Below are 72,089 nucleotides of genomic sequence, written 5' to 3'. Positions count from 1 at the left end.
GGTGTCTCATTTAAATACATTGCCATATAAATTACACATTCATTCTGATTACCATAGTATGGCACAACAAAATCAATGTGAGTTATAATATGCCCAGCGATAATGAATACAACTGCAATAGTAAATACGGAAATCATTGCAATTATGGTGCACCAAAATGTTTAATGCCCTTTTGTAAATGAGGCCTATACTGTGTTAAGATCCTGGCAGAACAAAGTAAATATAAACAGGACTACTGATGACTAGTGGGGACGAATCTCTGTCCTATTTAATTGGAGATGGCCTACAATAGCCGACCAGAAAGATCTCATTGTAATTTGTTTACAGGATCTATGTTGTCACTCAGAAGCGTAACAAACAGGCACTTCATCACTTCAGAAAAATAATCCACCACTGTTTGGCCAGATATTGGGGGTTACTTGTGAAATTGATTGTAAGGGCAAAGATGTAAGATTACACTGTATAGAAAGGCTTTTGTCAAAACACTGTATGCATGCACTGATCAATAGACTTTTTTTATTATTTTTTTCACCTTGTGTTCTATATATTTAATAACACAGGTCTATATAAAAAATAAAATTGAGACTTCAATGGATCCCCAGTGAATATGATGCTTGATTTAGTACAATCCCTTGTGAAAGAAAGGATATAAAAATGATCAACACTTTATCTTTTGTGTTTCAAATCACCTTCTCAAAGTCAACTTTTTTTGATGTTCACCATATATAGCCCATTGATGTAAGGGTGCATGAATGAATTTTCAACTTAAATATTTGAAAGCTCTGATGGGTTTAAAGGTCTCAATCTTTCAATTTCAATTTTTTTTTTAAAGAGAATAACTTACATTTATATCTGGCAGTCAATTGATTTTGTTACAAAAAGACCTTGGCAGGGACTCTAACGGTAGGACTGTGGATTTTGTGGCTTAACCAGCAGCCGTTGAAAACTGCGAGTAATTTTCTTTTCATTTGATGATGGGTTACATGGTTTAGCACCAACTAAAGTGTTGACACTTAAATGTCTTTGTCAAGCGATATGCTGTGTTGGAAAGTGGGGTGCTACCACAAGGGTTTTACTGCGGACACAACTTTGAAATGAATGCACATCAAGCAATTGTTTCTTTGCCTCAATGCATGAAACCATACCATTTGCTCCTCTACATTTCACCAAAAAGTTCCAATTATAGGCATCAAGAAAAACATGGATAATATTCATAAATATAGCACTCAGGTTATTATCATTGGAACTATTTCCTGATAAAGAAGGGGTACCAAATGGCAGTCAAATCTGAGTACTAAATATGGGCCATCTGAAGTCATATCTTCATTATATTAAAAATATAAACTATGGGTCCAGTGGTGGCATCAGTGTATATACAGTGCTGGCATAAAGTTACTTGGCTTGGGGTATATCCACAGATGTGGTGATTTACAGTATCTAGCATACAAAGTTCTGGCAAAACAATGCTTAATGTGGGGACTATTGAGGCCCATATGTACATATGACATGGTTAATTGATTCCCATGTTTTCCCATGACTTGTTCTGTGCCAGTACCATAAATCAGTTATGTTTTATGTTCTTTGCGTGTTCTGCTCAGATGGCAGATTGTCTGCCAATGTAACATAGAATAGCCAAACAACAAAGATACCAAACTTTAAATCAGGATTAAGATTCAGAAACCAATAATAACTTGTGGTAAGGAATGTCCAAAATAAGTCTCATCACCATCGCATAAGGCAGTCTTTAAAGCTAGTGTTAAAGAAATTAAGTACAGTACAAGCACTGTATTTCAGGTTTTAAACTACTATAATATTATATTTAAAAAACAAAACAAAACATAATGTATCTAACCAGTAATGTCAACACTGTCACATTATGTAAATTCACTCTCACAAATATTCAGGATTGTCAGTGTCCGTCCTCCATAACATTGTATGCAACACAGTACAGCCCTACAAAGTGTGTACAGATTTCCTGCTGTTTGAATCTGTACATATGTTAGAAGTATGCTGTTGCTTTATGTTACATCACAGTGACATTACTCTGAGTCAGGATAAGAAAAACAAAGAAACTCCTGCTGTTGGTGCAGCTGTTGTTCTTTCCTCATCATTTCACTTTGGGGAGAAACAGTATTTCATGTCCGCCTACTAAATGACAACATGCCTGTAACTTGCACAATATCAAGAGAGCTTTTGAATTCCTAACAAATGATTATTTCACTTGTTCACACACGGTACATGTTACTAACTGCCTACACAGTTCTAATTTGCATGGCAACATAAAAACATCTCTGAGAATATCACAAATCTCTTTAAACGCTGTTTGTGTAATGTACTGAAATACAATTTTATATGAGTTTTTTATTTAAACAAATATCTGTTTGATTGTGTAAGCTATCAGTGTCTTGTATGAATGATTTGTTCTGGCACTTTACAGATGTGCACGTAAGTCTAATCTGTTCAATTCTAAATTCAATAAATTGCTGTGAATTGAGTCATTCTGGGGCCAGTTGCACAAAAGGTCTTAATCTTTTAAGACCACTTCTTGGACTTAGACTTATAATTGAAGCCCAAAATAAATAATACCTGACACAAAAAAGTCTTAATTTGTACCTGGTCTTAAATTTAAGTCATTTTTTAAGCCTCCCCCTCACCAGTCTTAAATAGGGAAAAAAGTATCTGTTGCTATAGAAGCTGACCTGGCAGCACAGCTGATAGCTTTTGCTGAATTTTTAGATTAAAGGGCATTTTGTAGGGGAAGAATATTTAAGGACAGACACAATCCCTTAGAGAATTTAAATAACATTGCAGTTTTTGAAAGGCTGCGTTTCCATTGCGAGGATGTATTAACTTCAGTGGAAATGTTAAAAGATGACTTGGAGCTTGCAGCTAAAAGAAGTCACAGCATCTCTGCAGTCATTCAAGTCTGTGTGGCAATTCGTTTCTATGCCACGGGAAGGTTTTAAAATGTTGTTGGAGACTTCACAGGGATTGACAAATTGTCAGCCAGCAGGATTGTCCACCGTGTATCTCAGTCGCTGAAAAGAAAACTGAGCCACTTCAATACATTTCCAACAGACCCGTCTAAACAGCGGACACAAAGGAAGCTTTTATGAGATCTGTGGATTTCCAAATGTTGTGGGTGCGGTTGATGGCACACATATTAAAATCCAGGCTCCATAGCAGAATGAGAACACATATGTCAACAGTAAGGGTTACCATTCAATTAATGTACAAATAATTTCAGATCCTAACCTCCTTATCAATAACATTGTAGCGCAGTGGCCAGGTAGCACTCACGACTCAAGAATTCTGCTCAACAGTTCAATCCACACTGCTTTTGACACCTGAATTGTGCAGGGCTTCCTTCTGGGGATAGTGGTTATCCCTTAAAACTGTGGTTTATGACAACCTATCTCAACCCTCAAAGTCCTGCACAGGCCAATTACAAATCGGGCTCATTCCAAAACAAGGAACACAGTGGAAAGGTGCATTGGGGTGTGGAGGCGGCGTTTTCACATTCTACACAGAGAGATCCGAATGGCTGCAGATAGGATGTGTGCAATTATATGCGCAAGAGCAGCACTACACAACTTTGCAAGGTATGGATGATTTTTTTTTCCCCCAGTTATATTATGTTTATCTAACGCAAAGCTATTTTTTTAACTTTCAATTTACAATACATGTATAGATGTTTTAATGTGTTTTTGTAGGATATTACTTTACAATTATAAAAATGTATGTGTGGCTATGACAAAACTGTTCCTACTTTATTACAGACTACGAAATCTTGGAGAGCCTGTCATCTTCCGAATCTATAAATAAATAAATCAATAAACTACTTATTTTAAAAAATTCAATTTTTTTGTATGTAGAAGTCTTGTGATTGGTTTATATTGTAAAACAGAAAGCCTATATTGTGGATATGTTTAACTGCTGTTTATAAACAAGGGGACACATAGGCAAAGTGTTTTTCAAAAACCAATCAAGAAAATATACAAAGTTTTTTGTTTTTTTTTTAATTTTAAATCCACTTGGGCTATAGTATTCATAAAGCTAAATGGGTTTTTTTGTCATTGCAACATTGTCATTGCAACTAATATACTGTGTTATTTGTTTTTAGTTGTAATGTTCATTTTGTCAATTCAGTCAAAAAGAACAATTCATTTCTTGGGATACGTGTGTTTGTATTGTGCAAAAACTTACATAGCACAGTGTCGATCTCGAAGAAGTCCTGCTGCAGTTCCACTGAGTTGTGAGGATGCCACAATGATGTATAAAAAAACATTGCAGTTTACTTATGTATTTATTGTATGTATTTACCTAAACAAGATTAATACTGTCTTGAAATTGAGTGATTACCAGATTTTTTTTTCACAAGACTTCCACTAGAACAGAGTGGGATTTTGAATATAGGAATACTACCGATTGAATACATTTTTAATTAAACAGTATTTGAAAATAGACACTTACTTATTTTTAATGTACCTGCTGCTACTATCACCGTGGCATCATCTATTCCTGTCTCTGCACCCCCTTCAATTCCACTGAAAATGGGACGTTTCCCCATAAATATCAATTATTAAAAGAAGTTAACTGTGAACGTTTTTCAAAAGGGCTGAATGCAGTTTTTGGTTTATTTTTTTTTATATATTCTTGTGCTGGACCTTCAGGATCGTTGAGTCGGTGAAATTCACCGGAATGAAGACTATACATAGCTCTTTTCTAGTTGCTGTCTTCTGATTATTTATCATAGCGAGTATACATACAGGCATAAGTATAACTAGCAACTTACAGCATACAGTACAGTAGTAAAATCAGATGAACACCTAGTAGCACACTTTCTTTTTACTTTAGCTTGTAGGCTACCGGTATGGTAACACAAAATAAATCCTGCTGCTGCATTATACAAACTGGTGAACAATGCGAATAAAATATTATTTAAAATTGAAACTAAATGATTTTGGGGGGGGGGGGGGTATTATGCTCACGAATAACTGCATTTACACCACAAGCACTTTAGCACTCCCTGTGGACTTGTGATTGTGTTTTGTGTTACGTGTGGTTGTTTAAGATCGGGACTATTATTACGGGACCAACCCGTGGATTAAAACAGAGCAATACACGCCGTGGTATTGCCTGTTTCTCATTGTTATTGTTTACTGCCAATGCCCTATTGTAAGTGACTCTGCATATAATGCACAGTTCACAGCCTGCCTCTGTAAAGTGCTTTGTGATGGTGGTCCACTATGAAAGGCGCTATATAAAAATAAATATATTATTATTATTATTATTATTATTATTATTATTATTATTATTATTATTATTAACCTTGCAGCCTAGACTGTTAACACAAAATAGATCATGGTGCCGCATTGACAAGTTATGATACTTACAGGAGGACAGTCAATTCTCTATATACAAATTTCAAAGGGCCAGCAACAAATTTAGCATTATACCACTAATTCATGTTATTATTAGTAGCCTATAGCCAAATGTATACTGTCCGTTTTTATTTCACTTAGTCAGGGGTGCAGTGCTAAATTGTGCACAAACCACCTGCACATTAATAGAATAGGTGTGTTTCCTATTCCTCTACAGATGTTCACAATGAGCTTGAGAGGTTAGCAGCACATGTGTGCAATCTATTGCTCTCAACACATTGGGGAAACCAGAAATGTCATATCAATTTGTTTTCAAGGCTTGTATGTAAGCACTGCTTTTTAGGGAAAAATAGGTATTTGGCTGTTCATCTCAAAAATGCATTGACCACAACTGGCAACGCATGAGAAAAAGTGCTTTCAAAAGTTCTTTACAAATTGATGCAATCGTAAGTGTCGCAATTGCATGCAGCTTTCATACATCTCATTATAATATTTGTGAACCCTCATGTGCACTATCTCCGCCCCCTTTTTGCGAATTTATGCAGGAACGTGCAGGAGCATTCCCTAAAAAGTCGGAAATAGTATTGTGCTTGTTTAGTACATTTCACCCAAGACTTCTGACTCGTTTGCAACTGGTTTGTAACTATTGCGTCAGATGCAACACTTCATAAACCTACCCACTGTAATATAAAATGCTTGTGTCGATTTGTGTCACTACTGAAATAAATTAATTATTTGCTTACTTTCATATTTCTTCTCCACCTAACTATTCTTTTTTTCCAGAAAACCGGGCAGGGAGGAGGACTTGCTACTGTTTTCCATAGTGAACTTAGAATCAAACAGGAAATTGAAGGTTATTCATCTTTTGAATTGTTAACCTTAACATTAAACAGTCCATTACCTGTTCATATTGTAATTATTTATCGACCACCTAAGTCAAAACCGCTATTTATGACTGAATTGATAGGATTATTTTATTGGGTGATTTTAACCTTCATGTTGACATTGATTCTGATTTTTAATTTTTTAGGATACTGGATTCCTTAGATTATATCCTGCATGTCAAAGGTCCTATGCATAATAGTGGCCATACTTTAGAACTGGTAATTTCTCAGTCAGATATGATAGATAAATTAATTAATCCTTCCCCTAATAGTCCTACCTTTGTCATTTGCTCCCCTCACAGCTGCAATGATTTCTTACATTTCTTTAAAAAATAAAATACTAGACATCAAAAATAAGATTCCACAGACACCTTCTATTAAGGAGGACTCCAGCACAATTTTACCAACTAGACCTATTAAGGCTGCTATGGGGGCTTTTTCTTTGATTACCTTACAGGAACTAACAGAGCTAGTTCAACATATGAGAACTACTACATGCTCTCTTGATTCTACTCCTACAAAACTATTAAAAGATGTTCGTGGTGTTATTAATACCCACATTTTAAAAATGATAAATTGTTCACTTTCCTCTGGCATAGTTCCCCCAGCATTTAAGGTAGCTGCTTAAGAAACACAATTTGAACCCTAAAGTCCTCAATAACAAAAGGCCAATCTCCAACCTACCATTCTCAGATAAGGTTCTAGAGAGAGTTGTTGCAATTCATTTACAAAAATATCTAATTCTTAATGGTACATTCGAGAAGTTTCAGCTGGGGCTGCTGGTTATTCCTAGGGTCAACAAAAGCAACACGGGAGGTAGGGCTTTTTCTTGCAGAGCTCCTAAATTATAGAATGCTCTGACTTCGTTTATCAGGGAAGCTGGGAAGTCAAGACTGAAAACGCACTTTTATAAAAATGGCTTTCTTGCTGCTTTTGTATTATTATGTACTGTATATACTGTTATTTAAATATGTTATTTAAATGTTCTGATTGTGGCAGTTGTATGTGTGTGACAAGCTACACAAATGTGGTTTGTTCTTTTTTTCTGCTTTGTACTGTACAGTGCTTTGTGATACTTTTGTATAAAAAGCACTATATAAACGCAATAAATAAAATAAAATAAATATTTAGTAATGTTTTCTGGCAGCGAAACAATACAGCAAATCAATGGTTTTAAGCAGCCCCAATACAACTTTGAATATCTTAATGGGTTTTGCCTGACAAACCAAAGTCATTTTAGGCCTAAGCTGTGACATTAAATTTGCAAAAAAGTATACTGGTACTCAAACCACTAGTGCAGTTCTATTGATCCTTTGCTAAAGAAAGTTAGATGAAATCCAAGTACTTTTTGTTAAGTTTTAGACGCTGAGACACACATTTCAGACATTAAGTTGGGGTGTATCTTTGGGAATGGGTCAGAGATGTTTCCCAAAGATGACGACTATCTGTAAAAACACTGCCTAGCACTGGCAGTGAGATAGAAGCTCCAGTACAGTTCAAATGTAAAGCTACAGTATTCATGGGAGATAATATAGTTATGAATAAGGTATACATAACTTGTGGTTTCCTTGAGGGGTAACCACCAGCACCGAATTGATTGAAGAAATTGGAGGATTAATGTTATAAGCTGCTTGGAAATGATCAATCAAAAATGAAGTGAATGCTGACTGTGCCACCCACAGTTGCTTTCAGGAGGGATTTAGTATCCAGTTGTTAATATATTCTTTCATTATGGTTCTTGTCTGTATTCACAGTGGTTCTTTTTATGTTTGTACAAAGCTTGATAAATGCTCTGGATAATAATTAAGTTGTAAGGGCTGATACTGTACAACAGGGTAAAAAATGTGTGCTCTGGTTGCAAAAAAATGCAAAGAATGTGATCTAACAAGATGATTATTTACAAATTATACAGTATATACAGTAAGAGGGTCATAAAGTGTTAACTGGACATTAACTCTTTCCCATTCTGTATGTGGTTAGATATTCTGTAAAAGTAAATAAATAACAATTCAGAAATGTAATTAAGACTACTTATTGCAATAAAACTACAACACTTTGAGGATTAATTTAAAATGGTATTGTTATTTGAGTCCACGTTATGCAAGAATCAAAAGTGATTTCTTAGGCAAAACCAAGCATATGTTGGGTAGTTTAAGGTACTCAATTTGTGTGTGTGTGGTGAATAAATCATCTCATACAGCAAGTGAAATGTATGTTTTTGAAAAGTTGTGTTTGCCTAAAGATATAGGAAACGCTTGTGTCATAAATAGGTAAATGTCTTATGGACATGTGCAGGAGAGCGTGCTGCTTTAATTTTGGTCTCCATGGTATCCACTGCAAGGTATACTATCATTCTCCAACTCATTTAATCTTCAGCTGTTATTTTGGATAAGAATGATACCTAATTGATGTACCTTTTCTACATTCGAAAGGAGAAAGCAGTAACTCCGACATGCAGACCATAATTTCTACCATTTTCAGCTGAATAGGGGGATTAGTCAAGACCAGATGGGTACAAAACCAATTACTGTGCAATCCACAAATATATATATTCAAGCTTGTTTGGTTTTTGTGAATTTTCTTTATAAATATAAGGCTTTGTAATGTAAAGGAAATTGCAGAATTCCAATTACAGCTTTTATATAAAGCATATGAAACTTGAAAAAGAAAGGTGTGCTTTTACTAGAATACAAAGCATACTGTTATTAGTACTGAGGGAGAGAGAGAAAGATGGATGAGCTGACAAAAAAGTAATTAAAGAAAAACACTGCCAAGATACACTAATATAATTCAATTTAACACAATTCAAAACACTAAATTAATTTATAACCACTTGCACTGCACTACCAAAGTGATGGTCCATTGATTATTTTGTTAGCAATGCAGTATGGCATATTTAAACGGAATAATCCAAGTTGTCGGAACACAGCCTGAGGCATAGATTAAAAGAGCACCCATTCAGCCTATAAGTTGTCAAAATTGTAAAAGCCTTTGATTCATTTTCTCCTTAAGATTATGTATGTAGAAAGTTACCGGCAAAAAGGATGGTGCTAATGTATGTTTCTCTCCTGAAAGATTGCCAACCGGTGAACATCTGGTATTTCAACGTTTGTCTCAGTGGTGATTAATCACAACATCTAAAGTGTCTTTTGTAACATACATTTTGATGTTGAAAAACATGTAGTACAGCATTATTGCAAAGTCTCACAAAGTATCTGAAGCATGGTTTCTCAAACATTACTCAGCAAAATGGACCTAGCAAATCATCTAGGTTTTACATTTTTCAAAATATTTACGATATGTAGACATACTGAAAGAAATTAGTAACATTCTTTGACTAATGTTTTGACTAGAAGCCTTTACCAATAATAATAATAATAATAATAATAATAATAATAATAATAATAATAATAATTTCTTCTTTTTTTTTTTAAATCCAGGTTTAAATGCCAAAACGAGAAAATACATGGATCTAAAAGAAAAAGTGCCCTTCCATAAAGGCTCTGCCATCTGATAGTAACTGTGGGAGTTAAGGTCTTATCATATGTGATTGAAATGACACACCCAGAAACAATGGCACAACAAAAGTTCTATAGAAGATGCAATAGAGGCAGACTTACACAAACCCAAACCTCGCTTTCATTACAAGGGTCTATGCAATGTCTCATTGTATTGGCTATTCTGCTTTACTTGGCTATTCTTTGTTAAACATTAATTTTGCTGTAGTTATATTGCTTTGTTCATCTCAGCAATTGCTGAATGTTGTAGTTTTTAATAAAAGTAAGATCTAAATATATTTCCCTAGAGTTTTCTGTGATAGCAGTACACTTATAATCACCTTTATCAAAATAATGTGTTGTGCTACCATTAATAATAATTTCTGATGAACTTTTTTGTTGTCATAATAAGGAAAATAATCAGCATTAATAATGTGTCAAATTTCACACAGACTTACATACAGGACATGTTTTACTTCCTTATTAAAGGGTGTGTATTCAGATAGTAGTTACCTCTGTACAGTGTCTGAAATTTAAACCTCACGATTCCTGTCAAATACATTAACCCCTGTAAATAAAAATGCCTGCAGTTATTTCTGGTCCAAGTTCAATTCTGGTTTTGTATATTTTCCAGATTTACTTTAAACACTATGGGTACCTAGTTAATACCTAAACGCTGGAGATGAAAGGTACACCACTTCTATATTGGAGCATTGGTTCAACTTATACGTTGACATCAGAGGATTGACTTGGTACTCCCTGACTTTGACCTGGAGGCCAGTGGTTGCCCACAATCATCCTAACTTGGCTACATGTGTTGCAATGAGATCCATGAGTTCTAAACTGTTTTCATTTGATTGACCTCAAAAAATTAAATTTGGAAAATATTCTAAGACGATGAAGAAGGGGAAATTGTAATGTTTGAAGCTCAGATCAGGTTTTATTCTTTAGTTTGTTAATTTAGCAATCCTTATAATAAAGCCTGCTGTGGGGGAACATAGTTGCTTTTTTATCCATGTAGTTCACATAGCAGCTTAGTTAAGTCTGTCTGCAGCTTTATCATAACAATGTAGGCTTGAGTCTGTTAGAAAATCCAGACTCCTAAAGAATAATCCAGGGCATGCCACATTGTGTCTTGAAGTAAGGTTAACGTTTATACAATATTTTGAATTGATTACTGCCACTGGTGGCAGGTGCATATTTTCATTGCTTATTAAGCTTTTCCTTACATCTTTAAGTAAAGAAGGCTGTATATTTATTTGAATACTGGTTGGAAAGATTGGATTTTTTTTTTTTTTTTTTTTAAATTCGGTATTGTTGAAATATATATCATTGGGTCTTAAGCTGAAATACAGTATCAAATGGCTGTTTATTTGACATTTGCTCCAGGATTTCTGAATGATGGTCATGTGGACAACTGGTAAACTTTTACAGTGAGCTGGTCCTCCTATCATTGGGATAGTAATAACCTAAATAATATTCAAGAAATCTCAAGAAATATATTAGTTTTTTTTTTCTTTCAGTACATTATAGTTAAACAATGAGCCATCATTTTTTTGGAATGCTGTAGTGCTGCAAAAACGTCTGTATATTTAGGCGTGTTTTATTCTCAGCATTTATTTTTCAGGGGCTTGCAAAGTACTGTAATAAATCACCTGCCTTTTAGAAGACGTATTTGACTGTGATTTTCCTTGTCTTGGAAATCTCTGCCCTGTTCGCATTTGGTCATCTGCTCGTAAGAAGCACAGAATAAATTGCAACCTGTTGCATAATTTAAATTGTCATGATGTTTCAATCAAGAACTTGAGTCAGCTCAAAAATAAATATGTTACTCTAAAAGGTGTGTGATTTGTTACAGAAGTTGTGAGCCCCTGAAAAATAAATGTTGCAAATAAAGCATGCCTAAATATACAGTTGTTTTTACAGCACTACAGCATTCCAAAAAATTACAATGGCTATGTCAAAATCACATTATTAAATTGTCGAAATGACAAAATAATGAATCTTGTGATTTGGATTTAATGGTTTGAAATTTCCAGATCAAGAGATATTGCAGAAAAGCAACACCTGCCATCAAAGTCCCTTGCTTGAGACGTAACAAAAACGTTGTATTTTGTACTTTTAAATGGACCACTATTCCCTGCTGTCAAGAACACTTTAAAAGGTTACTAGTATCTTATGAAAATAGGTACAGGACAAGCTAGGGCTGTGGATCTCAGTGACATCAAAAGGAGCATGATAGTGGGTACCTGTCAATCTCGTTTGTCCTTCACCTCAGTGGCTACATTCACCAATGTTTCATCACGAGTCTTACAGGTGTTCCTGGAATGTTGACTTTGCAGACAACCAACACATGTGCTACCTGGCTTAAATCACAGAAACCTTTAACACTGGATAAGAAGTATAGGAGGCTGTGTGGTCCAGTGGTTAAAGAAAAGGGCTTGTAACCAGGAGGTCCCCAGTTCAAATCCCACCTCAGCCACTGACTCATTGTGTGACCCTGAGCAAGTCACTTATGTGCTCCGTCTTTCGGGTGAGATGTAATTGTAAGTGACTCTGCAGCTGAAGCATAGATCACACACCCCACTCTCTGTGAGTCGCCTTGGATAAAGGCGTCTGCTAAATAAACAAATAATAATAAGACACACCTGTCTCCACTTGAACAATGTGCTAGGAGCTATGTGGTCCTTCCTATGATAAAGGCTGTTATCTAAGTTTTCGGCCAATCAGTGTGCTAATTATTAAAGTAAATACAACCATGTTCATTTTTTTTTTTTTTAAACTTTGTATTATGGCCAGGATATGTACATTTGATGTGAAAAAAGAGGAGGGCGAGATTAACAGATGTGATATTAAACACATTTGACAGCATGCCTTTGTAAAATTTGCAGATGGTTGCAGCACGATTAGTACACACACACACACGCACAAACAAATTCAAGACATGTCATCTCTCTCAAGACTCATGGAAAGTGGGTATCAGTATAAATGTCATGAAACATGAGATGTTTGAAACTTAATTTGAGCTGAAGCCTTATGAAGGCTATAACATCTCATAAAAACAATATATTTGAAATATTACTAAAAACTGTCATTCTGCCTTTAATATTGCAACTGCATAAGGGACCTGTGTCATTTTTCATATCAAAACTTTATTATTGCCAGATGTCTTCTGAACTTCTGAGTCGTGTTTTGAAACCCATCTTTCATTTTAGACAGAATAGCGTTACTGACCATGGGGGAATTGCAGTCTTGGTGTGCAAACTCTGTAGTCCCTTTGGTTTTGGCTGCTATTGTCATCAGCTCTCTGTGTGGTTCCCCCTCTCTCTAGCCGTTCGATGACCTGTCCATTGTCATTCCTGTTACTACAAAAACAGTAATCCGTCAGCATCCATGCATCCTGACACCCACTCCATCCTCTCCTTAATAAAATCCACATTTTTTATATTTACTCAGTTTAAAACTACAACATAAAGCAGCCCTTCTGCTCCCTTTCATCAGTGATCATTCATGCAATATAATGTTTACGCTTTCATGTGGACATCATGTGTGAATTAAAAAGATAAGTTAATATCAAAACATTGTTAGAGTACACTATTCAACATTATATTTCCTATCACACTGTCTTGCAAAGAATATTTTAATTGTGTATATGCAACATATTATACATTTTTTCCCCAAGCATAATGGGTGTTCCTAACAAAAATGATTTTGCAGATTCAGGTTACCACAGCAACTTGTGCCGAGAGGCCCCATTTAAAAAAGCTGTTTACATTTTCAAGCAGCATAAATAGAAAATGTGATGGTTCTGTGTGGGTAACTCAAGATCATTAAATTTGTGTGACAAATTTTGTAAGCTTGTCAGTAATTTAAGAAAATGGGACATATAATGATACAGCATAGATGTATGATGAGGTGGATGATATGTTTACTGGCCCATAGCACAAAAAAAATAATTAAAAAACAATGGGGGAAATGAGGCAGCAATTGACATTCCACAGTAAAAAGCTTGAAATATATTTTTATCGAAGATGTATCCAGACTTAGATTAGACATGTCACACGTTTATTACACACAAATGAAAGAAAAGGGCACAAGGACCAAAATAAAAGGTTTAAAAAAACAAACACCAAACAAACATTTACCCATAGGCTGGGCAGCAGCCTTCACTAAAGGTTCACATAAATCACAGTACACAAACAATTACACTTACCTAACCCCCCCCCCCCCCTTTTTTATACATGTGACCACTCCCCAATTAGCACTCAATGACCTAATTGGGGAGTGGCGACACCAGTGACTGTTGGCAGGGATAGATTTAACACCATCCCTGCCAACCTTACATGTGAGCTGTGTGAGCTGAACTGCATCAAGTCTGTACAAGGACTAGTTGAGATGGGTCACAACCCATATGAACCGTATTAAAACCACACTGCAAGAATAACAGCACATTGATTGTACAATGTCTGCATCAATGTACTCATATAAGTGTGAAATATTCCATGTGTGTTTTTCTAAGAGTGAATCAATACAGATTGTAGATTGGGAATGAAACAGCACAGAGCTAAACTGAACCGAAAGCACTGGTCTTGGGAAATCTGGGATACAGTGTGTGTGTGTGTGTGTTCTAATCTATTCTGAAGAAGGGATAAGGATGAAATAACATCCCCAAATCAGCTGTTTTGACATATATGAGTTATAATGCACCATACATTACTAACCCTACTTCCTGCATAGGTGGCATTTACTAGAATACAGAAACAGTAACCTACTATAAAGCATACTGCACAGCATGCTTCAGATAACAGTATTTACATGTAATGTATTGTAGTGGTCCTGGCAGGATACCCCCCTTAGATCTACATGATTGATTTTAGGGGTGACCAGTCACTCTAGCTTTCATAGTTTGTGCACTGGTTTCCAGCATGATCCGTGGAGAAATCACCGATCAGCTAGAGTGGTATGTGGACTTGTGGTGGTCCATGCTTAATTAATCCCTGTGGTTTGCTTTCATTTATTGGTCTGTTTTAGGTTTAATTCTCATGCAAGCACACATGTGGGGGGTTAGACTGAAAGCCATTGGTCCGTGGGCTGTTATATTGATCATCCACTGGGTGGAGATAGGAGAGGATAAATAGCATCTAACCGAATGCAGCAATATTTGATAAGGATCAACGGAGGCAGCATAAAGACTGATTTAGCTCCGGCCTGGAGCTAGTGTAGGGATCTTGGCTTGCGCTCCAATGGCTGTATCTTTTCAACATCAAGCCCTGGCCACCGCTTCCTGATTTGTCCCAGGTCAGGACTGTGTGTTCCGCTGTTCTTTTTGTTTTCCTCTTACTTGATTTTAAGCAATGCTTGCCCCTGAACCATAACAGTTACCATTTTTACATCTACTACATGATTATAGAATCTACTTAACTTAATACAATATATACAAACATAGCTCCGATTTAGGTTTAGGGATTGTTTTTGTCACATAAAAAAGTAGTGTACCTGGCAGTGCAGCTTGATAATTTTACTACATTTAGTTTTCTAGAGGAACACATCCAGGTCGGTGTTCTTTCAGATTACACGTTTCCGACTCGGTGTTCATTTGAACTCAGCACTCCTTTGTACAATGATTGAATTCAACCCCTGTAAACACTCTGTTCAGTTGTTGTGGTTGATGTCAACTCCAGTTCCTCTGCTCAGTGACAATTTACGGTGAACACCCTTCCCTACTGTTCTCCAGAAAGTAATTTTAAATTGAATTAAAGTTTTCTTTGACAGAGAAGAAAGACTTACTGTAGGCAAATTGAATTTCTGTGGTTGAGTGGTTTCAATGTAGTGCTCCTCTTAGCGGGAAGATTTCAAAGCTTGGGCCAGGTGGCCAGCACAGACTACGGGAGCCAGGGGTAATTTTTGCACTGTCAGTCTTCCTAAAAAAAAATGGTTTGTACTTACCTTTATTGTTTATATTAATACTTTTCATATGCAACCTAGTACTATGGAGTCAAATATCTATTCATGATTCAATAGAATTTAAAGGAAGCAAAATAATAAAGACTTAGAGCTGTTTTTGTAAAGCAAATAGTTGTGGGCCCTAATGCATTGATTGCGACCATATGTCTGTCTATCACATGGTGGACAAGACAACTGCCTTGAATTTTCACTCATATACACTGCTATGCAAAAGTCTTTTTTCGTTTTTCACATTTTGGGGGGTTATACTATCATAGAATCAACTGCGCCATCCACAGAACGTCATGTCGTGTACATTTTAAATATAAAAAAACACATTTTACTTTTTTCTTTTCTTTTTTTTTTTGGACGCTTCTCACTCCCCACTGTGTCAAGAAAAAGTTTGTGTTGTCATAATATAAATAAAATATTTTTTGGAGGGGGTAGGAATGTTGGTATTTTTTTTAAAAGTTGTGAAAATATAAAATATTTTTGATTGTGTCTTTTGTTTGATATTGGTGCTGCTTTCTCAGCATTGTAATTGTTTGACAAATAAAAAAAAAACTTTTTACATTATCGTTCATTCCACTTTGTTGTTAATGGTTACTGTAAATAGTTCTATTGTTTTTAGTAGATCTTTGTAGAAAGTGCAGTAAACTGGACAGAACTGCAAGTGTATATTGTAATTCTTGCTTGCGCGCATTCACAGATATTGGTTTGCACCAGTGATTAATTTGTTAAGAAAGAGGTGCCAGGGCGCAAGAAATGACAATAATACCGTCCTTAAGAGCTGCATATTCAAAATCATAACACGTTTATTTATGGTTAAGAGAATTGTACGTACTGTTAGATGTTTACATTCACGTATTCTACATCATATACAAAGTAGTAATACGTGCAGAGAAATTAATTAAAGGCAACCGAACTTACAAACAAAAAACAAAAAAAGCCTGTATACATGTTTTGTTATGGTTTATATTTAAATGGTTTAAAAAACAAACAAATTAAAAGGCATTCAGAGGACTCCAGAAGGACGACATTTATTAAAAAAAAATAATAAAATACGCACCCCAACACGAACATTAACCCAGCAATTCTCAAACTGGAACCATGGGGGCCGCAGACTGTTTGTTTGTTTGTTTGTTTGTTTGTTTGTTTGTTTGTTTTTTAATACTTCCACCAATCAGAGGGTTGCATGCCATACAGTACTCATACCGATCCCGCCCTCTGGCAGACTGGTATACAGAATAGATTAAAGAAGTGCTGGACAAGAGAAATAATGGCAGTGATGAAGTCAATTCGCTTGAAAACATTAAAAGTAGACCGGACATTTCCATCAACGGATTTAAAAAATGTGGAATTGATGATGCGATCAGAAGCTCAGATGCAGTGTAAACTGCGCCTGCTACTGTAGTAGGACTGTTCTTTTATGTTAGGCATTTTTGTGGGGTTTTTTTGAAGGGTTTAATTAGGTAACAGCCAAAATTGTTTATGTCAGACTTGTTGAAAGTCTGTAACAAAATGGTTGATTGTTATTGTCAATACGTTGCAGATACGACTATTAAAGGCATCGTGCAGATATCGCAAAGTCCAGAAACAAAACAAAACATTGAAACGTTGAAATGTTTTACACCGTATAAAACTGAGCTGATTTTGCCAGTGCTTACTAGTCTATTAACCAGTTTGAAATGATTTAGAAGCAAATAAAAGCATTTTTCATTTCTGCTTTATTTCACACGTGCCAGTACTGCCCTACAATTACTGCATGGTAGTACTGTGTTCGTTCCACTGTGTTATGTTGTGAACCATAGTTTTAAAATTGAGAGACAGCTTATCAGAAAAGTTTACTGGTTCTTAAAATTAAGGGCCATATAAGAACGATAAATGCTGTAACTGATTAGAAGCCATTTTTTGTTTTTCTCCAAGTTGCTGCAGTTACATTGTAGATGCTATAATGAGTTACTGTAAATTAGATACTATTTTAGCAGACATATTTAATTAAGTAAACATTTATTTAAATCTAAAAATTGAGGGTGATGTCTTTCCTTAAGATATCCCAAAGGTAGGAGGCTTCTGAGTGACGCATCCAGTAAAGGCACTCCGCCCGGAGTGCAGAATGTGCCCTATAGCTTGGAAATCACCGGTTCGAATCCAAGCTATGCCACTGCTGACCATGGATGGGAGTTCCCAGAGAGGAGACGCACAATTGGCTAAGCACTGCCCGGTATGGATAGGGGTTAGGTCGGCTGGGGAGGCCTTGGCTCATCCGCACACCAGCAACCCCTATGTCTGGCCAGGTGCCTACAGGCCAGTCTGTATGCAATTCAGAACTGTGTGGTCCTCTGACGCTGTAAGTTCTGAATATGGCTGCACAGCGGGCTTGCAGGGCGAAAAAAAGCTGATGGCTGATGGCAATCATTTCGGAGGACACAAGTGCTCGTCTCTCACAAGTTAGTTATGGGGTTGCAGCAGTGAGCCAGGTTGAATAATAATTGGACATTCCAAAATTGGGGAGAAAATTGGAAAAATGAATACAAATAATTGTTAAAAAAAAAAAAAAAACATACGCAAATAATGAGGTAGATTAACCTCACTTGTGGAGCAAGTAGGGTTTAAAAAGTAGTAATCTATAAAGTAGTTGTTTTTTATAAACGCATGAATCTTTCCACTAGTCTTGTAATAAACAGATATATCATCAACACCTTTGATTGATTTTTTTAAACTAATTAGATTTATTTTAAGAAAAAAAAAATTGGCTGATTGAACAATTAAAGCCCGTCGCACACAGCCCGACTCAAGCAGTCCCGACTCAACTCATCTGAGTTTGCACAGATTCTGCGATAAGTTGTGCTCAGTTTTGGTTTGACGTCACAAATGAGTTTTTCCCGACTGGGTGTCGCACACTGCTAAGACTGAATTACTGACCACGACTATATACTGGTGATTACTATGTATGCAAATTTAATTAATACTGTCCTGTACACATTTTTGTATTAACTTAGCCCAACATAGCGACCCTCATATTATGCATGGCATCGTATGCTGATGGCAACCAAAAGAAGCGCTTAGCCTATTAATTAATTGACCATTTACACCGTGCAAACGTTTCAGGCAGTGTTTGACTTTTTGTATAGCTTGTCTACTACACTTTAGCCTGTGGTAAATAAAATCCAACCTGTTGATTTTTTTATTTGACTTTGACATTTTTTTCTCAGCGTGTGGATCTAGGGGCTTGAGATTTGTGACCTATTGGAGATCGACACACCGGTTACTTCTGTTTTAGCGCAGTAAGAAAATATAGGCTGCCAGTAGACTGATAATAAAAATGTAAATTGATAATTTACCTTTGATTAGTAAACGCCTAAAAAAAACTATTCAAATGTGCACATATCTGGTATTTTTGAATTCGGGACACTCGGAGCAATTCAAGACTAATGTATTTTTACCTGTGGAACTAAAGCTGCAATATTCCGCCATCTTGTATGACAAGTTACATGACAAGCTACGTCACTTAAACCTGCTTCACCATTGGTTGACACCCTTATGACTAATCAGTCTCAGTCAGTCTTGGTCGGCAACCGCCGCACACAGACAGACTGATCACATCTGAACGAAACTGCATCTGAAAAAGATTCAGCATGTTCAATCTTCAAATCTGAAGACATCCCGACTGAAATCTGCATAATCTTGGTTTTAAGTGCACGCACACTGATACGATTCATCCAAACTCTGTACGGCCAGTTGAGATGAGATGAGTCGGGACGGCTTGAGTCGGGCTGTGTGCGGCAGGCTTAACTCTGGTACTAAAATCTAAATTGTGGGAGTCTAAAATAAAAAAAAAAAATCTGTCCCTTTTAGCTCTAAAGGATTTGACTTAATCAAGTGTTTTTGAGCAATTGATACTTAGTTCAGTCATTGTAGAGTGTTCTTGCCAACATTATTGCCTTTACTCACATGGCAGTGATGGAAATTGATTTTGTAAGGAACCTTCATACAACCAACTGTGGAAACGATCCTCTTTCATTGATGTAGGTCTATTAACATTAATGTAGCCTACAAAATTGATCTCTGTCTGTTTATAGATAATTGAGAAAACGAGCAATAAATATATACTGGTACCTGGCTAGAGTAGACAATCCCCATCATAGCACAATTCAAAGATGAGCAGAAAGTAATCTTTGTGAGCATAATGCAGTTCTAAATTAGTGAGTCGAGTTTAATTCATTAGAAACCAATAGAAATTAAATAATATATGTATAGCACAACAACTAACCTATGAAAAAGTCACACTGTACTGTATATGAGCAATGTTAGTAAAAAGTCATTGTCCACAATGTTAGCAATGAATGAGCAAAAGAGGGTATAGTTAATTTGATAATGATGATTAAACATCAGGCATTGAGAAACCTACTCACGTCACATTATAAATGGTACAACTTTTTGTAGCCTGGCATTTTTCAATAATCCCAAATTTGGCTACTGGTTTCAGATTTGACACCGGCGCTCATCGTACTGTCAAAGGCTCTTTGATTACTTTAGTATTAGGAGATAACAAATTCTAGCAAGAACATGCCTATCACAAAATAATCAAAGTGCATTCATCTTGATAGACTATTACTACACACAAAAAGGACAAGCAACAGTGTTACATTTGAAAACAGTCGCCTGCCTTAGGATTGTTCAAAAGTAATGCCTGGTTAAAAATAAATCTAATTTATAGTCATTAGGATTTATAATGTATGATTGTCATTATCATATTAACTATTCCCTCTTCTGCTCTTTTGGCGTATGATGTCATGGTATGCAGTTGTGCCCAATTAATAGGCTAATCACTGTTTTGTACAGTTTCACACTTATTGTTTCTGCCACTCAGTGAATGTCATATTTCTATTATGTGACTGATCAGTTTGACAAGTTCTTTTCGAACGGTGTTTCATGATGCTGTCATTTTATGTACACTCTTCTGCTTGAAATGCCATGGCTGTGCCTCCTCACGCAGCACTTATCATTAAGATAAATACATAATTGTACTTTATTCAGTGCCATAAAGACATTGAAATAAAATGCAGACAATTCCCCTGCTTAGGAGAGGTCAGTAGGGCCAGTTGTTAACGAGCACTACCAGATCATCCTACAGGGATGGTTTAATAAAACAAAACTATGTTTTTTTTTATTTATTTTTTATGTCTATTTACATTGTCTGCATTGTGACAGACTGACTGTCATTTAGTTTTCATCTTCTAAATTCCCTTAACAAACCCAAGTCAGTTTTATACCAGCAGAGCTAAAATAGTAAACAAAGGATCCTTGCTTTTATAGCACAGCTTTTGAAAGACAAATTGTGCATTCCTTCACTTTGCTTCCTTTGCGCTACCTACTGCAGGGGTTCCCAAACTTGTATTTAACTGAGGCCCACCCGTTCAGCTGCATTAGGCATGCGGCCCACTATTAGCACTGCTTGGGAAAATGTCAAATTAAAAACATTTTATATGTTTGAACCGGTAACATTATAAATAAACCTTATCTAAACTGTCCTTTATTCATTTGAATAAATATTATGATAGAATTCACATAAACTATGCACTGAGTGAAAATACAATTTTTAGAAACACTTTAATTTTAGTAAATAATATAAATTGCAAAAAAATGCAGTTACTTTTTGTTGGTCATTAAACAATAAAGCTGTGCATGTCTCTTATTATTCTCATTCATAATACCTGAACAGGAATCACTTTTGAGTAAAACCATTACAACGTGCACAAAAACATAACTGTTAAATCCTAATTTCTGAACACTGTGTAACTAAAACGTCCAGCCGGTACCTCTCACGCTGAACTGTCATGCACAAAAAAAAGCCGAATTGCGCACAATACAGGAAACAAGAGCCTTGCATAAGTTAATTTTTTTGCTACTACGCTGTACAACCAATTACAACTTATGAAAATAAATCCATCTGTCATTTTAGCGTTATTTTAAGACAACTGTGAACGAGCCAGTAATCAATAAAATAGCAGTATACCTAAACATTTTAATAAATCAATTACCGGTATGTAACAAGATTTATCAGTTTGATTAATAACTTGATTTATTTAATTTTGAAACATATATGAAAGTACTCAATATTTTAAATGTTAATAGCTAATTAGTCACAGACACGTATTTCATAGGCATCAATTGAATTTTTAAATGAATCGAGCACAGATGTTAGTATGAAAATGTTCCTACAAAAGAAAAAACCCATTCCAGCACCTCAAAACCGAGCCCACGGTACAAATGCATTCAAACGCCTGTAGCTGCCTTTTTTGTTCTTTATGCTTTGCAAAACGTATTCTTTGCTAGTGCATTCGACATACTGTAATTTTATTAATACTGAACACACTGTTTACATCAGCCAGCAGAGCGATCACATGACCTTAACACTGCCCTATTGTCAGAGCTCTCACTCTACATCCCGCCTACAGGTAGGCAATCTGTTAGCTCTGATTTGTGAATTTCTGCTGTGATTGACAGTCCGCCAAGACTCCCTTGCTACACTTTATTTTTCTACAGTTACAGCTGCCGCCGGCGCCTGCTTTTCGCTACTAATATAAAAAAAAATACATACAATGTTATTGCTCCCGCGGCCCACCTTTGGGCCACGGACCACAGTTTGGGAACCCCTGACATACTGAGCTCCGAGCTGTAGGGCATATGTGAAGCCCTTTTGCAGCACACAAGGAGACATTTATTCCAGAAACATGTTTTAGAAAAAAATGTTTTCTTGTGTATTGTGGATATGTCCTTATTGTCAGTAAAAACCCACAGCATAGCCCTTGCTTCTTTGAGAATCATGTTTCCAGAAGCATTTCATCCTTGGCCTAACAGGAGATTGTTTGAGTATGTGACTTGTATGCGTCTAAACAACTCCTATGGACCTATTTAATACAATGTGGTTTGGACAACGGATTTCTATGCATGCAGACGTAACCATGACTATATTACATATTATCACAATTGTACGACTCCATTTCCGTACTTTACATGGAGAATGATCATGTGTTGCTTAAAAATGTTTTGTGAAAATGTTTCTTCATGTATGTATGCTGGACTACCTAATAGCTGTCATTTTGGAGTCCGTCTAAGTTTTTGAAGACATTTAGCAGGTATGACATAAAAGATGGATGAAAGAAGCCATTAGATGTCTGTGTATTGATTTTGCTTTTTCGTTGAGAGTACAAATACTTTATTTTGTTGACAATTACTCTAGACTTCTTTTATATATATTTTTAATCTAGTGCTTGCTGAGTCCATTAAAGAGAGTGAAGCACTGTCTTGTTTGATTTATGATGACGATAAAATGAAGTTCTGTCTGAGATCTTTATCCACTAATGATGTTTCTGTATACTGTCTTTTACAAAAAAACTTTGAGAATTGATTGCACTTTAAAAATAAATATATGCTTGATAAAGAGCAAACATCTACTGTGATGATTTTTTTCTCTTTCACAAATATAAAGTAAGCAGTTTGCTTATTGAAATGATATCCTTGGTTCGGGCTGGACTAAAGGGGGTATATCTGTCATTTATCTTTGCCGTTTCTAATGTTAATCATGTTAGCAGGCACTGCAAAGCAGGGTTATGCATACAAAAATAGTATATTAAAGAGCCAGTATCCCGCCTACAACTATGGCCAAAGGTTTTACATCACCTAGAATTGTATGCTTGAGTCATAATAAAAAAAGCCAATATGAACATAATTTAGATATTTTATTTAACATCAAAGAAACTACATTTTTCAATTTTTGTTTTTCATTAAGTGTATGGAAAACTACAAAGCAGCAATTTGATATGGTAACATAACATTATTCAGCAGGTTTCATTCGACTTTAACAATCAAAATGTGTTAATTCTGTAGGGTGATGCAAAACTTTTGGCCATAGCTGTATAAGATGTATGGGGCCTTGGTGTACTTACTATCTCCCCCAATATCATGGACTAACTTGTAGTACTTTTTCAGCATTATAATCTGTTTCAGGCAACTTCCATGTATACCGAAGCTTGGTGGTATGTTTAGATTTTTTGCTGCAGTTCTGGAATTAGCATCTACATTCTTCAATAAAAGTCAGTAGATGCATCTATTATTCTCAATGGAGAAGTCCCCCAAGATAACCTTTACAGATGCTGCTCAGGTTACTAGGATACGGTCTGCCTGACATCAAGTGCAGCAGTGTCATCTGGGATGAATGGCCTATCTGTTTTAGACATGTTTTATTTATTTTATTTTTAGACCCCATTAAAACATGTTTATTATTATTATTATTATTATTATTATTATTATTATTATTATTATTATTATTATTATTGTTGTTGTAAAATGCCTGCTGCAATGGTAATTGTATACATTAAATTAAATACCAAGACCGCTCTGGTTGTGAACTGATGTCAGTATGATTGTTCGGTAGTAATCTTGTGCCCTGTTCCTAATCAGAAGCCTTTTTGCATATGTTATTCATTCATTCATTCATTATTTATTTATGTTACGGTAATGTTACTGTAATAATAGAAAAAACACACGTTTGAAATATTAAAATATTGTATATTATGGCAGCAAGAAATCAAACAACACAGCATTTCACTTTTCTTTTTTTTTTTTAAATGTGTATTGTTATTATTATCATTATTAGGGCTTATAATAACTGTCGCTTTGACTAGCGTATGTGTAGAGTTAGCATTATCTTTGATACTATATTTTGCCTAGATTTATCCTCTTATTCTCGACTGTGGTCAGGACCGCAGATTTTTATAACAAACATGACTTTAAGAACTCATAGCTTTAGGGGTCGTCCAAAATTATTAGCAAATACAGCAAGTGTACACAGAGTTGTCGTTGTCAGTTTATATTTAGTAAGCAAGGTAGTTTCATTTACTATGCATGTAATGGAGACATTAAATTAGTTTTTTATCGTCTATCAGTAGGCCTATCTTGAGCGAATTCATAGAGTAATACGTACAATACAGTAATGGCTATAATAAACCAGCATACTAAACATAGATTTAGCATATGTTTTGCTGGCGGCTGGTGGTGGGCCTGCTAGTTAGTGTTATATTTTAGCAACTACAAAAACAAATTCAAAATTGCAATGAAACTGAGTAGTATTGTGTCACAGGTAGCAGTATCCAATATAGTTGTATTTATTTATTTATTTGTTTACAGAAGCTTTTTTTTTTTGGTACGGTGCTGTATGAGGCGATATCACCTTTTTGGCGAGGCCTTGCTGCTGTTTCTGCAGTATCTGCAACAGATTTTAATATTTTAGATTTTTTATATTATTGTTGTATTAATTTGAATGAATTGTGCATGTATTTGCCTACTGGGGAAATACATTATAACAAACAAAAACAAAATGTTCCACCGTGGTAGAATGAATAGTATTTTTTTTAATGGTAAGGGGAATTGTATACCATTTGCCACTCAAATGATTACCCATGGTATACACTGTTGTTTTATTGATAAACATATTTCATCAGAAAGGAACTTGAAAGTAAGGCCCAAGAAAAGTTTTTAACATATAAACTGAGAAGATTAACCAGAGTTGGTTGACTCTCTATTGTCATGCGCTGTGTAAATGAAACGTGTATAAAATATAATGAAAAAAAGTGACATCTGTGGAGGCTGTAGTACTATTACAGGAAGGCATGTGGATATTTCAGGACCCAAAAAAATTGTCTTCATTTTTTATTTAAAAAAGCATACAATCAGTGCCACTTGACTGCAAACATGGCCTACTTGTATCAGCATGAACTTAGCTAAACTGTGCCTATCTCACATATAGACACGCAGATGAAATGGTGTTTAAATCGGTTTATTAATACTGGTTCAAGTTTAGTTGAAAGCCCTTTTAGCCCGACACGCTTAACTCCAATTTGCACATGTGTAACTTAGCCACGCCAAAAGTTAAAAGCCTGGGAAACATATTTTATGAATATGGCCCATCAGGTTTACACAGACTTCAGTGCGCAATGCTTCACCTGTCGGCCCACTATTACCCTTGACAAAAGCAATTGTCCCTAGAATAATTAGAAAGCGTGGCATGTAATGATCTAAGCAGAAACTGGTGATTTCAAAACAAAGTTAAATCCTATCTCTGACCTCAAGATGGCCTGGCAAGTGAAACCGTGCACTGCACTGTTATTTGGATAAATGAAATTGCTGTTTAAGCATGGACTGTACATTTCCTTTTCAGCTTTGATGGTATACGTAACTGTGTGCACCTATTTAGGCCATTTTCAGAAAGCTGCAGGATTTATTTAAGTTTTACTGCGTTACTAAAATAACACCCCTAAAGTGAGCAGGTTTCCCAGCTCTGATAAATAACTTTTCTGCTAACACTCTAATAGTCATCACCACTGTGAGACATATGTGAAGAGGCATTAGCCACCTCCATGTGTTCAGAACATTTGAAAAGACTGTGGGTCCGTGTTGTCGTACAAACTGGCAGCGTAATTAAATCTTAATAAGGAGGCTCTCAGGCGGAGGATGACCTCTTGTTGCTGTGTCACTGAGTTGCCACTTTTCCTCAGGAGGCACAAAGACAGGATGTGTGAGAGTACAAACAGCAATCCAAGTCCTGCTGTGAGGCTGCACTCGTTCAGCTATCAGCACCTTCTGGACACTTTAAAGCTATTTAACTTCATTATTCAGTGGCTTTCACTGACTTATAATAGGAATGTGTTCTTGGCATTTTTACAATGGGGTCTTTAGAGTCACAAGAGGTAAAGTCTGTTGTTGTTTTTGATAAAATCTCAAATATCTTTAGCATGTGGTTTGTTTTTTTAAGCATTGGTGTGCATAATATTTGATGTTTAGTTTAAACATCATATTTTTTTAAAAAAGGTGCATTCTTTGAATTGAAACATGGTTGGCTTTCACTAATGAGCACTGCTTCTGTAAACTACAACCTCTGCTAAGTCAACTGCACCTGTCAATTTATGTGGAGACCTATAGGGCCTCATTCACTATAATTAAACAATTATAAAAAAACATGCTTTTTAAAAAAGTTTAATTGTATATTAACCCTTCATCCATACCGATGAGGTGCAAATGCACCCAACTCAAAACCCTTTCAAGTCCCCGGTATCACCTCACTGTATTTGATAACTGCATTATTTACAGTATTCTGCTCATTATCTGCTACCGTGCAGTATTCAAAATATGATTTTATTATTTTTTGTGAGTTGCATAAAGTAATGCCTTTTGAATACTGTGCATTACCACAATAGCACAGCGTCTGTATACCTGCAGAATATATTGCTGAGAGGTTTAGAAATTGTATATTGCTTCTAAAAATATTGATTTAGCCCTACATATTCATTTTTAGCCTTATGCAGTCAATTTCTAATTTTAGAATAATACAAACATGTGGCTATATGTGTGTAATACATCTGTTTCCAGCACTGTATTATATACATGTGTTCTTTACATTTACAATAACATGCTTATTACCTGCTTCAGTAGGGTATTGGAAAAACACGGAGAGAGATGACAGTCAGTTTGGAGTAAATGTGTCCCATTAACTTTCCAAGGTTGGAGTCTTTATACCTTTGTTTTTTTGTTATGTATGCAAGTTCTCTTTGTTCTCTTTTCTGAAAAGACTGAAGCTGCTTTTTTTGCATAATGCAGCTTCTTATTGAAGCACAGGTATGTGTGCTTCAATATGAAGTTGCATTATTATTATTATTATTTATTTCTTAGCAGACGCCCTTATCCAGGGCGACTTACAGTCGTAAACAAAAATACATTTCAAGAATCATACAAAAGCTATTTTTGTTTATTTACTAGATTTTGTACATGTTGAGTTTCCATTTACAAGATCATGTTAGCCATATACTGTTGATAGCACGGTATTCTTTCTTTATTTATTTATTTATTTATTTATTTGTTTATTTATTTATTTGTTTGTTTGTTTGTTTGGGGGGGGGGGGGGGGGGGGGTAGGTATTTTGCCTGAAAATGAACCGAAATGTAAAATGTGCTGATTGGAACAGCATAGCCCTTTACGTGCCCACAGTCCTTTTTACATTTCCATTCAACATTACTTTTACATTTCACTCTTGTATTTCAGCAGTGTCAATCAAACTAAACTGGGTTCTCGTTACCTTTTACACCATTGCCACCAGTGTGCACTTGCAATTAATTACACTTGACTGCAGGTAAAGCCACGTGTATCTGCAAAAACATAGCTAAACATGTTCTATCTCACATTTAGACATGTTCAGTTGAAAGAGTCTTTAAATACTTGTTGAAATTCTATGAAAGCCCTTTTAACCAGATGCATTTAACTCCAGTTTGCATGTGTATAACCCTTGGACACATCTCAAGTTAAACAGCAGATAAACACCCTTGAATTCAGTCCATTCTTTCTTACCTGGATATACTGTATCTATTGAAATACTATTTATTTAACCCTTACAAAATATATACTGCAATATTATTGTGCCATTTTATTAAGTACAGTACAACGATTATGCATATGGTATTTTACAATACTTGAGGGTTGATATGATCAATAAATTAGCCATGGCTTGTATAATAACCAAATATGGGTGGTTAATACAATCCAGGGTGATCCCCTATTGCTGTGAAACCCTCTGAAACATGCAGCTGTAGTTTACCTAACCCCTTAATAGACTTGAACCCCTTTAAAAGACATTCATGACATGGTATTGAGTTTTATTCTGACAGCACTCCATATCTGAACAGGTTTGGGCATAAAACTGTATTGTGCAATGGAATATTATACCTGTTCAAATGATGGGATAACCGCTCAGTAGTTATCTTTTTCAAAGTCATAAATTACAACTAACGAGAACTGTAAAAAGTGCTTGTTGTGCACAGAACTGCTCGGAATTCCTTATGCAACAAAAACTATAAGCCACTTGAACTACAGCAACCATTATTCTGAGCACTGGATAAACATTCAACGACAGTGATATTAACAGTTCCTGCAGTATTTATCTTACAAGTCCTCTCAAAAGACTGACTGAAGATAAAGATAAAATATACTGTTTGCTAAAAGTAGTCAAAGATTAAACATCATGATGATGTCTGAACAGTCAGTTGACAAGATATTTTTAATCAGCTGCTGCTCACAGTAAATGAAAGAAATACAATGGATCCATTTCACACACCTCTGACAGCACATCAATAGCACCTCAACACCAGTAGCATTACTTTTTAACACATCAATCTGACTGACCTTTTACTTATCAATTGTTTATTTGAAACAAAATGAGTCTGCATCTGATTGTGAGACCAGATGTTTTATATCAAAACACATTACACAAAATCATAGGTTACCATTTTTATAAAATCTACAGTTTATCATAATATACCCAAATATAATCCAAAAGACCATAGGATTCTGGGATATAGGTCTGGCTAAGATTTGTGAGAATGTAAGGGAGTTATTGTACTCAACATATATAGAGTGACAAACACATTTTGATTTTAAAATACATGTTTTTTTTTTTTATACAATGTAGACAATATTTTTCAAAACATGTTTATCATTTTAATCAGATCAGCTCTAATTAGCTGTGATTAGAAGATGTTGAAATTGCTTATGAATAAATATAAAGAGATGCATGTGAAGTACAAACATAATTTAAAATTTGAATAAATATTGAGTATGTTTGTAAATGATTTACCATACTTGCCTAAAGGGTTAACTTTAAGTAGAAGGGCTACTTCTTCAAGATTAGTCTGACATTTAGATCAACAACAGAACAGATTCAAACTGTTACAAACAGACTGTGCTGCCTCTCTCAGGGTCAATCCCTTCTTTATCTATGTTACTTTCACAACCATTCCTGAAATAAGTTACTTTCCTTGCTCTTTCCCAGCACAATTAAATAGGTCCAAACATTACCTCTTGCCAGGTTCGTGAACCTTTGACTTGGTCAGGTACATTAAATAAGCTGTATTTAGAGGTAAGCATGATTGCCTCAGTGGTGTTTATTGACATTCATGGACCTGGTTTGATAAGATGTGGGTGACCTCATCCTTTTTAGTGACTATTACACAGGCTCCTAATAATTTACATAAATCATCCCACAGTTCTGTAAATACTGTATTACTTTTTTATTTTAAATTGCTATAAACAGCTGCGGCGCTTATTCAAGGGCGGCGGTAATTTGAAGTACTGTGCTACTGTGGTATTTGAGGGAGGCGTGTATTGAAGTTTATTTCTGCGGATACAACTTGCTGTTGAGCTCACAGATCAGATCAGTGTTTGACTAGGTGAGGACACATACCAGTGTAGCATGGAGAGGGAAATAATAAATAACAAGAGAGAAATGTCAATTCAACACAGAGGAGGTAGGTTTATTTCCCCTTTCTTTTCTTATAGAAGTTTGTAAGAGTCGCCTGGTTGAACTCTTTAATATACGGTGCGTTTCTTTCTCTTCAACCAGCAAGACAACTAACAACTTAAGGTCTCCTGATCAAGGCAGGGCTTCGGTGAGGAAGATGAGTTGATCCTGTGGCTGTCCCCTAAACAGCAACGCCACAGCGAGAGCTACACTAGCATCTGCATGACACTCCAAAACACCACACCCCCCACTCTCCGAACTTCCTGTCTGGATCAGGATTCTGCAGCCTCTCTTATTAGCCAAAATACCGTGCATACAACCAAAACAGAAATGCATTTAAAAAACTTAAATAATAATCATACAGCTCCTGCATTACAACTAATATATATATATATATATATATATATATATATATATATATATATTAGTGCTGCTGTATCAGTACATAGGGCTGTGTACCTATGGTATTCCTTTTTTGTTTAGGTTCCATAAACTTTACAGTAAAATACTGGTATGCTACAGTGTGTAATTGTATTATTTTAAATACATTTTATTGAAGTTTATTCCATTGATTTTGTTTCTGTTTGTAATGTTTTGCCATACTGTGTTTTGTATACGTTTCTTTATTAAGTGCTGCTGTGTTTAATTGAGCTGGGGTAGGGGAAAAAATGTACATGCTTCATTATTGAGAGTGGGTTTATTCAGGGACAGCATCTATTACAAATCTGATATCTGAACACAGCGCTTATTCAAGGGCAGCGGTAATTCAAATCTGTTAGGGTTAGACTGTTAAATGATCATTACAATAATATTTCACGTAAATCTGCATAGCGGAACAATCTGGGCAGTCAACAGGACTGGATGATATCTCAGTTATAGAATTACAGATATGCAAATCTATTAATAATGGTGTTAGTGGGCAGATAGTGGTTTCTACCACTTCAAAGTAGAAGTAGGCTCATGTTGGAACATGGATTCTGGAACAGGGTACAAATTCTGAAAAAAGGACACTGGGTAATTTTGAAAGTACTCCGTCTAGTACACTGCCTATACACAACTTAACACAACTTTTAGTTTATACAGGTAATACATTTCCTTAGTGACCTTTGAACTTGTGGATCTCTTTGGTAAGTTGTGACTTATGGGGTATTGGAGGAGCTGTTGTGAAATCAGGTAGTGTTTATTTTCCTGCAAGAAAGCTAATACTGTATTCCTTTGAATTTAAAACGCAGCCCGAATTTTTAACACCCTCAATTTGAGGAAAAAATAAAACATCAAATAAATATGCATTTACAAAGATACAACCTCAATTACGCTGCTGTATCATACAAAACTGGCACCTGTTGTTGTAGATTAACCACGGAGTTCATTTATTTGTGCTGCATACTGTATAGTACTTATGATGGCGTTTCTGTTGACTCACTCACTTACGACATCACACATCCCGGCAACAGCAAGCACGACACAACACTCCACAACATCAGGCAACATGTGACCCAGCAACCACAACAGCATTGATCGCATTGCAAACACAACAGTCAGAACGGTATGCGCAATACCAACTAACAGAACATAACATATGCATATGGAAATTACTCACACATGTTTTTCTCCCAATTTGTGAACTGTGGTTGGCATGTCGAAAAATACGGGGGTCTGATCAGCATTTTCGATCTGTCCAAGCTGGTACTGTTTGTTAGAAACTCTGAAATTGTAAAAACTTCTCTTTGAATTCCTCAGGAAGCCAATGACTCTTATGTCATTCAAGATCGGGCAGTAACATTTTGGTTCGTCTTTGCTCATCAGTGTCACGTTGCTGCTTGTGTATTCGGGCAGACGCCTTTGTTGTTTTTTATTGGCAGTCAGTCACATTGCTGTTTGTGTACTCGGGTAGTCACATCTTTTCCTGGTGATTTTAATACACGCATCAGTATACTGTATTTGAATTTAAGACACAGACTATTTTTGAGAAGCATAAAATGGTTAAACAAGTGCATCTTAAATTTGAAGGAATACGGTACTTGTTGCTCTGTCACATAGTATTTATGTGTACCACAATATAATTGGTTTGGTGCCATCTGAAAGGACATCTTTATATACTGTGTAACACATTACGCTGCATCAGACATCTCATTCAGTTTAATTGACCTACCTAGTCCCCTTTCCTATCTATGGACTCATCCACCCAACCAAGCCATAAGTATTAATCACGTAATATAGCCTGACCAATTAGTGAAGCAACTTCAAGACTGTAATGACACCACTGCTTATCTCATTTAATCATAATTCTGATTTAGTCCGTACATCACTCAAAATATGGATGTTACAGACCTAGTAATTATACTCAGCATGCTGCTAAAGTGACACAACGCCACATTATTATTTATTATTATTTAGCAGACACTTTTATCCAAGGAAACATACAGTGACTAGGGTGGGTGAACTATGCATCAGCTGCAGAGTCACTTACAACAACGTCTCACCCGAAGGACGGAACACAAGGAGGCTAAGTGACTTGCTCAGGGTCACACAGTGAGTCAGTGGCTGAGCCAAGATTGGAACCAGGGACCTCCTGGTTGCAAGCCCTTTTCTTTAACCACAAGACCACACAGGCTCCTCATATATACTTTACTTTATCTACCGTGTTGAATTCCACTTCAATTATGAAAAATTATATATTTTAATGAGATTTCTGTTCAGAGCTATCATATGAACCAATTATAATGTATAATCTTTCCTTTTATAGCCAGTTTTTATTATTGATGATAATAGCAATAAAAATGTGCTGTGTTTTCACTGTTTCTCACCTTTTCATTGTTGAGCTTTGTGACCTTTTTTTCTTTATTTTCACTGATAGCTTCCTATGCTGATGCAGCCCCCACTGCTGTAACCTTTATTAGTGATTTATATGTGTGATTCTACGTATAGTTCATTGATCTGTGTTTTTGAACAATATACTAACGCATGCTTTCTTGGAAAAATATAGCTGTGCCTATAGAAAAAAATATACTTTAATGAATACAAAGTCAAGGGAAAGCCATATGATTAATGAAATGTTTGTCAAGAAATCCAGGTAATTTTCAATTAATTAATTCTGCTTTACAAAGCGCTAGATTAGATTCACAGTACACAATAAAGTCAAGCAGCTGTATGTGCACATACTTGTTTCAATTCTTAGTTCCATACACCAGGCTTATCATAATGTAATTTCTTCAAAATTGAAAAGCAATAATGTAAGTAAATGTATTTCACACAGTGTTTTCAAAATAAGGGAATGCATTCATAGCTTTCTAAAGAATCATCAAAGTTCTTTAAGGTATTCAAAGCCTATATTTTAATTTTGTTTTCACTAACACCTCCCCTACACTTTAGTTTATGGGCAGCAGTATTAAGACCCGCTGGTGTTTCATTAAAGCGAATATTTATATGTGTGCATGTTTAACAAAACCGTTTACCTCAGTAACTAGATTTTGCATACTTATAAATATTCACTTTACATTGAATGCATACTTATAAATATTCACTTTAAATTGAACCCATTGCCAATTATGACCTAAGGGACCATATTACCTGCTATTGCCTATGACTCTTAACAGTGAACCAAACAAAAACATCTTTTTAAGTAAAAATACCAAACTGAGAAGACATTGCCTACAGTAGACTGGTGTCCTTTGGTTACATATTTTCAATGACATTTCAGACAAAAAAAACAAAAACTTACTGTGTTTTAAGCATTTATTGAAGGTATAGCATCACAGAATGTAAATGCAATTGCATAGCAATTACCTGGAACACCTCGTGCCACCCCCAGCATTAGTAAAATGACAGACAGGATGTCAACTGATGACATCCCTGTGGGAAACAGAACCTGCCGCACGAGTGGAGGAATAGTCTATAAATGTTCTGTACTAAAAGCTTAAAAAAATAAAATACTCTAATTCACCTTAACCATAATGTGTGAGAGTGTTTCATGAAGAAAAATGTAAGATGATGGCCATACATATTAAGTACACTAACATATACAGTAATTATTTTGTTACGTGTACACAAATGAATGCACTACTGTATATATTGTACTTTAAGTAAACGTTCTGTTATATGTGTATTTCACTATGGACTTTGACCTTGGAAATAAAGATGAAATGTACTCTAGGGTATGGTATTGCATTGTGGATCTATCTGTTTTCTCTTGTGTTTGGCTATACAACAAGTGCCATTGCTAGAGCAGAGCTGGCATGCTGGTACGACTGGCACAATGCCACCAAGATGTTTGTCTGGTACACAGAGCAATTCTTTCTGAGTATAAAAGACCTCATCTTTTATAATACATTTGCTTTGAATAGTCATAATCTGTCTTTTTTAACTTCCAACCCTAAGTTGAGAGTAATTCACCAAAATGTGCAATTATTCAGGTGCCTTCTGGTTTATTAATGATATACATCACTTCTACTGTTTTGATAATCACATTGTTGAACTTTTTTTTGTATCTTCATGTCAATATAACTTTTTTGTGTGCAATTCAATCTTCTGATATATATGACATCATGACGGTAAATTAAACCAAAGGGCTTTTAAAGATTATTCCAGCAGAATGTTTGAACAGATGGCTTATTTGTATGGTTGCAGTGGAAGAGCAAAAAGAGATAAGCCTTTCCAAATGTTGGCTTTAGAGCTTGAAAACAACTTGACAATATATGTATCTGTAAGTTCCTTCATACTACACAATTATCCTTGTTGATAAAACTTTATTTAAAGACTGCTTTTTTAATGTTTTGTTGAATTGAATAAGGTTTGGTATTCAACTTTTTCAAAACATTCTCTCAAAACATTAAAAAAAGGCATGAGAAAAACAATTGTGACAAATGTGAAGGTTCAGTTTTGTATATGCACTTTCTTAAATAATGTCAACTATTAACATAACACATAGCTTGTAATTTCTGCGTATTTCACAAGGCACTGATGCTGAAACAGAGGTATTACAAAATATTCAGGACATGTATACTTGGGGAATTTTCATGGTAATCTCATTCCATGAATGTAGTTAAACATTTTATGACCTATGACCCTGTCACTTATCCCTTGATTAAAAAGGCCTGTTGTCCTCAGCTACTGGAACTAAATAAACCTCTGCAGACTGACATATAGCTGCAATATGATTTGGTACAGATGTGTTATTTTCAACTAAGGTCAGCATATGGGTCGTAAAAGAAATTGCTTTGGAATACTTTTATAACAGATGTCAGCCATCTTGTTTATCACTGCAGTGACTACATTTTCAAACAAGGTGTTTAGGATCACATAATCTGTGTGCTGCTTGATTGAACCCAGGTGTATGGCTGATTTACAGTCTCACTCTCCAACATTAAACTAAGATCTCGGCTGAAATACTTATTACTGATGACATGAAATGTAATTGCTAATTTTCTGCTTCAGCAGCTACATATTTTTACCAAATCTTATTCATCCTTTCTTTTTTCCACTGCCCATTCCTCTTGGAGGCAGATGTGTCATCCTGTCACTTGCAATCTACTGATTTCATTCCTCAGAAATGTAAGTACTGATGCTGTACACCACTAAATGTATTAGATTTTTTGCTCTGTCACATTTTGAATGAAGTCAAAAAGAAAGGAAGGAAGCTATTGTCGTTTGCCGTACTGTGGCAGTGGATGTTCCAAAGGCTAACAAGCATTTAGTATGATTTAGTGACACCGCTCTTGCAGGTGAACATATTGGAAATAATACAAAGCAAATCACCTGACACAGTATTGAAGCTGTGAAAAGAAAAAATTCAGAAGAGCACAAACAACTGTTCTTTATTGAAGCTTCATGAACCTATTAATTGTGCAGTAGGTTGCAGGTGCTTGGCTACTTAGGTACTGATTTTTCAAACTTTTTAAAGTTGGTTACGGGAGTTTACTCTAATGAGAATGGTCAGTTTTAAATTAAATATAATTTATTTTTGTGTGCGCTGGGGCTATATTCATAACACATTTTGGGGTCTGTTTTAGACCCCTGTGTGCTTCATTTTTTTTTTTTTTCTAAATATTTAGTGGTCGCCAATTATTTTTATTGTTTTCTCCCCAATTTAGTAATGTCCAATTATTTTTTTTAGGCTCAGCCTACCGCTACCACCCCTGCGCTGACTCTGGAGCGGCGAAGACGAGCACATGTTGTCCTTCGAAGTGTGTGCCGTCATCCAACCACTTTTTTTATACACTGCAGACTCACCATGCAGCCACCCAGAGCTACAGCGTTGGAGGACAACGCAGCCCTGGGCAGCTCTCAGGCAAGCCCGCAGGCACCCGGCCAGACTACAGGGGTCGCTGGGGTGCGGTGAGCCGAGGGCACCCTGGCCGACCTAACCCTCCCCCCCCCGGGCAGCGCTCGGCCAATTGAGCGCTGCCCCCTGGAAGCTCCCGTCCTCATTCGGCAAAGGAATAGCCTGGACTCGAACTCGCAACGTCCAGACTATAGGGCACATCCTGCACTCCACGTGGAGCTCCTTTTACTGGATGCGCCACTCAGGAGCCCCCCTATATTTTCTTTATTTGCAACTGCAGCCCTAAAAGAATAAAAATGTGGCAACTGTACGGTCTGATTTATGAAGAAATACAGATAAATGTGTCCCTTTCAGAGAACAGTTTAAAGCAACCCCAATACAAACAATTAATGTACCTATGAAAACAGCCTTGGAACAACAATATTAAAATGGGAGCAGCTTTCAAGGGAAACATTCTGTCAGTTCAAAATCATTTATTTACAAGAAATTAGCTTCAAAGAGGTATTGGCTAGTAGAAAGGACGGATATGACACACCCACCTATGAGCTTAGAAACAGCTTGAATTGATGTGTGTTGTACTTATATGACACTGGGTTCTACAAAAAAACAATACATGGAAAGTTTAACCCAAGTGATAGGTTACCTTTCACACGTACTTTGTTACTATTTTGAACTTGAAGAACGTTAAGAATGTCATAATCATAGTGAATAAACAGAAATAAATATCCCACTCCACCTCTAACTGTGGACCCTTCAAGCATTGCTTTAGGTTGAAAGAATCTTATTATAAAATTGGAAGAAACCCAGCCCCACTGGCATTTGAGTATGGTCTAACATATGGCCAAAACATCAGAATCTGAAAAATAGATTTTTCAGGTGTTAAGTGAAACAGTTAGAACAGATGGAGTGAGCTTTTCTTGTTTTTAACTTCTCAGTGTTCCCATAGGCACGTGCATCTATTTCTATTTGTATGATATGTTGGCTGAAGATCACCAACAATGTAAAATTATGCAATTCTTGTGATCTCCAGTTACAGCTGCCTTGCATTTTTATTTGTACAGTCTTTCACAGACTTCAAATGGGGACAGGAATGGTCTTTCACAATCCTTAATTTCCAAGTGCATCACAGAGGTTACTGAATCTCTTATCAAGCACCTTACTGAGTTCATTCATTTCCCTATTACAGGAAGTGGACCAGCAGAAGGCTAAAATAGATTTTTTTTTTTTAACATGCATAATAGGCTGCATACACTGTACTCATGTGCCCTTTAAACCCCCAGCTGAAAAAGAAGCAGCCTTCAGAAACAGAAAACAATACTACTCCTTAAATGTTCAGATATGTGCCTCTAAATGCAGAATTATTAACATTCTAGCCAATTATCCTTGATCATGTCATGATGTGTACATCCTGGCACAGAGCCAAGTTTTCCAAATGTTTGAGAGAGGATAAATAATTGCATGGCTACTCAGTACAAGGTCTGAAATTATACGTCATGTGTTCATTAATACCAAAGAAAATGTATTAATGTTATGCATTTCCTCTATGATAGCAGGTATCCCTTGAAACATTGGCTTATCCACCTATTTTTAATGCACAGCAGCCAGCTGATACAACATATAATTTAGCTCACTGTGCCACCAGAAATTTAACTGAACCTGTTTTTGGGATCTTAAAAATGTCTCATTCTTGACAGTGGGTTTTAAAATGCAGTCCTACAAAATCAGCAAAAATACTCATGACATGTGCACAATTGGGCACTAAATTGAAATATGCCGCTGGGTGACATTGGCTGGGTTTCCATGCAGCTTAGAAAGCCGATACTCTCTCTCCACATTATAATTCATGTGTTGTAGCAGCACATACCACACACATTCCACGCTCTATAGGAAGTGAGCGTCTAAAACAAGGTACGACTTCAGGGGTTGGTAAATCGTCTTCTCATGCTAAAAAACTGTACGATTGACCAATAACTCCTTTTTTTGCATGGAAAAAAAGAAAGTCATACATTATGCTTACGAGACTTCAGCAGTCATAATCCCGTTTGTGACGTAACCCCGCGCAACTTTCTACTATACGTAAAGGCTGTAGTCATACCACCAAGCAATCCTTTATTATCTTAGAGGTTCTTTGAACAAATAGGAAAACATAAGCATACAGTACGAGGGGTTTAGAGAGCTCTTCATTCAGGATTTTTTTTTTTTTTTATGTGACACCATTTATTCAGCATTTCAAATTATTGCCATTTGACTCAGAAAATGATAGTGCTTTATAATTTGGTTATTTTTTATAGGCAACATTATAAATATAGGCGGCTGTGTGGTCCAGTGGTTAAAGAAAAGGGCTTGTAACCAAGAGGTCCCCGGTTCAAATCCCACCTCAAATCCCACCTCATACACTGACTCATTGTGTGACCCTGAGTAAGTCACTTAACCTCCTTGTGCTCCGTCTTTCGGGTGAGACGTAATTGTAAGTGACTCTGCAGCTGATGCATAGTTCACACACCCTAGTCACTGTAAGTCGCCTTGGATAAAGGCGTCTGCTAAATAAACAAATAATAATAATAAAATATTGAAGGTACTACAAATAACAAAAATGCAGGCAAAGCTTTGCAATAAATAAATAAATAAATATTATCTTAGACTTTTCTGTCCCTTAGCTGTAAGATGCAATACACTGCACACTAGCCTTAAGTAGTACAACAAAGGACAACAAAGTCAAGTTTGTATACCCCTGTGTATTAAATTAGCATAGCTGGGAATTCATTGCCAGTGGCTTTATTATGTCTGCGGGCTATTTTGTTCACTGACAGTTTAAGTAAAATCCCTAATTCATTGAGGAAGATTTGTTTGAAAAGAATGAAAACATGAAAAAGAAAAAAAATTGTTGGTTCCACAAATTTATTCAAAAAGACGGGCTTAACGTTAGCTTGCTGCAAGACAGTTGCAGAAAGTCCACTGCCCCTGTAGAATTCAGATTCAGGTATATATTATTATTAGTAGTCGTAGTCATAGTCGTAGTAGTAGGATGGGTGAACAGAGCGTGATCAGATTCATCCCCTATGAGAAGGACAACGTGTGTGTATCGTCAAATTCAGCAGTTTGGAAATTGATGTAAGATTATCCCATTAATTATCAATCGCAAAATATATACTGATGCACAAAAGAAATGCAACACTTCGGCTTATGGATTTAATCAAATAATTTAAACAGAGATGTCAAACAAAATCACAGAAAATGTGAACAAAAATACAGATCAAGTTTTCAGTATGAAACGTGACACACTGTCAAAATGAAAACATTACAATGTTAGTATCGGGTATGACCTCCCTGAACATTAACACAGTCTTGGCAGAGTTGACTCATAGACCTGATCAGCCTCTGGATAGACTGCTGTGGGATGTTCCGCCACTCTTCCTGCTGGCGAACGTTGGCTAGTCGCGGTTGTCTCCTGTCAACATTCAGCATAACGCTCACCACGATGTCTCCACACACGTTGGCTTCCGTCAGGTCTGTCAAGGGCAAAACGGCATTCATCGGTGAATAAAACACTCCACCACTTTCTCTGCCGCCACCTCAGATGTTCTCTGGCCCACAGAAGACAGTGATGTCAGTTAGTCGCGCAAGGCCAAATTGGAACTCTAACACCAACATTTAAATATACCCCCAGTAGTTTTTAGTTATTTGCATTTGGAATGAAAATTTCTCGGGTTAACATAAAACTACATGAAAACACACACAACCCAAAATAGAGTAATAAAAAGGTGAGAATTATTTTTCTTTTTCCATGGAAATTGCACCATTGATGATCAAAGCGTAGTTGTCAGTGACCGGGTTGATGGTGATAATTATGTAGGCTTTCCAGAAGTAGATGGTGAAACCACCCTGATCAGAAGTTAATCTACTCAATAGCGGGGTTTAGGGAAAAGAAAAACAGCAAATGTTTATGATGTGTGAATTTAATTTCATTTTGGTTTATGAATTTCTGTATTTTAACCCTTCTCTTAACTTAAATCATTTTGATACAGGGGACTACTGTACAAAAGTGGAAAGAATCATAAAAACATGAATTATATTTTCCTATACAGACAAAAGCATTGTTCTCTAAATATCAAACATTTTCTTTTTTCTTCACAATTCTCTTTCCCAGTAGTAGTAACTGATACTCTTTTTTCTCTCTCTCTTGAATATATTTTCAGACATATGTACAACATCACCCTGATGAAGGCTAGGATTGCAGCTACGTGCTGGTAGTCTCTTTGTTTGTTTTTTTAGAACATTCTGGTTCCGTGTTCTATTTTTAATATTCCTTTTTATTGGATATGCTGCATCCTAAACTGTCTTTAAAAATCACAGCCCTTTAAAACTCAAGTATGTACTGTAAATTGTTACACAAAAGACATGACATGATCTACCTCACTGAGACAGGTGTCATGAAGACAGATATTCTTTACTCTGACACTGTACAGGTAAAGTATGAACTCAATTTTTATTTAAGTTTTCTTTCATGAGAAAGCCAACTTCCAATATCTTTCCTTCCAATCAATATGACATTCACAACATTTTAATGGCAGGTTGTCATGAAACATAATGTCACTCCAGGGTTTCAAATGCAACAGTTTAACACATGTCAAAGAATTATGCTTTAAACTCTGAGAACTATTCTGTTGCCTTCTCTGATTATTGTTCTGCACTGACCCCAGGGCAGTTTGAAGCACTCTGAACAAACCAGATGTTCTGAAGAATTATGTTGCATTTGTACAGTCGCAAGTTATAGTTTTAGAACCCTTTTCTGTAATTGTATACTGTACCTTCTATATATATATATATATATATATATATATATATATATATATATATATATATATATATATATACACCATTTGTAATTCAGTAATATGAGAGAATTGGTCAGGGGTCTGAATACTTTTGCAAGGCACTGTGTGTATATATATATATATATATATATATATATATATATATATATATATATATATATATATATATATATTTAAGTGTTGGGGTTTACATGCTGGTGGTGGTTAGCAGGGATGGTTTTAATTCATATCCCTGCCAAACACATGTGAAAATGTGGGTTTTGTGGCATTTTTGCACAGCCACAGGTTTAATTGGTTAATTGTTTAATTAATTTAATTAGCGACACCTGCTAGTAATTTAGGCAGGTGTATATAAGCAGGGCAGCACATGGAGAGTCTGGTTGTGTGAAGGCTAATGCCTGTGAGGAAACCCTAAAAGAAGGTACAGTGTTTTGATATACTAAATATTCAGGCCCAACCTCTCAAAAACCTACCTGTGGTTCTGTGCTGTTCCTTTTAGAAGACGACAGTGTGAAAAGGTCCTGCAGATGGCAAACTTACCCTGGTTTGTTACATAATAATATATATAATTAATAAGCAAATATATTCTAGGCAATTTATTTATTCATATTTTACTATAATATACACTGCCTTCCAACAAGCATTGCTAAATGTTGAAGGTAGTGAATTCTTACCCACTGTACCCCACCCAGTCTCTCTTTTTTTTCATAAATACACTATTTAGGCAGATTCGCTCAAATATATACCAATAAACTACCTGCAATAACAATTTTATTTATTTATTTATTTATTTATTTATTTACCAGAAATGCCTCCAGCTATTCACAAACATGCTGTGCTCATAGATTGTAGCTTCTCTGCCCTGCACATCCATTTATATACATGGCTTCATTAATGGAGTGATACTGACCTGGATGGTGTGGTTCCAAGCCAAAGTGTCTGTCTGCTGTTGGCGAGCATTTTCTTCAGTTATCTATGTATTGTTTGGCTGTAGGCATGTGGATGAATGCAACAAACAATACAGCACAGGATGTTATTTATTTGTTTATTTTTTTCCAGGTACAGCACTTTCTTACCAACCAATTGTAAAAACATTTATATATATTTATTAACAATTTGAGCTCCAACAAGAACAGTAAAAAATAACTGTGAGTGCTAGCTAAATGTTCATCCTTAGGGCAAAAAGATGATGGACACAATGCAATAACATTATCAGCCAATGGAAGATAACATTAAACAGTCACTCCAGGACTCCAAGGGATTTTTGTTTTATGAAAGTCAATACTTTTTAATATTGCATCTACAGGACTTTGTACTTTAATAAATGTTCTTAAAGAATCAAATCATTATAAATTGCCAAAAGTAGCCTCTAGGCTTGATTAAAATTGAGAGGGTTGACCATATCCACACCATGTCTAAAATATAACATAGCTATAAAAAAAAGCCCTATAATTATATCCCTCGTATTAACAGATATTTAATTTAAAAATGGTTGAGGAGTGAATTTGTCTAATTTAATAATACAAACCAGATTGCTCATTTCCAATGGCTGTGAAACCTGCCATGTTTATATGGTTAGATATTTAAACCATGGCAAGCCATTCATTTGAAGTGTCATAATGACATCAGAGGATGGTTACACAATCTACACAACACTACAGTAGTCAAAATAATGTTTCTTTAGAGGTACTACATAGTCTACCATTGAGAGATTTTAAAGTTATGGATGAACTTCAGTCTATAGCTTTGTACAGCGGATTTTCTTGGTACACTTTTAATTTCTGTGTCTGACGAACTCGCATCATTTGCCCGGAGGCACTTTGACAAAACCATAGAAATTGACCGTTACCACATGAAGTGGCATCAGGAAAGAAAGGCGTAAGAGGTTGCAAGTCTGTAATCATTAGCCTAATCTGCATCTGCAAATAAAATACCGTTCAAGCAAGCATCGGATCTGATGCAAGTTACTGAGTCAAGCAAGTGATAACAAGACCAAGAATGCTGTTAAAAAAGTGAGTATCAAAACTCAAGACAAGTAAAGAAGGTTTACAAAGTGTAGCTCAAATGGAAATTGGCTCCAACCAGTTGATATTAAATGATTGTATATAAATGTATTTGCTTTTCCTCAGCTACTTTTAATTCAAAATGTTTTAACTGTTCCTATCAGAGAATGATGTTTAAAAAATATAAAAGGCATACTGTATCTCCATTAAAAACAGTGGTATTCAAAAATAACCACTCTCAAAATTACCTGATATGCAGAACCTGATCTGATTGCATGGGATCTGGTTTCTGGGAAATCTAATTACTTGAAACCATTTAAAGTGCTTATTACAATTTGTATGTGTATTTCAAAATAGTCACACAATATATATTTTTATCTTTATTCTGTAGATTAAGTTTTGGTAAATTCCAGATAAGACCTGTTTAAATTCTAGGTGAGGCAGTGCCTCAAGGGCTTCATATGATGAGTCACAGAAGGGATGTGTGTTTGAACTAGGAGAGTAACAAGGACTTCACAGCAACATTTAACAACTATTAACCTTTGGAGAACTATACACAGTTCATACATAATACAAGCACATTGATGAAATAATGCATACAAAATATTGTAACCACTGTATATCTGCATTAAATGCCTGTTTTGCTCTACCTAATGCCAATTATAATTAGGCTTCAGGTAATTAGTCTCCTTAATCTTCTGTAAGGCGACTGCAGTTATCAGTTCCAGACAGACTAGAAATTAAACCTATGGTTTTACAACAGCGATTTATTAAAGGTTGCCTCTTTAAAAGTACAGTATTAGAAGATTAACGTTAAATTATAGCACAGCCTGTACATTTAGTTGGCAGCTTGCACAGCAAATGCCACAGACAATATGCAACCTGAAATATTAATACCCAAGTTGTTCTGAGATTACATTAATTACAGTCACTCTAAGAATGCAATAATTAGACTGTTTTACAGCAGCCACCAAGGTCAGTCTTGAAGTATAATTACTCACACTGGTGAAAACATCTACGAATGCATAAACTCTGTTTTCATCGAACATTCTTGCCAGTCGTCAAGATTCTTGGATCTTCAGCCTAAAGTAACTAAACAAGTTTCTGGGGATGTTAACCAAACTGAGACATGGTACTTAGTGGACATAAGTGAAGATATAGTCTCAGTAGAGGGAGTAGTTAATTCCATCCCTCACCAAAAACCACAAGAGCTAACATTGCCGTTTCATCGTAGTGTGTTTAACATTGCACTGTTTAAGAAGGACTGAATAGTGTTACAAGGACTGGAACAAAACGTTAACTGCTGTACTTTTAATTTGTAATTGTAAATTTAAACCAAATGTAATGTACTGCAAATGTATGTAAATCAGTGTACTTACTGGTAGGAGGGGGTATTGGTGTTGTTGCCGGGAGACCTGTAAAAGAAAAAGAAAAAGTTTAGTAATCTGTGTAAACATGGCGAAATGCTCATATTCTTTTAATGAAAGGGTGTACACTTTTGTTCGAAGAATATTGTAGAAGGGATGGTGTTTTAAAACTAACTATCGGGGCAGCCATTTTGAGCTATCACAGTTTTTAGATGCATTTTTCTCCACTGATTTGGCAGCTAGGCGCCAGTACTTATTTTAACTTTTCCTAAATATATGTATTAAACATCTCAAAGCATCAGCAGACCCAGGGTTGCAGAAACTTATGGAGATATAATACATTATACATAGAAGCTGTCATTTTGACAGTGGGTTTGGCTTAGTGCACATGAGATTGTTCACATGATCGAGCTGCTGACTTTGAAAGCTTCAGGTTTATTTTGAATAGCTACAACAGGAAACTTTCAGATGTATTGATTTATCAACAACTGTAAAAATACTTATTGTCTCGTGAAAATGAATAGACCAACACAAGTCTTGCAGTACTTTCAGGAATTATCGGCAGATGAATCTAGACATGAAAATGTGCCAGACCAAGACAGTGATGAAACTTAGTCTGATCACAATGAGGTTAGTGATAGTGACAGTGAAAGTGATAACAAATGTAAAGACATTTTGGGACAGAGACAAACACGACCACAGCTGTGGGAAGTGCACTGCACATGTACAGAAGCGGCATGTTGCTAGAGGCAAGCTAATCCTCTGTTAAAGATGAGTGTAACCCTGTACTGACTATTAATTATTATTATTATTATTATTTTATTTTTACTTTTGAGGAGCTCTGTTTATTTTTCTACATTTTATCCTTGTTTTTTTGTTGTTCTGATAATAAAAGTTCAAATATTTCACCTTCCATCTTCTTGCCTTGCTTTCTGCTCACCATTACTGCCAGTGTTCGGCAACCTCACACAGTGCATCCAAAAAAATAAGAGACATGACTCTACCAGGCTGGGATTTTCTGTTTTGATTCAGGTCATTTTCAAGCACAAATTAGTATGGATCATGTAATATCCACAGCTGTCAAATAATGGCAGTTCTAAATACTGTACAGTATGCACATAGACATAGTGAACAATCTTGAATCCCCAAATAAACCTAATATGAACTTTTAAATAATGTGTGTAGGAATTTACTGAGACCAGCTCTCCAACAAATTGCAATGGAGGATGTATAGCTCAAAGACTGCTGTGCTGATGACACCCCCCCACCCATGTATTCAGCATGTAAGTGTATATTCTTGCCTTTTTCATTTCTTTACTGTTTTCTTTTAAACATACCTGTAGCAGGGTGATTGCCCTGCACTGGGGGAAATTAGTGTTGGTATAATTTGTATGTGGAAACAGGTTTGTTTTGTGTGCTTTTTGGAGTTATGTTTGATCAAATGATTGTTTACAGACTGCAACACAGTACTTGTGAAGGCAATGCCCAGCCAAGGCTGTATGAAGCAACAGGTGGCGTCGTTGTAAGAATGCCGGCTCATTAGTAGGTTAGTTTAGGGGATATTGATCCCAAGTAATGTATAGCGAGGGTTACGTAGTGTAGCAGGTTCCTGGAGTGGGACGCCTCGTTCAGTAAGGCTAGCGCTCGCCCTGTGTGGCACCTTTTATTTGTAGTTTTTGTACTATGTTTTATTTTGCCTTTTGTACAGTCTTCTCTATGTGTCCTCTGTGATTTACCATCGTTGGTAGCATCACATGACCCGTTTGTTTACTTTCTGTTTTGTGGTTAATATATCCTGCGCGCCTGTGCCGGCGTTTCAACTCCAACTCCCATGTCTCTAATGATAGATAGATAGACAGATAGATAGATATGATGTCCATTGAGAGTTGGAAATTGAGTGGGATATGTAATTATGTTCTTATTCAGCCTTCACAATACAACCTTATTTTAAGTTTGCCAACATAAATAGGATAACCACACTGGATAAATCTAATATTTCAGAAACAAGACAAGAGAACATGTAGATATGCCAAGCAACAAAAAGGGAGATATAAATACTCCATCATAACCCTTCCTTACTAAATGTCTTGGTAACCATGAATAGATAATCACACCTTTTTCAAATATATGCAGAATATTTTAACAAACATGAATTACAGAAGATGTTGTTCTTTTATACATAGTTATGCATGCAATTACCCTTTGACATTTCTGTTCTCTTCATTGGCTTACTCACCACAACAGCCATGTCTTGTCTTGACTCTCATTTCCTTTAGGATTGTCATCCAAGCATGTTTTCTCAATATTTCCATGTTGGATAAGTGTGGGCAGCTTTATGAGTTATAACCAGCTGTCAAGGCAGTGAATGTGACTCGTACCTGAAGTATGAAATACTCTCAGCAACCTCACTACTGCCAGGTGATTGGGAATCTGACAGCCACTAGACACTCCTTTCCCAATGTACTTACACTTACAATGGCATAATAGAAAAAACCCTATTGTTGGTGGCATATTGTGTTGGATTGCTGTCTTATTTCTTTGCGTCTGACTCTAGATGACTTATTCAATTCTGACTGCTTCATCAAGGCAAGCTTTAGACTGTGCACTCAGACTCTTTTTAATCTTTGTGACATTAGTCATACATATAAATGTTCTAATAATGGAGGGAAACTCTCATGAATATAAGAAATGGAGACCAGATTAACCCATGGCTTTAATTTATTATCTGATCTTACTGAAGAATCAATATCATAGATTGAGGCGTGGCTTGCTGGAATACACATCCAGCATACTTAAATGATCTCTGCTACACATCATATGAGACATTTCATATTCATTTTGCAAATAATCTTTAACAGAAAAAACATGAATGTCATAATCATTCACTGCTGTTAAATGTAAAATTGAATAAAATTATGTATAATTTTATACCTCAATTATCAAATTTACCAAATATGAATTTGCCTTTAGAACTTCCTTGCTTTTCATTAATGGCAAACAGATATACATATATGTGTAGTTTTGCCAAACTTATCTAGTGTCATTTTGTATGTTTTAAGATATAGGATTTTAAACAACATTGCAAAATATTGACAATACTGAAGGAATTATATACAGTACATAATTTGGAAGTAGGCTATTCAGTTATGACTCCATAAAGCACATTTTACAAATCTCACTAATTTATTAATGCATTCCATTGGCTATGTATGTTTGATTTAATAAAATTAGGGTCAAAACAATTTAATTTACTCCCTGAAGAATCATCGTGTAAATTAGCATATTGAGTTTGTGCGAATAAAAAGTCATAAGTCCCCCATGTTGGCAGTACAGTTAGCCAAGTTCATAGCTGTACGATGAATTACCATTAGTGCTGTTACTGTACTCAGTCAGTTCTGTATCTGTGTCTCACCCCATCAATCAAGCAGAGAGGAGCTAAGCAGCAACTCCGCATTGGCTTGGATGCACTGTGTGGGTTGTGGCGAGTACAGTAGTTATATTACAGTGCTGGTGATTAATGAAAATATGTTCATACATGACTAGTGAACTGATGTTTATTTAATCTATAAATATACTAATTATGACTGTGGTACAGTACAGTATAATAGAACAACGCAACTGGACCATATTCGGTATACTGTAGATACAGATGTCTCTGTAGTTATTAAAAAAAAAAAGGTGACTTAACTACGAAAAGGTTTTCATTGGGATCAACCAATATCCTGAAAAAACAAGCGTGTCTTTATGTTTGTGAATGTAACATGCAGTGGAAGTGTGTCTAAATGTTTAAATTATGTGTAGCATATACACAAAACATTTTTAATTCAGTATGTGTGCATATATATATATATATATATATATATATATATATATATAAATTAATTAAGAAGTAAAACGATAATGTTTTCAATGACTAGTGAATATGAAGCTTTTATCATGGCTTTGCTGTGATTTATGAAGCTGAGTCTGCAATAGGCAAAGGCCATCGTATTTAATTCAAAAAAGCTGCTGATTTATAAAAGCAAGAAGACAACCTTGTTCCTTATGTGCACATAAAAGATGTCAGCATTCTCACAATCTTCAAGGACGAGACACTAACCTGGGCCTCCATCCTGGGCAATAAATTGTGCCAAGAAGAAAGCCTCTGAATAAATGTAGATGTCTGTTAAATGGCAACCCGAGGTCACTCCCTGAGCACCCAGCAGAACGATGGAGAATTTCTCTATTTGTCTCTCTAGGTGTGCTTATTTATTCCGTTCAGGTGCCCTGGAATACTTCGGAGCCAGGCCCATTTAATGCCACAGCTCCTCCTACAGGTGTTTCCTCTCAGGGCAAAAGAATCACATCACTGAATCACATTTTTCCTAAATTAAATCTGCTTAAATTTCTGGAAATGGCAGATTCCATGGACCCGTACGTACCACTGTAGGCCAAACCTTACTTCATCTCACTTATTAGCATAATGACTACAACAAATCTGAACGATGCAGTTTTCAAAGTCACATACTTCATATTACTTGTTATATTCAACAAACTTTTGATTCTTTGATATAGAAGTAAGGATACTTGCTATTGTTTTGAAGCAATAAGGAAACACTACATTTGCATTCATACTTACCTTATTACAAATGGTATTATTTAGAGTGTAAGTGCATGTTCAATAACATAGCAACTACATTACATTTGTAATTGCAGTCCCATAAATGTTATTAAAAGCAGTTGACACCTATCCCAAGAATCATCAGATTATATAAAAAAATATATATATGATTTTTACATGTGTTTATGTACATTTCCCTAAAAGTTCAATCAATAGTATACTCACAGAACTGATTCCAGTCAGCTTGGAATCCCTGGATTTACATTCCTGTCCAATAGATCCAGAGAGGATCATATGTAATGGCCAAATGATGCCAGTGGCATGCTTGTGTAGGATCAATTCTTGACCAATTAGCGGTCTAGATGTCATCACAGGTCTCTGTAGGGTTATTTCCTTATCTTCTTTGCAGTTCAGTGGAGTTACAACACCCCCACACACATACGCACACCATGATGCCACATGATTCCCAGCCAGTGAACTGGGGAGGAAGCCATTCAGCTGCCATCTGCAAAGAGGATGATCATATTATTCTGCTAAGACATGCTTTTCCATCTGCAAAAGAGTTTGGTGTCCAAAAATGGTCATAGATATTAATCTAAAACGTGCCTCCATATTACAGCTATTTGGAAAGATAAGAGCAAGAGAAACTGCAGTAACTGTCATGAGGGACTATGGACACCATACAAACTAGTTGATGGTGAATATATATATATATATAGAGAGAGAGAGAGAGGAAGTGTATGTGAGCAACCGGAACATAAGTGCATTGGGACTTTGTGGAGTTGTGGCTGGCGACCATTCTGGCTCCAGAAAGAAGCTACTCACTGGTCACTGAGTTTTGGTGGACGGCCTTCTCTAGGCAGAGTCGTGGTTGTGCCATATTCTTTCCATTTTTTAATAATGGATTTAACGGTGCTCCAGGGGATGTTCAAAGTTTGGGATATTTTTTTATAACCCAACCCTGATTGGTGCTTCTCCAGAACTTTATCCCGGACTTGTTTTGATAGCTCCTTGGTCTTCATGATGCTGTTTGTTTAGATATGCTCTCTAACAAACTCTGGGGCCTTCCAGAAACAGGTGTATTTAATCTGAGATCATGTGTCACTTTAATTGCACACAGGTGGACTCCATTCAACTAATGATGTAACTTCTGAAGGCAATTGGTTGCACCAGAGCTTATTTAGGGGTGTCACAGCAAAGGGGATGAATACTTATACAATCAAGACATTTCAGTTTTTTATTTGTAAATAATTTTGAAAAATATGTAGATTTTTTTCCCCACTTCGACATTATGGACTATTTTGTGTAGATCAGTGACAAAAAAACCTAATTAAATCAATTTTAATTCCAGGTTGTAACACTACAAAATGTGGAAAAGTCCAAGGGGGGTGATACTTATGCAAGGCACTGTATGTATATATTATATATACTGTATATATTATATATACTGTATATGTGTGTGTGTGTGCAAAGGAATATATGGTATAACAACATTCAAGTATGTATGTAGAGGAAAATAAAACTGGGTTGTCTAATATAATCAACCCACTAACGCCAATAAGTATACGCTGTGCATCAGAAAGGTCAGGAGGGACAGCAGATTGCTGTGTTCAACCAGTGTCCTGAGTAATACACTAATGTGCTGGCCTTCTTGACTTCTCTCAGCCAGATGTTCAGCACATGAATACTGGCATCTGAAAGCCCTAGAGCACATTTCCTCTTTATTCTTGTCAGTGTGGTATATGTTCTTGGCTCAGTTTTTTTATAGAACACATGTCTCCCTTAAATCAATCATTTGGGTCAAGGATTTAGAAATGATGGCATATCCTCCACTATCAGCCATATGCTGGACAGAAATTGGCCTCAGTAAGAACGTCCAGAGAGCAGACCATGTCTGCTACACCCAGGGATTTCTATAAATCAGAATTGCCTATGGCACTAAAAGGATACTAAAGAGGAAAAAAATCAATCCAGACTAATACTGGATAAGTGGGCGGCAGACAAACTATTTGCAGATTGATTCTTAAATAGCCTTTAAACAAATTAAATGCAGAAAGGGAAACATACTGTCAGTTTTCATTTAAAAAGGGCTGGAAAACTATAAAATAAAAGGTGTCGTAAAAGCAGTGTGCGCTACTCCCTAATGCATGGAGGTCCCGCTTGCACACCTCGCTATTCTTTACAGGGATGTACCATCCCCAAACTGTGGTAGTGTTTCCTCACTGGGTTAGCATAGGAGAGATGAAGCCAGAAGAGGTAGACAAATTATGTCATGACTTCCCCATAAAGGTATTTGTTTTAAATTAACACTCCCAGTTGAAGTTTCACTTTTATTTTATCTGAATCCCCAATGTACATTGGGGTTCATTACATCATGCCTTTGAATATACATTGAATGTAATCCTCTGAAAAATGTACTACAAATATTTTTGAAGCGGTCAGATTCTTAACTCACTATGATCTTGACTGAACATGTTTGAAAATCAAGACAAGGAGCCACTGCTTCTAATGAAAGTTTTTATTTTTCATTAAAAGTTATTTTATTCTTCAGCACTAATGGACTTGTGACAGTTGCAGTAACAAATTGAACAGTCTTCCCCATTTATTTTCATGGACCTAACTGACCATTTGGGGAGGGGGAAGACCTTTTCATGACAACAGCTAGATAAAAGCTTGTAATTAATGGGTGTAGATGCTTACAACCACTATAATATGCTTCTAATGGGAATCTTAAAGTATCCAAACACCTGACTCATTGCAGCAAAAGATCATTGATTTAATTTGCTTTTTTATGGCTGCTAAAGAAGGGCGACTGCGACTCTTGCTATACATATATGAAGCATCTGCTTTAAGTGCTTTCTGATAACAGATTTTTGTAACCTTTTATACATTGTTTTGCAGTTATTACATTCACTCCTGATGTAGCAGTGATGTGCACTCTTGGGCTCTGATTGTGGATATCCCTTTGAAGTCATAGTTTACTAAAATCATGCATTATTTGATGCACAATTATATTTTGACTTTTGACTGTTGGACTTCAATTAACAGCTTTGAGAAATAGGAAAGGATACTTTACATCATGAATATTTACCTTACCTGTTTAATAAATTATTATGTGCTCTATCATTCTAAAGTTGATTCGGCCTACATCATTTTTTTGTTTTTGTTTACTATGCTTACTAACTGTTGGAGCACAAATTTACACTAGCCAAGCAACAGGCCTATTTCAGAAAAGACTCCTAAGGCCCTGTCCACACTATGCCTTTAAACTGTATTAGTTGCATTGAAACCAGCTTAAAAGTGCTAAATACGGTTAGCGTCCACACTATGCAGCGTGTAATACCGTACTCGAGATCACATCAAATAGTGAGATTTCTCAGAAGTGTGGATGCTGTAATACCAAACTACATTTTTTGTGTGTCCTTCAATATCCCAAAATGCTCTGTGGTACGTTTGGCGAAATACTCAGAGCAGGCGCCAGAAGGACTTGCTGTCAGTGTGCAGCACAAAGGAATATCTACTAGAAAGTGTCCTGAGGGCATCAGATGATTTTTAATGGTTAGGTTTAGGGTTAGGTATTGGGTTAGGGTTAGGTTTTAGGGCTGGGTTGCTTAAGGTTAGGGTTGGGGTTGGGTTAGGGTTAGGGTTAGGGTGGGTTGATTTTGTAGAGTTGCCGAGCTCTGGAAGTGAAAGGTGGGAGTGCTTGGCAAATGCCTTAGAATCATCTGAAGCCCTCAGGACACTTTCTAGCAGATATTCCTTTACGCTGCTGTCAGTTTACACTCTGCACTACGTATTCATTTTTATGCTTAAAAAAAAAATCATCTGTCAGGACATCTCTCTATTGAACTAGTTGGGAAAATAACAAAAGCACAACGTTAAATTATAGGCAACTGCAAAAATGAAATGGGAATTAAAAGTAGTATCGGGGATGTACAATTCACGTAATTTGTCAGCTCTGTTTGAAATAAATGTAAGGGCACCAGAATTAGGCTCAGGCAAGATATGAAGGTAAAAAAAGATTGTTTAATTATGAAAACAGAATCAGCTCAATTTGTTTAAAGGGACATCACCTGATTAAAAATAAAACCCCAAAACTTCAAGCTCTACGTGTGTATGTGTTCGCATTTACTTTTTTCCAAAATACTTGTTTTATTTCTTTTTAGCAATATGAACCTCTGTTAATATGAAGCATAACACATTATTTTAAAATAAAATACAATGCATGGTGGGATACTATCGTATTCATTTCCACTGTTCATTGCGCTGCTAGGAACTATAACCAAACTATTTTAATAGTGTGTGGACGCATTAAGCCAAACTAAACATGAAACGGTACTTCAGTGTGAACGCTTTGAGCTGGATTATTTAAACTGTTTTATGTACAGTTCTCGAGTTCAGTTATGTAGTGTGGATAGGACCTAAGAGATAAATTCATGAAGTGCAGTGGTCTGAAGCTGTAATTTCTATCCCCTCTGAAACTATGATTTTGGATAGAACATTTTTTTACTAACTCACCACTTCCACAGTTGCAGAAAATGCTGCAATTATAGCAGTACAACCTTATAGATTAAGTAGAGGGGTTCCGAGAAGTATAGCGTTACATGTCCCCACGTGCTGCTACAACTGTTTAAATAACGTACCTGTCATTTCTATTTTCATTGTTAACATCCTAACAACTTTTTACACTTGTAACTTTAAAGTCTGTTTCAAAGCTCTTTTCAAAATGTCTGCTCTAGTGCACTGATAATTGCCCACATTGTCAATAAGGTAACACAGAAATAACGATCCATGGTGTGGTACGGAACAGAAAAGCCAGAGCACTTGTTGTTATGTTTTTTTAATCACTCTTCCTGCAGTGATTTAGAGGACAGATCTCAACCTCAGTGGATTAGTGCAGACATTTTGAAAATAACTTTTTAACAGACTTTAAAGCTATAAGTGTAAAATGTTGCCAGGATGTTAACAATGAAAATAAAAAAATACAGGTATGTTGTTTAACAGTGGTAGCCACACGTGGGGGCGTATTATGCTATATTTTTCTGAACCAATTTTTTAATTTGTGTAGGATCTTTATCTTTACAAGGTATAGTTAGAATGTTGGTAACCATGGTTTTGTTGCATGTTGAATATGATAAAGGGGTGTTGCTAAATGAGACATTTTTCAATGGCATAAAAAGTCTGTTTTTTTAAAGCATAAAGGTCAATTTCACCCATTCTCTGCTTGAATTGAAAAATATGAATCGAAAAAAAACCCTGGTAAATTCTTTCTAAAATAAATCATCGATTTGGCCAAAAAATAAAAATTGAATTGTAGCAAGCCTAGTTATAACTATGCCCAAAAAATGCTCTGGAGGTTCTAACTTAGCGTTTTTAGGTGGTGCTGCAGCACAGACTGTGCCGTTGTTGTTGTTTTCTTTCTCTCTCTATCTCTTCCGTAGCATTGTTTCATTTACCATGGTTTTGCAGATTGGAGGAAGTACTTGCCCAAAATTTCGCTGCTTGTGTTCAATTTGTGGATTTCGTTTTTTCACGTACTGTGGTTAGTAATCCACTTGTCTGCAGGTAGGCTCAACTGCAGTTTCATGTTTGTCATCATATTTCTAAGTTTATCAATTCAGATTTTCATGGCACGGTACCAGATCGATGGCAAGATCAGAGATGGTTTTCCTCATAGTGCTGGCATTTTGCTGCTGTACTATGAAGTTCTGCCTTTCAGTCTCTGACAGAATGGTAAATCGAGTGGATATTGTTTAACAAATAAGCATTCGCTGCATTGCCTACTTGAAACCGACGTCAGATCGCGTCTGTAATCAGAAATATCGATGCGGTCTGTTGTCATAATAGTACTGACATCAGTAGTAGCCTGTAATCAGAGAATTAAGCACAGGATTTTATAGGGAAATATCAGTTACACTGGTATTATAATAATTTAATTGAAATTTGAGCAGTGCAGAATCTCTTCAACTATCTCAACTAAAATTGTTGATAGTACAATAATATACCCGAAAACTGAAGTTAAAACTGAATTGTTGACCAATTATTATTTTTATTTATTTTTTCCCCAGTTTGGAATGTATTATGTTTTTTCTCCTCACCGCAACGAGTACCCACACAGCACAGATATTCTGAGGGCATGTGAGTGTCCTCCGATCTCACAAGCCTAAAGCCAGAATCGCTTTTACGCCAAGCAATCCAGAGCAGAGTAGAACAGAGATCAGCCCTGCTTTTTATCCACTCTGAATGTGCTCGGTGTCTGGCCAGTAGGGTTCGCTGTTGCGCGATGATGAGAAGGAATCCCTGCCGATTTCCCATCCTCCACCCTGGGAGCATCAGAGCCAATGTGACGCCCCCTCGGGGTCCCCAGCAAAGATCGGCCTCTTTGCACAGCCCGGATGCGGGCTGGTGTCGTCCAAGCTGTATGACTCATCCTGCGCTCCACTCGGGGACCCCTGAGTGGTTTTCTTAACATGTTTATGGGGTTGTAATGACGAGTGTTATATGCGCACACGTTTTTTTTTTGTAATCTGTCACTGCCTACTGTATATCTGCAATCTATTTAATAAAAAAAGCTTTTGTAATAGGTAAAGTTTTGAGCATTCTTAAAAGACAAAAGGTCTCAAATAGTGATCAAATAGCTGCAAACCCATTGTTGAGGGTCAGTTTCTGAGATAGAATTCAAACAGCGTACTATGAGGTAGGCTATATCGACTGGCTTTACAGAATGGGCAGAATCCTACCTGTTGAAAGAAAAAGAGAATGCACTGTGCTATTTTGCTTTTCTATATGGTTAACAGTACATTTAATTTATATTTATTTTACTATACCGTATGTCCCAAATATATTTTTAATTTGAACCTTCCTTAAACTCTCCCATTTCAGCATAGCCACACCTCAATTTAAATACAATGACGCCCACATCAGGCTACAGACAAGTTGGTTGTAAACCCTCCTAAAAAAAACAAAACAGGTAAATTGAAAATGTGATCATATTATAAAGGAACGACAACAGTTGTAAATTTGAAGCACCCAAATCCCAAATTTCCATTTTCTAGTTGATCCCATCCCAGTCACGTGCTTCTGTCAGAGGGCATGATTTGTTGTAACTGCTTTCTTTTCAAATAATAATAATAATAATAATAATAATAATAATAATAATAATAATAATGATAGAAAACTGGACTAGTTCTCTTCTAACCAGTGGCTATCTCAAGGGTGCTGTTTCTGTATCCCCACTATGACACGACTGGCAACACTAATGCATCCCGTCTACAGACACTAACTTAGATTGACATGGCTATTGATTGGGGCTATGTGCACTTCTGCTAAAAAACAAACCTGCATATTTATAACCTGGTTTGTTTTATCTACGATGCACTTTGAAGTGCACAGAAAGACATTTAGCAACTAGGAAAAAGTTGTTCTCAAGTTCCACTGACACTGAAATCAAAGGAGAGTAGAAAACATCACTGTCTATTACACTCATTCCTAGTAACAAAAGAGCTCAAATCACTAGAATGTTATTCTTTTCAACCCTGATTGTGCAAGTATATGTGAGCTCTGTTGAATTTAGTTCTGATAAGCTCATCTGTAGTCACATACTGCTTTTTCTTGGTTAAATTGTTGCATAGATAAGACATTACAACAATAATAATAAAAAAAAAGATTTTCATGATTTAGGCTTTATCTCTGGATGATTACATTTCGAGGCACTGGTTGATTCTTGTTCATAAGTGTGAAAGAGTTTCCAGAAAGTAAAAATGTAATATCTGAAAACACCATACTGGTATATTTTTATGCTTTTAAATGATCATGGTAATAGCCTAAAGCAGGGCTCTTCAACAGGGACAACCAAGTGTCAGCAGAATTTATAAAAAATAACTAAAATAAATCTGGAAAAGAAAAAAATGAAAAAACAAAACAAAAAAAGTAACATCGTAAATCAGTTTGTGATTGTGTGTCTTATTTTTGTATCCGGCAAAGCAGCGCGTGCATCACACCACCCCTTTCCAGTCACAAAGACACTTGGTGCGACTCACACAAGCCAGTTCCATTGAGTTCTGCGTTGCACACTCTGTGGATGATTTTAGTTTTTTACTCATGTTGCTGTTAATCTAAATTTTGGTTATTTGGTTACTAATCCCTAGTGGCCTTTAATAATAATAACACATTACATTTCAAATAAAAAAAAATAAGAATATAAGTATAAATGATGTGTAGTGTAACCGAAGCAGTGTGAAGGGTGAGTGTGGTGCTAATGCTATACTGACTATTGCTGTTAATAATAATAATAATTGATAATAAATGCACAGATGCAGTATCCCGTGTTGACACAGGCTGAACTGTGATGCTCTTGTCTTTGCTCTTGCAGTCTTTGTTGTATAGACTGCTACTAGAGATGTGTTTCCCTACCCCCGCCCGCAAAAAAAAAAAAAAAAAAAATACACATGCAATATGTGGTGTATTTCTGTGGATTTTCTGGTAGGTTCAACAAGCTGTCTTGGTGTTGCTGTAAGTATTTGCAGTTTCTATTTTAGCCAGCAAAATAATACATGTTTGTTGAAAGTGGTCCTCTAAATGCTGATGCCCTTTTGGTGTTCTCAGAGCTAAAGAAATAGAAATGTAATTTTGTATATTTTTGTTTATTCTGGTTTGAGTGTTTCTGCTCTTTCTGCAGTATCCTTATATCCCTAGTGTAGTTTCATGTCATGTTAAAGCCGTCTATTATGATTTGTAAGAAACCGCTATAAAGATAAAGTAAATTGGTTTTCTGTTTCTGTGTTGCCATTTGCACAGTTCAGTATGAATTTTGCTTAACATATGATAACATTTGTATAACAGATATATTGACAAATATATAGCTTGCTGCTATGAAAAGTTCAATACTCAGACCCTTATTAAAATGCAGTGGTATGCTATTTCATAGCTGAGATATATGATAGTTATGAAAATACAGTCAAACCTGTATTAAGAGACCACTCAAGGGACAGTCTAATAGTGGCTTCTTAACACAGGTGGTCTCTTAAAAGAGAGCCCATAACTTATGAATTTTCTATTTGTCTCTGACATGCTTTCCTGTAATTATGTATATCTTACATACACTGTAAAAGCCAGAAGGAAGTAAGTAATTTAATAACATTCATTTAGATAATGCATTTACAAAACCAATTATTTTGTGAAAGTAATGAATGCTTGCCTGTCTCAGGTCATACCAAATGTTTTAAATCCTTTGCAAATTTCAATGCCTGTGTCTGCCTTTCAGGTACGTGTTGATTCATTGCATCTTTTTCGATTACCGCGCACATTGTTTTCACACTCTTATAAGTATGGCTTGAATTTTTCAGTGTATTTTCCTTTTAATGGTTTGCCTTTAAGTCTTAAGCTGCTACATCCTAATTATGAGAAAAACATTCTGTTAAATTAGCGGGAAAGAACAACACAACACGAAACGGATACATTGGAAGCTACCTAGTTCCCAGGCAAGTGCGAGAACAAAATGCAAGTTAAAGTAGCATCTAGGGGAAGTGATTAATGGCATTGCTTGCTCTTGTGTTCAAATAATGAAGACGGTGAAACAGAATCATCAAGTCAATCAGGACATCGAGGTAAAAAGAAGTGACTTTGTTTAGTAATTAAGAGTTTAAGATATTGAATTGGCTCAAAACACGGTCACGTGAACAAAAATAAAAACCTAAAACTTCAAGCCCTAGATCTTTCCGTTTGAAAATGCTGTATCTGCGTCTTTCTAGTGCCAAATTTTCCAGCAGTTTTTCTGGCACTTACTGACTTTACAAATTTAATAGCTTTAATGCTGTCATCTAGGGAGGACCTTTTGTTTCTCCACATTTTCTCTCTTCCTTTACAAGAGAGCGCTGTTGTTTTATTGATTACAGATAAAAGACAGCTAAAATGGTTACTGTATTCCTTTGAATTTAGGACATACCATTTAAAACCATATTTTTCTTATAACAATAACCCTGTGTAATTAAGGGTGCTTAATACAGGTTTGAGTCAGTTGCTGGGTATGAGAATTGTGGTCACTGGTCGCATTAGACAGGTGGTCGCTTAATACAGTTAAATAAAAGCACAAATGTCATTGGGAGGAATTTAAAGTGGTCACCTAGACCAGGTAGTTGCATGAGCAGGTTTGACTTTAACTGTACAATTGTAAAACAAGGGCCATTTAAAAAAAAAAAAAAAACATAAAACATACTTGAAAAACTAAACTAAGAAGGGGTCCCTAGTTATTCCAGAGTAATTAAATATGGAAGTCACTGGTTGGAACCCCAGTCATGCTGGTGTCAGATGTCTTTTCCGTGGGTGGAGGTATAAGGGTTGGTTCAATTGTACTGCGAGCCCCAGTATAAACACCCACGCTTCACACAGCATTGCAGGCCATCTCCATTTATGTAACATTTAATTTATTTTGAATTACATAGTCCAGCATATTGGCAAATTTAATACAACACACATGTTGCACATAAACCTAAACCTAACATGGCTCATACAGTACAGTTGTTTTACCATTTTCCTGTCTCTTACCTTGGCGGTTCTCAAACTTTAAAAACTGAGTGATTTGGTTAAGTCCACGATCCCCCTGATTTAACCCTTTGCGGTACTATGTTGGACCTGGTCCGACATCGCAATTTTCCCTTTCTGGTCCAATGTTGGACCCTGTCCGACATCATCAAAAAGATGCAAAAAACAGGTCTCTAGTTGTTTTCTTCTCCGGAAAAAGCCAAGAAAAATGGCCGAGTGAGACCGATAGGAGCCGAGAGAAGCCGGAAAAAAATGGGTGTATCTCATGAATACTGATAGCCCCGACACCACATAGATAACACGGACATAAACAAACAAGATAGCTGCTTCTGCATCCAGCGCTCAAGGAGTATCACAGACATTTGCAGAGCTTTTTTTAGATGTTATAGTAATAAAATAATGACTTGGATCACATTATTGAGGAGTTTGGTGATAAAACGAGTGATCAAGAGATGATTTATCGGTATGTACTATTATTAAGATATATTTGAAAAACATAGCTAACAAGGGGTGGGGCGGGGCTGGAGATGCAGTACTGAGTGTCCTGTTGAGATGCAGTGCCTTTTAAACACGTTTTACTGTGAAAAAACACTTTTAAACAGCGCGTCTAAAATAAACTGCGCGTGTGAAAATAAATTGGACTCGACGCGCCTGAGACGCGCTGAATAAATGGACTGCTAAGGGTTAATGCAGTATGTTAAAGAAGTAAAATACAGTGTATTCTAGAAAATTACTTTCATAACACAACTCTCTAAAAAATATGCAATAGACTGAGCAGGTGTGAAAAAAAATAAATAAATAATTGAGTGGCTCTCCTTGTGATGAAAGCTAGATAGCACAACTTTTGGTCTTAAATAATTAAAAAGTATCATGGCATTTTCGAATTACAGTGTACTATTGGGAATTTGAAACCTATTACATTCTATCAAGCTATACCAGGGCAGTATGTCATGGTACAATAGACACAAATGGCAGTGAAAATCCCATATAGGAATTTGCCAGTTATATTTTAAGTAATTGTTTTATTTTTCTTAACAAGAGAATTTCAAAATAACCTCTATAAATGTTTATTCATCAGGACCAAGTACTGTGTTGTTATTTTACATATAGTTTAAGATTGTGTAATGCAATTGTAACACGTCGGCAAAAAGACCGAATTTAAAGAAAATAATAGTCTGACTATGCCAGAGTGGGAGCTCCACTCAATTTAGTACAGGGGCAATAACCCACCTGCACAAATAATAAAACAATGAGAAATTACAAAATATACAAAGCACTATCAGTCAATGTAGTTTGCAATTTGTTAGGTGGAGACCCAGACAGCTATAATAACGGTCACTTTGTATATCAAATGACATACACTGGTGCGACTTATACACTGGTTTTTATGGTAATTTAAGAAAAGACCAGTTTTGTCCAGTTTGGCTTGGTTTTAGGTGTCTGACTAAATTTCTGTCAGCGCTTCATTTTCTTCCACTGTTCAGATCAGCTATTACTATTTAAATATGGTACACACATAATCAGAATGATTAAACAAATAATCCTGTGACAGTCTGGCTCGCAGTGGTGACGTCACGGACCAGGAAGTAGAAACCAAAACAATGGATGGGCGGTTGAAGTTGAGTGCAACGGCACTCAGCGTATTTATTAATAAACAAAACAACAAAACACAAAACAAAAAGGCACAAGGGCCAAACGAATAAACAAATACTGTTTAGCAGTCGTCTTTAACTGTCGTGATTTTTCGCTCGCTCTCTCCGCTCCCCGTACTCTCCTCTGTACACTCCACCCCGAGTGCAGAGAGCTGCAGGTTTATATATTCTGGCCGAGGGATTAACTAGTTGTTAATTATCTTGTTACCCCTCGGCCAGAGTCTGCACGCGTTTGGTAAGGATGCATGACTGTCAGCTAGTTAAATAATCAGTAGCTGATCAGCCATGCATCCTCACGGGGTTTTTAAATATATAATAAAATACGCGGCGCTTTTACCCGCACCGCAAACAAAAATACAAATAATAATACATAGGGGCGGGACACTCCGCCACAAATCCATACAATTGTTTATTTTATTTTTGAATGGTGCGAACACAACCTAATACATTGCTCTGCTGTTAACTTCTAGAGCACACTGATGCAGTTTTGTACTTAATAAAAAAAAAAATACAATAACAAAACCGGGACGATTAAATTTTACTGTTTCTGACCGGGACAACAAATTAAGCTGAAACTGTGAGAATTCCAGTTTTCATGGGATGTCTGGTAACCCAATTGTAGTTCCCACATTTTTCTTGTTTTGCACTAATTGGTTCCTCAGAATATGAACTAAACTACGTGCTTACTTCCGAGTGAGGTTACCTTTGTTTTACAGTTTGTTTTCTATGTGCAAAAGGACCGAGTCTCGCAGTTGTTCACATTGACGTTTAGCACGCGAACCAGACTTGGTGCATTTGCCTAATAGACCGAGTCCACCTCTTTAAGTGTACTCAGTATGGTTCATTTCCCAAGCGGACTTTGTTGTTCACACTTCGCACCAAACGCACCGAACTGTACTGAGTGCGGACCAAACCCTTTAAACATACCCAGGGTGAACATAGCCTAAAGGTCAGTTTACCTCAGAAGAACTTTATCAGTGGGCAAGGGTTCTATAACCCAAAAAGTTACCCTCAAATTATTTCCTTGTTGAAATTGTTGTGTTTTTATGCTGTTTTACATTTAGGGAATGAAAACCTTTTGCATTTGTGAAAACACTTTCCACAGCCACAGCATTGTAGTTATAAAGCAATTAACTAATGGTGCATTTTCTTTCTGTCACAGATGTTTTCTGCTAAAAGTAGATTATTTTCCCCTGACAACCGTTCAGATTCAATCCATTAATTAACCCCCTTTTGACACTAATACACTTTCAACAGTTATTTTTTGTTTCCTGCCAGTATAAACTTTAGAGTCATGACATGATCTGGGTGCTCAGATTTCACTAGTTTGAGTTATGTGCAAATACAACTTTGTAATCATATTTATAGATTGTGTCTGCAAGACCAATGCACAGTCTACTGTGACAGATTTCATTACATACTCCCCTAGTTAAAACAAAGCTCACCCCAAGCTCAACCAAGCACTTAATCCACATCTCATTGCCAGTCATGCAATGAGCAGTAACACGGTGTGGGAACATGCAAGTATTTATAATGATCAAGTAACTAATGACAATGAGGGGTCAGGGATTTTAGTCCAATGGATGATGCTATAAGTATAGGGAAATATAATGTGACTGTACCCCAACTGGACATATAAGAGAGTGTCTTTGTACTGTGAACTATAACTTATGCTCAGCTGTTGCAAACTCAGAGAAAATGCATGTTGCAAGCAAACTTTGCAAAATGTAGAGACATAACAAGATATGGAATAAGTGTGCTGAAAGTAATGTTCTGTAAAAACATCTATGTTGAAAAAAGGAGGTTTTTCAAGTAAAGGAAGGTCTTGGCTATATATATGTAATATATATATATATATATATATATATATATATATATATATATAGTACTGAGGGCACCTGTTTCACTTATTAAATAGCCTGACATTGATGTTGCCCATTTACAAAAATAAAAACTGAAATACAAATAAAGGTTACCAGGAAACTAATCATTATGTATTGTAGCATATTAAACTGTATAATGTTGTTAGGTAAGCTCAAACTAATCATTATGTATTGTAGCATATTAAACTGTATAATGCTGTTAGGTAAGCTCAAATTATGCATCCTCAACAAAAACAAATCAGTTTCTTTGATAAATATTTGAGCAGGGCCCAAGTTATGGTAATTGTGAACATTTCTTTTCTCATTACCATTTCTCTGGTACATTATGCGAGCACTAAGTATCATCACTGTGCATGAATACCAGTAGATAATATTAAGTTTGAACCTATTCTCACAGAAAATGAATAATGTTAATAGCTGAATTATGGAACTGAAGCTTAGACTCCTCTTCACTCTTTTCCTAGGATTTTTTTTTTATTAAAACCAAAATAGTGTAAAAAAACAAAACAAACAAACAAAAAAAATAATATTATCTGTGTTTTATTACTGTGCTTTGTAAGCCCGTAGTAAATCTAGTATTTTAAGTTCTGAAGTTCTATTCATGCAATGGCTGTCAATTAATTTCTTTTGGAGATGATTTTCAGGACCTTTTTTTTAATTTTTGTTTTTATTTGGAATCACCAATTATTTTTTGCTCATTTTCTCCACAGTTTGGAAAGCCCAATCATTTGTTTTATTTCAACCCGGCCCACCTCTGCCACCCCCGCGCTGACTCGGGAGAGACGAAGACGGACACACGTGTCCTCTGAAACTTGTGCCGTCAGCCGTCTGCTTCTTTTCACTCTACAGGCCTGCCATGCAGCCACCTCAGAGCTACAGTGTCACAGGACCACGCAGCTCTGGGCAACTTACAGGCAGGCCCACAGGCTCCCGGCCAGTCTACAGGGGTCGCTGGTGTGCGGTGAGCCAAGGACATCCTGGCTGACCTAAGCCTTCCCCAGCTGGGTGGCGTTCACCCAATTGTGCGCCGCCCCCTGGGAGCTCCCGTCCATGGCCAGCAGTGGAATAGCCTGGACTCGAACCGGCAATCACCAGGCAGAGTGCCTTTACCGGATGCGCCACTCGGGAGCCCCCGATTTTCAGGAAGTTTACGCTCTCCCCTTGTATCATTATTTCTGCTTTTTTATAATGTAAAAACGGTGTTGTTGATGTACATTAGAAGTATGTATATTTGTAAAAAAACATACATGAGAAAGAATAATTAACTATTAGTTTTCATCAATGCTTCTAAATAAATAGAACATCAACAAATCATTGTGAGAGAATTATACTCAGTAGACTCTGTAAATGTGTTATTTCAACCACATCCTGGACTGGAATATACTGAAACAGCCACAAGTGAGAATCACTGCTCTAAGCACAATACCTGGAGGGTCATGTATCCAGTGTTTGCGACGGCATTAAGGCCATAGCTGCGAGTATACATCAGCCTTAAAATTGCCTTGTATGTATCATGACACTTTTGGTCCGTGTTAACACCACCAAAATGCACTCTGCCGCTCATTAGCCATGCATTTTAAGGCATGTCAAGCCTTAAGTATATGCATGGGCAAATTGTAGGTGGGGCTCATTTGTAAATTAAGTCTGTGATATTAAAATGAGATTCATGAAATGGCAGAACAGCTGCGCTGGCTCTAAAAGGGACCACAAATAATTCTGATTTCAAATTGGTCTTATTTGGGTGCAAAGAAAGTCAGAAAGCAGCTGATAGGAAAGAACATTGTGGCAGCAGTCATAACGTATTTCTTAAGACGGAGAGTGCAGGCTCCTAACCTTCCTGAACAACCCAGTAACAGAGGGAGAGTGCTGAGAAGAAGGGGGAGTATTTAGGGTCCTCATTACCCTTTCTGATCTCCCTGAGGATGAAATTATAGCTCGATACCGGCTATTTAATTATGTACAATTGTTCGTCGTATAATAAACTTGGTTCATTAAGGTATACTATTATGTATACTATTTAGTATACTATTATGTTTTTTTTTCTTTCAAATTATATTTTTCTTATTAATCAACAAAACAAAACCAAAGATATCAATGGCAGTATTGTATGCAATTATTTACAGAACATACAATCCACAAACAATCAGTAAATATAATAACGCAATCCCTTGATTCTACTGTATTTCCAAATTGTTAAGATAATAGATTGTTCTTTGCCAAAGTTGTATATAATAGTCTTTTTAAACTCTATGAAAAGATGTACTTTTTCTAAAGTTATCACCTCTAATACGAGGTTCTTCCATAACGTTGTATGTCGAGGATCTGTACATTTCCATACAGTCATTATAGCTCTTTTTGGCCATAAGCAGCAATGATAAAATCTTTTTTTTTTTTTGTATTTTTGTCAAATTAGCATTATTTGTGTTTCCTAACAGCTAATTCTAAGGTTTGGGGAATAGAAAGACAAACTATATTAGAAATATGGTAGAACACATCTGACCAAAATTGCTCAATTTTATTTTACAATTCCACATCATATGGCATAAGGCATATCCATCATTTATCAGTATTTGTTAATTTACATTTGAACTTTGTCAGGGTGTAATATGATCTGTGAATTATTTTGTACTGTATTGATCTGTATCTAGCATTAGGAGAAGCTACTTTGACATTTCTATAATATTTAAAGAGTCTTCTAATATTTTATTTTTTAGTCACCTCCCATCTATCTTTATAAGTTGTTTGCTTGTTTTGATGACCCTGTCTCTAATAAAAGAATACATCTTTGAAACACAGCTGTGTTGATTTGGTATGTCTTTTAGCCATATTTCTAACAGTGACAGTATTGGGAACTGCAATCTGGGACCATACTAATTGATAAGGGAGTTTCAGATTTGAGTATAGAATCTGGAATCAACTTCTGGTAATTTAAACTGTTCTTGTAAGGATCTAAATGACATTCATTTAGTTTCCCCAAATAGATGAGTAATCTCTCAAATACCTTTATCCTTCCACTGTTGATTTGTAAAGGATTTCCGTTTGAATTGTAGTTTTGGGTTTCCCCAAATTAGAGAAGAACCATATAATAGTTTTTTTTACCATTAATTATTGTAACAATTTTATTAAAGATTTGATGGAAATGAGTCAGGAAACCTGCTTTACGGAGACAGCTAGGTGGGCCATGCATTACCATATTTATCATTGCATAAGGAGCAACCATATCCTTTTCTAATTGACATAAAGGAGAATCTGACAATTTATGAACCAATCAATAAAACAATCTTGATTGGAATGCCAGGTAGTACCGATATGTTTGGTACTTTCAGGCCCCCTGTATCATTGCTCTGAAATAGCACATTAAGACTGATTCTAGCTTTTTTTATTTCCCCAAATGAATTGGGAGAACATTCTATTAATCTGCTTAAAATACTGAGGAGGAATTTTAAGGGGGATCATAGAGAGAGGATATGCTAGTATAGGAAAAATTGCCATCTTAATGACTTCTACCCTACCCCATAAGGAAAAATTTAATTTAGCCTATTTTTATAACATGACTTTAATTTTTGCTAAAATTGGCTGAAAATGTAAAGTCTTTGCTGACAGTGATACCTAGATATTTAAATGTGTCAGCTTATGCCGTGCCTCATTAATTTGGGACCAGTTAATGCATTTGGGATGGGGTACAATGTGTGCCCCAGCAGAGCGCTACTTTACATGCGTTGGTCGACCTTGATACATGTCCCCCGTGGTGGATTGCTGTACCATAACCAACAGCTTAGGATAAGGAGGATGTTAAAACATCTCTATAAAAATCAAGGAGTATTCTGTAAGTTTAGTAGCTGGTTTCATAGACCCCAATTAATACTAACATTGGACTACTAATAAAATCAAACATAGTGTTAATCAGGTTCTGTAAAACCAGACAAAGATGGTTTACAAACCATTGTGCAAATGCTGAACATTGCAAGGGAGTAGTGTACCAGATCTGTTAACTTGAGAGTATAAATTGAATAAACCAGCCTTACTCATATGAAAGGAATGATGACACATAATTCCTTGACTGTACTTCCAATGGAAGACAACCATGAAGCGTTATTACCATTGGTGCTTAGCAAATGTAACAATATTCAGCTAGCTAGCCAGCTAGCCATCACAGTTGCCATATAAGAATGGCCAGTGAATTTAACAGACAATGGTAAAGGTTCAAGAATCAGAATCAAAACAACCTGTGTCTAACAGCTATTTTATTATCATGACATTTTGTTATTACGGTTCTCAGCAGGAAATAAAAACCAAAGAAGGTTCACTCTTATGTAAATCAAAAAAATATAAATTCTAGGTAACGCACAGAATATTGCTATGTCATTTGAAGGTAAGGATTTCTCTGTCATATAACCATTGAGGTAAAATGATCCTCTTCACTAGCTTTTTTTCTACTGCTTTAACCCTTTGCGGTCCATTTATTCAGCACCTGTCAGGTGCATCAGGTCCAATTTATTTTAACATGCGCTGTTTATTTTACATGCACTGTTTAAAAGTAATTTCATTCATAGTAAAACGGGTTTAAAAGGCACTGCATATCAACAGGACACTCAGTACTGCATCTCCAGCCCTGCCCTGCTCCTTGTTCGCTGTGTTTATCACATATCTCTTCATAGTAGTGCATACTGATAAATCATCTCCTGATCACTTGTTTTATCACCAAACTCAATAATGCTATCCAAGTCATTGTTTTATTACTATAACATCTCAAAAAGCTTGGCAAATGTCTGTGATATTCTTTGAGTGCTGGATGCGGAAGCAGCTATCTTGTTTGTTTATGTCTGTATTATGTCTGTGGTGAAGGGACTATGCGTATTGCTCAGATCCGCCTCCTTTTTTTTTTGGCTTCTCTCTGCCTCACTCAGCCATTGAACGCTTTTCACTGCTTTTTCCATCGGACTCCAAACCATCCATTTAATACAAGTGTATGCACAAACATCCCAAGACACCCCTGTATATTATACATGCAAGATATCCAATACACTGAAGACTGAAAGCAAAAAATAAATTAAGGGGTTGAATTTGCCAAACTCGAGGATGATGATCAAAAAACGTCCCTGTCATACTGACAGCATTATAGGGTTCAAGAAGCTGTGTGGTCCAGTGGTTAAAGAAACAGACTCATAACCAAGAGGTCCCGAGTTCAAATCCCAGCTTAGCTCAGCAAGTCACTTAACTTCCTTGTGCTCCGTCTTTCGGGTGAGACGTTGTTGTAAGTGACTCTGCAGCTGATGCATAGTTCACACACCCGAGTCTCGTATCTTGTAAAGCGCTTTGTGATGGTGGTCCACTATGAAAGGTGCTATATAAAAATAAAGATTATTATTATTACATACATTTGAGCTCATGCTGTACAGTACAAAACCTTTATTTATTTATTTATTTATTTATTTATTTATTTATTTATTTATTTAAAGAAGTGTTGATAATTTTCCTCAAGTGCTGCTGGAAATGACACAACGCATTACCATCCTCCCCCACTCTGCCAAGAGCGTTGCAAAGCAACAAGCTATAAACTCCACCCAGATTTTATATTAAAAGTAACTATTTTCTGCACTTTCTGTAGACAAGTGCACTTAGTATGCAATTGAATTATTTCAGTGCTGGCGCATCTGCCGGAATAAAAATGATTAACAGTTTCAATTATTATTCAGTTACGAATCACGATTATCTAAGTTAGCTATATCACTCATAAATGTCCGTATACCATATTTTTATATTATTGTCAATCATAATCTTTACTTATTACATTAGGTTAGCATATTAACTAAAAGCAATACAGAATCTCAAAATTTGCATAGAACATTTGGTGCCAATTAAACGTCATTTTACCAAAACAATATTTCACGCCATTACATAAAACGTTCTTTTGCAATATTCAATTGTATTACGTTACCCAAGACTCCAAACTTTAACCTTAAATTAACGATTAATAGTACCATTGGTCAATGCTTGGTTGAACTTTTTTTTATAGCCGCTTGTCGGTTTTGATAATATTGAAGCATAATAATCATTCTCATGGGTCTGCTAAATCGGGTTATGGTCTCACTCCTGTTGTACTGCAGCAGTAAGAGATTCTAAATCACATTATCAAGCTACATTATCTCTGTTAATGAGTTGGATTCTTCATTTGGACTCAAGTTTCTGTTGACAGTTCATATTATTTGTAATTTTGCCATCGTAACAGAACCATCCTTGCTAACTACAAACTGGGTCGACTGGTATTGCTTAATGCCATACACCTCTAAAACAGAATTTGGGTACTGCTAATCAGTATGGTTTGCTTTATTGCTGCAGACCATTGACTGACTGGCATCATATATGTCCCAGAAGAACCCTCCGAAACGTGTGCCATCAGCCATCCACTTTGTTTTTGCACTGCAAGCTCGCCGTGAAGCTATTACAGAACTACCATGCAGTTCTGAATTGCGCATAGGCAGGCGCCCGGCCAGCCACAGGGGTCGCTGGTGCGCGGTGAGCCAAGGATTCCCCAGCTGACCTAACCCTTCCTGCTCGGGCAGCGCTTGGCCAATTGTGCGCCGCCCCCTGGAAACTTCCGGCCATGGTCGGCAGTGGCATAGCCTGGATTCAAACTGGCAATCTCCAAGCTATAGGGCGCATCCTGCACTCCGGGCGGAGTGCCTTAACTGGATGTGCCATTCAGGAGCCCCCGGGGGGGCTGTTACTTTTGATGGTAAAATAACTGAAAGAAACACTGAAGTCTTTTACTGGTCCTGTGCCAAGCAACAAGTACAAATGAGTTTTCGTAATGAGTATGGCCATTTTTACAAGTACCAGTAATACACAAATAATGTTGCTATTACTCATTATTCAAGCACAAAATCAGATCCTGGCTCCAATATAGCAGTAATGACTGTTGGGTGTTGGTATTCTGTTTGTTTTTTGTGGTTTCTTGGGGTCTGTGTGGGTTATAATATTACTATTTCTTCGTCTAGGGAAGGGGTAAAAAATAAACAGCAGCTAATTTACTGCTAAAGTGTGCTTTTAATACATTTTATATAAAATCAAAGCAATAGTATATCTCGTACATCATGTACAAGGACAGTGCTTTTATCTTAACAAAAATAAGATATTCTTACATTCTGAGTTGCTTGTGAAGGTACAAAAAAAGCTTTTTTTCCCCTTTGTGCAGCAATGGAGCAGGGCAATGGGATGCTTCAAAAGAGGGCAACTCAATTTCATGTTGCTCAGTTATTGAATGTGTCCCAAAGTGTGGTCTCTCCTATATGGTGTTCATACAATGTGGTATGGGGCACAGTGGAGTCACAATGTCTTAGGGAGTTCGGCATATTAGCAACACCAGGGATGTTTACAAGCCGTAGCTCGTGTGAGGTAATCTGCATACTTTGGACACCTGACACACCCAGCTTCCACAACCTGTATCTTACTGTCTGTATAGTTTTTCAGAACTTTTAACTTTGCTGGTAACAGATGTTATTTGGACGTTTTATTATGTCAGTAGATGGATGTTCAACATCATTACGGTTTTTAGGAGCTAATACAACCAGACACTTCTAATGAGACAACACATATGGGAGGCAGTAAAAACAGATGCTCCACCTTGTGGTTTTTGAGAAGCGCAGTTATTATAGTCTATCTGTACTAACACTAACGTTTACTTGGCCAAATCCAGTATTATTTGAAATACTAATGATATACTTTTTAGTCCATTCCACACATATTGAATATTTTTAGAATGGTATCATCCCTTTTATGTAACATAAAAAGGAACTGGCTTTGCATGCAGTGGTTTAGTTCATTTAATCAAAATCATATATTCTGTATACATTATGTTTTAAGTCATGTCCCTGCTGTATATGAGATATGTACTGTAGGTCAGCTGAATGAATAATGTATGTTCATATCCTTAGTTATTATTACGATTATTCTCATATTACTGGTACAGTTACCCAGTTATTTGCATGTTGAACAAGGTGTGGTAATGTGACAGGCAGTCAAGGCTGGCCAGCGGCAGAAATATCACTCACCCAGAGACAGTATTGGCACATCACAGGCGTCGCATTTCCAGGGCGTTTGTGTTCCTCAGTTTCCCTTCATTGGACCAAGCACAGTGTCTACTCGCAAAGGAGGCCTTCATGGAGGGGTCGAGTTCCTTGCCCTCTGTAATGGCTATAGGGAGACAGAGTTTTTCTGTACTTGCACTGGCCTCCTCCTGCTCCACAAGCCCAATGTCCACCAGCTGCTTACATAACTCCTCTCTAACTGTTTTGTGTGAAAGTGCTTTTGTATTCTAAGCCTGTGCCAATTCCTTATGGAGCAGAAAACTGTTGACAACAGCAATGTCAATGAAATGATAGAAAAGTTTCTTGTACCACTTTTTGGTTTTCTGTGCCATGTTTTCTGTGCCATGTTTTCTGTGCTCAGTCCTTTTCCAGAAACTGATTATAAGAGCATCTGATAAATCCACCCCTCCCATGTGCTGATTGTAGGCCTTCACAGGAGTAGGAACAGGAACATTGCGCACCCTCCAAGTCCCATCTTCATTCCTAACCCGTCTCTGGACTTTCTCTCCTGTGTACACCTTATGGATGGAACTGCACATCGTCACTTCACGTGTATCCCTCCATTTGGTGTACGGCAGTTTGCCACTTCTTATCCAGCAAACTGTTCCCCTATCAGCTTTTTTAGGGAGGGTGTTTTCTTTTGTCCGTGGGAAGCCTTGACGAGTTTCTCTAATGGTCCCACATGCTCCAAATTTGAGCTTGTAAAGGTCCCGAAACAGTGTCCTGCTGGTGTAGAAATTGTCAACTTACACATGGTACCCTGTGCCTAAGTATGACACCTTCATGAG

General features: G+C 36.4%; 1 long non-coding RNA gene across 1 annotated transcript; it reads right to left on the bottom strand.

Annotated features, from left to right (window-relative positions):
- Positions 1-39,416: 39,416 nt before the first annotated feature.
- LOC131705083 (uncharacterized) lies at positions 39,417-46,887 on the bottom strand. The gene is made up of 4 exons (XR_009310172.1): positions 46,777-46,887; positions 44,553-44,588; positions 42,081-42,158; positions 39,417-39,844 (listed from the first exon to the last, which is right to left on the bottom strand). It is a non-coding gene; the product is annotated as an uncharacterized LOC131705083 (long non-coding RNA).
- Between the last annotated feature and the right edge of the window lie 25,202 nt (positions 46,888-72,089).

This window comes from Acipenser ruthenus, chromosome 2 (assembly GCF_902713425.1).
Source record: "Acipenser ruthenus chromosome 2, fAciRut3.2 maternal haplotype, whole genome shotgun sequence".
Lineage (NCBI taxonomy): Eukaryota > Metazoa > Chordata > Actinopteri > Acipenseriformes > Acipenseridae > Acipenser > Acipenser ruthenus.
Note: the sequence above shows the minus strand (reverse complement) of the source record. Positions and strands in the feature narration are given on the sequence as shown.